Genomic DNA, 72,089 nt, shown 5'->3' with positions numbered 1-72,089 from the left:
TGAAACCTCGTCGAAGATATGCAGGAGAAGATCAACATAAGATCGCCCTTCAAGAACAGCACAAGGCGTTTATGTTAGTACATCGAAATATGAAAGAAGCCAAGAAGAAACAGAAAGCCCAGGCTGATAAGAAGAGCAAAGATGAAGATTTCCAGGTAGGAGACCCAGTCTATCTCAAGAACAACAGGAGACAAAACAAACTAGATAAAAAGTGGCTCCCCTATTACCGAATTATTGAACAGAAAGGACCAGTCAGTTTTGTGGTGAAGGATCAATTAACTGGATCTATCACCAAGTGCCATGCACGACAATTGAGATTGGCAGATATTTCGCACTGGCCCCTCTCACAAGATATTGAAAAAGGTGGAAGAACTCTGAGAAAAACCAATTATGTGGTACCACCTGAGGAGGAATCATCTTCGGAAGATGATGGCGAGTTGCAGCCAGAGCCATTAGAAAGAGCTATTCGGTTTAAACAACAAGAGAGAGAAAATTCTTCAGACGAAGAAGATATACCCTTAGCTGAACTTCAGAGACGCATAAGAGCTAAACAGATCATGGATGGTCGACAGAGTAAGGACGAGCATGAACAGACTGTTGAGTCAGAATCGGATGAGAACCCTGAGTCAGAACAAAGCGAATATCATGATCAAAATGATGAGATACCTTTAAATACCCCAGCTTTACCCTTAGACGAGGATATGGAAATTGGTGAAATAAATTCTAAAGTAGGTCTAGGCTTCACCCGTAAACCAATTCCCAAACCGCGTAAACCAATTCCCAAACCGCGTAAACCAGTCCCTAAACCTCGTAAGAATATAGCTGTTAGCAAACAACAGCATGTAGAAAATTGTCTTGCTATTGTTGCTGATAAAATGGCCGACATGATTAAAGCAATTGTATAATGTGTTGTAAATGTAAATAAGAATGAGTAAACTTGCTTTGTATGTATTGCTCGCTTTTGAATAGGTACAGTAGTGTGGTCCCTTTGACATTTTGACTGATAATGAAATACCGCAGACGTAACAGAGATTACACATATTCGAAATATCGGAACCCGCGATTATGTAAAGAAACCGTAAAACTTTGTCGTTGTAAGAAATTTAAAATTACTGGTAAAATAATAAATGTAAAGATAAACATCTTGAGTTTGGATAAGGTTGTTCTGGTTTTCATGGTTCATTATTACTTCCTCCTTACTATAATCGAGAAAGTCAATTTAATATGTCGGACTCCTTTCAAAATTTTATTGATGGCATAAACACATACACACTTTGGGATCCCCTTAACATCAAATTTCCGGGGATGGGACACATTAAGATCCCCGATAAATTAAAGGATATTAAAGTTTTCCCTATGGACACACTAATGGCGGAATTGCCAGTAAGCAATGAACTACAACCTATGGAATCATTACCTTGGGTGGGAAGTCTTTGGTTTTATGTATTTTTGATTTTGGCAATAATGATTGTATTTGGAATTTGTATCATGAAACGTAAAACTATCAAAAAGTTAGGATATAAGTGCCGTGGTTGCTGGTCGGGTTGTCGAAAAAGGGGTGGTGACGGGGATGAGGAAAGTTCTGGCAGAGACAATTTGTCTGGTGTTAATCCTGATCAACGAAATTCCCAAGAGACTATTGAAATGAACCCCATAGTAAAGGACACTACAACCCCAAAGAAACCTCGCCTATATGGAAAACCACGACGATCAATTGCAGACGCTCACGCTATTGGACCAATCACTGAAGAATTAGCATACCAGTTGACCGGAGAGAATAGGAACTCCGATTATCCGAGGCCTGAACGCTATGGACCAGACCCGGACTTGGCACGCGAATACCTTGCAGAAAGGGCGTTGATGTCTAAGAAATAGAGGAACGCAGTCGATGTTCCGCGAGGAGCAAACTCGCCATCCGCGCAGGAAGTGCCGTTGGTGTGCTTATATAAATTGTGTATTCAATATGTTGCAATTTGTGAAAAATGAAAAATGTTATTGAAATAATTATGAAATGTTATATTTGAAATCAAATGTGGTGAGCTGATAACTGCGAATGGAATTCTTCGAATCCGAATTACACAACGTTTTCTTGATTATCGTTCCGATTATTCGAAATGGATGCAATTGTGTGAAACCGATAACTTTAGTGTAACTCTTATGTACGCTGGACTGTGTAACATTTATATATGCTTATGTATTTTATTATAATTCTAGCGGCGCTTATGCTTGAATTAACATTTTATAATGGACTTTACATGTTACCTGTGTGGAACTTTGAACATTGGACAATTCTGATTGCATTTAATTGCAATTATATTTGATTTTGAATATTTTGTATTGATTACTATTGTTGTCGAAAGTATATATGGTTATTACTGACTTTTGCATGAATTGCTAAACAATTATATATTGTCATGAGTGAAGTATACATGTTTGTTGACAGACTATTATTGTGTCTTAAGCCGGTATAGGAAATTGGTCACTTCATTCAACCTCTTAACATAGATGTTCTGACCGGTGTTTCACCAGGAAGTTCATCTGACCTAGAAGAGTTTGAAGGATAATTTCTCACACCGGGCACCTGGCGAAAGAAATCTCCCTCGGGGATATTTCTTTTGTTAGGGGGACGTATGTAACCAGATAGCCGTATATATATGAAATATAATTTTATGATTGTATTCTGCTTTACGTTAATTAGTCATTAGCTTGTTGTGCACTCGATACGAAATAAGTGTATAGTGAACAATGTTAAAGGTCATTCACCGAGAGGGACAACTGCGTAGTTAGAACTTGTGGTGTTAGCGGAATGACCAGGAAGAATAAAACTCTCGATGATGATTGGACTTTGGAAAGCGGTCAACGGATGCAAGACTCTTAATTGTAATTAACCTTTAACAATGGACTTCGTTATAAGTCACTTATGAACTGTGACCCGAAAGGATGTTCTAACAATTGATTATTTTATTTTACTGATTTATATACTTATGATTTGATTAATAATTAGGAGATGGATTTTGGATTGATAGCAGATTGATTATATATTGCTTTTATACCACTATACGATTACAGTGCTTAATAAATATCATAAAACTCCAACTGACTTATGATTTCAAAAGTCTAAAGAATAACAACAGAAGGATCACAATAGCAATGCAAGCGAATCACTAAGCGGGCCATCAACTGAAGTTAGACAGGCTTCACCAGTGGTGCAAACGATGGAGAGTTTTATGAATACGAATAGGTATAATGCGTTCACTTTATTTAAGACAACATGAAAAAACCGAACTGCAATTTTTCTATGGGTAGTAATGCCTTAGAGACTGCGGATCATTTCAAATACCTAGTGAGTGACATTTAATTACAATGGCTACTTCAATAACAACGCAGAACTACTAGTAAAAAGTGGTGGACTTGCACTTGAACAAATCATCGCCAAAATACATATTAATAACAAATAATTTGGTTTTACGTCATACGAAAAACTATTTTTCTCATGTGTTGCCCCTATCCTAGATTATTGAGCTTGTGTCAGGAGCTACTGCAAGTTTTAGGCCATAGACAATATACAGAACAAGGCAATCAGATACTTTCTGGGAGTTCACAGAATTTTGGTGAGGTAAGCTGGCTTCCTAATCAATTTCGACGGTGGATCTGCATGGTGAGATACTTGAACAAGCTCATATGTTTTGAGGATGACCGAATAACAAAGATAGCTTTTAATCTGGACTATAAGCGATGTCGTGATAAGTGGTGAAGCTAAGTTAAACGCATTATGAACCAGATCGGTCTTGGGCAGTATTATTACACCAAAAGCGCTGTCGAATTAGACTTGATGGAATCGTATCTTACGAATTTCTACTCGGAAATATAGAGAGACACCTTGGATAATATATTTAATCGCGGACGTACATGACCTTCTAGGCAGATTTGGGGTTAGAAAATTATATAACGCGAAGCCTCTCCAAGGAAAGCTTTCTGCGACAGAAAACAGGCCAAAACTATTCTATATAATACTTTCTGATCTGGCTAGGAGCTTAATTGCAAATTAAGTCATTTTAATAAATGACTAGAAATTAAACAATATAAGTGGAGATTATTTTACTACAACTTGCATAAAATTAACGACTCTACACTTCAGCTGATAGTATTCCCTGTAAATACTGAATATTTTTTAACAGTTGAACACAATAATACAAATAAGATGTTGGCCTCGTATAAAGAAAAATAAAACACATTAAAAGACAGCTCATAAAGTTTACATAAATGTTATTATTTAACAATAATACTGTAGCAAAGCCTAACTTACAATATCAAGAGGACCACCTCTCTATGGCCTGCCAAAAACACTGACCACTGTTAAGAACGGACAACCTTTGTATCAACACAATACCATTTATTCAATTTCACCGACCTCTTCTCTCTTTGTCTGATTATCCAGCCGACAGCTGATTTGCAGTCGTATTTATACCCTGGCCATCACGTGACATAAACAAAGAACTAAAAGAAAAATCCGTTCGGATCGAATATGAAATATCGTAAATACTACAATTGCACAGGGATCTATATCAAACCATTTTATCATTCAGATAAAATCATTTGTTAAAATAAACGTACATTTATACGTTAAGCAGTTTGTCTTTGTCACACTCATTTCATCGTTGTTTGATATTTTGATTTATCAAGTTATCTAGAAGATATCATTGTATCCTTTGCATTTAATGCTTTAAGGGGAATGTGCGGCCATCTTGTACATTTGAGGACAAAAAATGTAAACATTTCTTGAACTTGCTAGTTTCTGCTCGAATCTGACCAAAACTGTTGCCAAAAAATATAAAAGCAGTAAATATGAGATTCTAAATGTTGTTTTGTATGCAGATTATGCATTCAAGAACAGAACAATGCGTTTTTTATCACTTTAAACAGCTGTCGAACTGCGCAGCTACAGCCTATTTTTGAAGATCTAAAAATCTAAAAAAAAAAATATGAAGGGGGTTTATTGGTTTCCTCTTTACACTCATCCCCCTTAAAAAAGAAATTATCTTTGTTAATTTGATTATTTAATTAAGTTGATTATAATTGCATTGAAAATGTTGAAACGACAGTTACATGCATTATTGGTATACTGGTGAAAAACATTGATATTCCGAAAAAAAATTATCGGATAAGCAGTAATCACGAAATATGCTAAGATAGTTAACATCACAAGAAAAAAAATCTATTCTTTAGTGCATTCAGATAGAAAAGATAACTAAATGAAAAAGAGAATGGTACAACATTTTGTAATCCCTCTTTATTGATGTTCAGTCATCGACAAAACATTGTTTAGTTTAATTTCCATCCAGAGAAAGACGAGTATGTGGCATACACATACAGGCTGGAAGAGTCGGACGCAAGCCAGACTTGATCGTGTTTGTTCAGAATGATGGTGACGGTGGCACCGCATTGTTGATAACCAGAAGAGCAGTGCGATTGGTGATACGTAGAGCCGTTTTTCATCAGTTTGGTATGACCATAATAGCTTGTGTGGGTAGCAATGCTCCAAGAGAAGACATACACACCATTAGAAGGGGCAGTGAAGCGGTAATTGCCGCTGTTGTAAGCATGTCCGTAGTTAGATTTGACAGTGGTAAATGGTATGGTGGTCCCAGAACTGTAGGTTGTTGAGCTTGACGTAACCGCTGTGAATGCTACGCGATGTCTGTAGCCATGGTAACCATGATCATGATGACCTGTTATCAACCATATAAACTTCATTGTTTAAAGAAGAAACAGTTCTTTGTGTATGTTTTTATCATTGGTTCTTTCGCCTAAGTTTTTTTTTTACTGCGAGACATGTTTTTTGTGCATGTAATTTTTTTTCTTTAAAACAAAATAAAAAAGTGCTGATGGAAACCATAAGTTTAACTCTCTCTCTCTCTCTCTCTCTCTCTCTCTCTCTCTCTCTCTCTCTCTCTCTCTTCTCTCTCTCTCTCTAAAATAAAAAAGCAACACTAATTGTAAAACGTCAGCACTTTCCTTCCATTTCTTCAGACATTTTACAGTCGTATAAGTCGACTTTTATGACTATTAGTCATATTTATTACCATTATATATATATATATATATATATATATATATATATATATATATATATATATATATATATATATATATATATATAAAATTTTTATCTGGTGTTCAGGATCACGTCTAGTTGACAGGCATGGATAAGAGTTAGAGCTTAACGTAGAGTATTATCTTGACCCATGCTTATCTATGAGATATTAATCCTGTTCACCGGAATAAGTAAACATTGTAAAGACCAACATTTATTATATACCCTCCTGTATTTACCTAAACATGAACTATTATAATAGAGAAACAACTTTGAAGCTTGAGCTTTTCACCCCAACCCTACCCCGAAAAAGAAAGCTCTCACAAAAAATCTTTATAAAACAGAAAAGGGAAATCTCTCAGGTTTTGTACATATTTTTTTTTATGAACATGTAATTATCCATTGTATCTTCATATTCGACATAATTGTCCAGTGAAATCTGAATGATTAATAAAATGAATAATAAAAAATCTACGGATTAGCAGATATATAGCGTATCTCTGAAAAATTTGCTTTTTGCAATTTGATACCTACCAAAATACGCATGCTTAAGTTTTATTTGCATTTTCTAAAGTGATTTATTTTAATATTATGTTTAATTGACAACATCAAACTTTTGCAGTTGAGATAATATCCCGGAAGTTAAAACAATTCAGAATACAAACATTAGAGTAAACTAAAACAGTGGTTAAATGTGTTTCCCTATGATAGTTTTCACATTTCAAAGTTTTCAATACATATTTTTACTGATAGGTCCTGAAAGCGATATTTTTTTAAAATGAAATGTCAAAATAAAAACATACTAAGACTCTTTCAAATTTGACAGAATGCAGAACTTGTTACCATCAAACTGATTAAAGTTGTGTATTCGTTTTAGATATATTATAAAGTTAATTGTGGACATGCTGCATACGTTTCTGGTAAACATAACCATAAAAACAAGCGAAAGGTAAAAATCATGTTTTGTGCTCTGCTTTATCATAGTCTAACTGCAGCGACACTAATAGAAAAAAAATTCGGGTTACCTACGAGAATGAAATTTTTTAAGGAATCTCGTGGGTCTAATACAAATCAAAATAAAACGGTTTTAGAATAATTGTGCATTGTTGAATGTATAATTTCAATTTAAGGACGTAAAAAAAGTAAAGCAAGGTACTTATCATTTCGTTTCCTCAAATTTCTGAAAAATCTTCATTTGTGTTCTTACAATAATCCCATTTTTCATGGATTTAGGAAAATCAGAAAAAAAATATATGTGACGCATTTTTTTGTTTTGTAATCGGAATCAGAAGTGGAAATTTTATGATGAGATTGGCTCAGTTTATTTAACTATTGACAAAGTTTAATATTGGGTACAACTTTTTATTTTTTTCATTAATCTGATGAAAAGTTCATGTACATCTTTTTTTCTATTTAAAATGGACAAAAATATAAATCCCCGAGAATCCTTATCTATACAGGAAAACATCTTGAAAGATGTTTAATATGGGTATATAATAAAATAGAACATACTAGCAAGCACATCCCCGTCTTCTGAAGTAACCATCGCAAGACCCCGATAAAGAGCTTCAGCCTGTTTCGACAAAACGGACATCAAGCCCTTACCATAGTAATAATGGGACGATGCCATGCCGAAGGTCAGACACATCACCAAACAAACCAGCGCTATGGTCTTCATTTTGAGAAATCTACAAGAAAAATAGAAAGAATTACATTTATTTAAAGACGCTTGAAAGGTTTTATACTTCAAATGCATAAAGCAAATCTTATTATACAATGCCATTTACTTTAGAAATTTCCCTACCTTGTTTTCCTTTGAAGTTGGTTTACTGAAAATGCATATCTACTGGCATATAAATACTGTTTCCTAATTGATCGTTCAGCGGATGTGATATTGAATATCATTTTAAAATTCAAAGATAGGGTAACAATTCAAAAGAGTTTATCGATATATCATATAGAAAAACCGCATGTTGCATTCTGGTATAAAAGACTTTACTAAGGTGGTGGCTTGTAGACTTGTTTCGATATATCAAATTTTCGTTGTCAGCTTTGTTGTTTAAACGATTAATGACATGATATTTCACGCCTTGGTAACAGTTTTGCTCAACATAAAAAGCTTCTTTAATTTCTTTTGTTTAAATTCTATACCAGGTGCATATGCAAGTTGTATAAGTATTAATCATTCAATAATATTTAAATGAACTGGTTGTCTATCATGATCAATGCTTATTTTTTGTGATTTAGTAATTGTTACTTTGACATTGGTTTTATTTTAAAAATTAACATTTATATACAGTTGCTATATAATATTACAGTGCATCATATATCCTGCAACTTATTAAAAAATTCATTTAAGACCTTTGTCACTTAAATAAAATTGAATAAGGGTTTTTTACTTACCAGCGAAACTTTTCATATTCAGTCTTGGCGTATTTTCTAAAAGAAATGTAAAGATTTGTTTATTTTAAATGCACCTTAAAAAGATAAACAGATTAATTATTTTGATAAGATCTGCTTCACGGAGCATGTCAGTTTTTAATTATGTTATATTTTGTACGCATTTTTCCTTATTTAGAATATGTACAGTTTAAACGCATTAAAATAAACGATATGTTATATGAGATTACAATAAGTTATGAAGGTCATTTGGTGAATGTTTCAATTAAATTGAATAATTTCTGACCGTTTTATCCCCAAATGTGGACGGCCAACGCTAGAAAAATGAGTCAAAAACGTTAATGTTAATGGAAACCTTGGAGCACCGGGTCGTCATTAAATTTTGTGTGCACGAAGAGAAATCTTCAATGGAGACCAAAAGGTTCTTAGATGCCGCTATTTTTTATAGAACAAAGGTTTACAATTGGAACATCAATTGGAATTGAAGGTTTGAAAATGAAATTACTGATATATTGAGCTCTTGCAACACCCAGACCCCCCCCCCCCCCTTAAATCCCGGATCTTGCACCTAATAATTCCGCTTTATTTCCTTATCTGAAGTCAAAAATGAGTGGACAGAGATTTTCGGACCCAATTGATCTACGTTATCACACAAAAGACATTATACAAAAATTTGACAAATAATAGAGTGAACACGTTTTTAATAAATGGGTTAATGGCATAAAAAGTGTATAAACTGAAAGGTGTTTACTTTGAAAAAGAGTGAAAGGTTTAAATTGCCTTTCAGTAGTTTGACGTCACCTTACGTCGTGAAAATATGAAATGGTGCTCCATAAATCGAATTCATACAAAATAAAAATTGCTGTGTCTTTTGAACACAATTTCAAAATCATATGATTTTTGGATACTTATATTCAATTGGTTGTCATTTAATAAAACATACGTCATCCTACAAAGTACACAGTAATTTTGTCGAAAATCACTTTGTCCGTGATCTTTTCTAACAACCCTTATACACCACAACATAGCAAAGCATTGACATCTCATAGCATAGCATTGGAATCTCATACCATAGCATTGGAATCTCATAACATAGCATACAATTTCCTTACATCTCATTCGTCATAGCATACCATATTATAGCATACAACATGATTTTAACTCGGTTTTAAATGTTTTTATTTGAAAGAATAAATGTTCACATTGCAGATTAGTAGTAAACTTTGGCTTCTTGTCATTTTACTTCGAAATATGTGGAACTCTTCTGTGTATGGAGGCATTTTTGTTCAAATATAATAACATACCAAACCATAGCATACCATATTATATCATTAGGCCCTTCAGTTCAATTTCGCATAGCATATCATACAAATCTCATAGCATTGCATTGAAATCTCATAGCTCATCATTAAAATCGCATACCATAGCATAGCATGGAATTGTAAAAGATATACATGAAATGACTATACTCAAGGTATGCTTGGGGCACACTTGAAAGAAAAGGATCAGGACTGTGCATTGTCAAATCATTACTGAATACTTTTTTCATTTGGTTAATAACATCAACATAAAGAAATCCTCTCTAAGACATTTAATATCCACGATCATTTTCTTTCCGTTCAATGGATATTTTTTGATAGGGGTCTTAAAACAGTGCCGGGTGTAGATAATGATTATGAAGAAATGTGGAAAAGACTTGAACTGAAATATGGTAGACCTGAAAGACTCACAGATTCCATACTTTTCGACATTCGAAAACTCAAAATTATTCCTGATGGGGATCATTTGTATTTTATAAACAGTGTTGAAGAAAGATGTTACTTAGATTTAGAACGTGTTAATATGGCCAGAGAAATGAATACAACAACTATGATAAGAGAAATTGAGAAAAATTCTTTCTCCAGTTCAGAAACGTGAGTGGGTTCTACAAATGAAGAAGGATATGAACTATAAACAATTTATCCCTTTACTTGACTTTCTTTCTTTCTTGGATTAGCTCCTATTTCAGATATTGTTTGTCAAGGTAATCAGAATGGTTGTCAACAGTAAGATCGACTCTCTAAAAAAAAAAACAAAAAAAAAAAAAGAAACACCCCCCCCCCAAAAAAAACAACCCCCCCCACCCCCCCCCCAAAAAAAACCAGAACTTAACATCACCAAGTATAATTAACAGCGAGTCTGTGTGATGGAATATCTCCCCTTTGAAAAATTTGCCTTTAAACAAGATGTAAAAGTAAAGGAAATCTCTGATATCATTGTATCATACTGATGCTACAGTAACAATGAGAAACAGGAAAAGTATGAGTGTGTCAGAAATTGTTGATCACAACAGAATATCAACATTACAGAAGCTTCTCAGACTGACATGTTTTTTACAACTTATCGTATAAAAACGCAGTTTTTGAGGCATAGTACATTGTCTATCAGCAATTGAAAAGGGCAGAAAACAATTGGATTAGACATGTGCAAAAGGATCTTCCAGATGATAATGAAGAAATTCATGACAGAGATCATGCTGAAGTTGATGTTACTATTGGCAACTTCTAAGTAGATACTTAATATAAAAGTAAAAACATAATAAGACGTGTGAAATCAAATGTGTGACTTGCAGGAAAATATTTAAAATCACAGAATCTCAGCAAATGGGACAAATTCCAGACATCAGAATCAAGCCATCTCCACCTTTCTATTTCTGTGATGTGGACTTATTTTGACCACTGGTTATCAAATTTACTGTAAAGAAAAGGACATATGGAAAATATATGGAGTACTGTTTAGTATCTAGAGCTGTATATATTGACTTTGCTGAAGGTTATATTGTTGAAAGTTTAATGATAGTATTGCGTAGATTTGTGTCAATACGTGGATATCTCCGAAAAATGAAAGCAGACGCTGGAACATAACTTGTTGCAACAAGAAAGGAGTTAAGAACCATTGTACATTCATGGGAATGGAACAACATAAAAAATGTAGGGAAACAGGAGGGTATGGATTGTAAGACAGCCAAATCAGCAGATGCTCTCTTCATGGGATAATGGATGCAATGAATCCCTCTTTAGATCAACAAAAATCTGTTTGGAATCTGCAATTGGATCTGCAGTCATGACATTGTTTTTAAAAGAGAAATTGTTATATTAAACAAATAATCAGAATATATCAGACTTATTTTAGCTACACAGTTTTGATTTTAGGGGATGTAAATTGACAAAGATTTTTACTCTTTAGTACATGTATATCCATGGGATAAATACACGATTCAAACACACTGCCATCTACAATGTTTATTACTGTACTGGTATTTTATAATTACTAATATGTGATCAACGAAAGTAACGTGATAAGTGTCCTGTCTCCACTGAATTCAAATCATACGTGAATTTATTGACATTATGTTGAAAAAAAATTATATAATTCATTAACAAATATAATGTGTTAATTATACATTTAGATAATAACTGTTCATTTGATGTTGTTCAGCACATTGCTTTGTTCGAGACATGATTAACAGATACATGTATATGGCAATTTTTGTCACACAACTCATCATATTTTGGAAATGAACCATTGAATACAAACAAGTTCGAAGTGGTGCTGGTCACTTGTGCTCAAAACTTAGTGCCACATGCACAAGCACTTCATTTGTAATTTTGAATATACAAACGGTTTTTACAAGCGTCCCTGATAAATTTCAGCTATGTCTCGACAGCTTTAATGGTTTAGTATTATAAATTGAATCCTATCATATATGTGCCTAGCACATATGTGAATTAAATTCAAAAACGCGATGTAATGAAATGTATTGATATATGATAATGTGAATTCATATATAGCACCAGTATAAAAGATCGTACTCGAATAAAAGTTGGTAAATTGATGTTGATATATCAAATGCCTGCCGTCAGCTTAAGCTTTAAACGATTAATGACCTCATATTACACTCAATGGTAACATTTTTTAAAACTACTATTTATTCCTCGAATTTCTTATACATGTTCCTCCCACAAAGTTTTAAATTCTATAGGTAATTAGTACCTGAATGTAAGCAGCTGGAGTCACCTCAGGTAAATGTTTAATAGTAGTTCGGTTTTTACATTGCCCATGTCTAAAGTTTGATATTTTAACTTTATAACTGCATATAATCTATGTGTTGTGTTTTATCTATAAATTATATAATACTTTATAGATATACCTTATTAATCTAATCTTATTCCGTAGAGTAACTGCAAAATACAAAACTTTTTAAAAATAGTTCGTACTAAGAGCGTGTTAGATCAACAAAGAAGTGCCAATTATTCTATGCAAATGAGTACCTGTATCTTTAGTCTATCGTCGTTTTCAAGAATGGATAAAACCAGATAAAGCATAATGCTTTAGTTAATTAGGGACATTTTCTAACAGACATATTTTCCCTTTTGATATAAATAAAAGAATCATATAATACAATACAATTATAAATGTGTGGCAGCAGACGTACTTACTTTTGTTTGGATTCACTTTTTTATTAACAGAAATTAACTGACACATTTTATACAAGAGCCGAAAACTAGTACAAAACGACGTCAAATTTATAAACAACGTTTACCTTAACAGTCAATTCATTTCAGTTAATGAATTATAACTGGTTTACAGCAATACATGTAGTAGTTATACAATGGTTTATTATAGTGACATGTGTATTGCATCATAATTACAAAATTCGTTTTGCAAATATGATATCAGTTCACCCGGCCAAACAGATCAATAAGTCACTTAAAACTGTCATAAAGTAAACAACATTTGCATTGTTTGGAGGAACGGCAGCTTTGTCGAGTGTTTCTGTCTTATTGTATAATTCATAAATGAAATGAGCGATTTTGCGGGGGTAGTTACATGATAGATCAACAAACAGAACACTGCTTTAATTGGTTATATATTGACTTATAGGACAAAGTAATAAAATATGCTTTACAGTTTCAATTTCATTCAAGTCACATAAGTTACATATTCTGTCCGACACCAATTTTTCTCTGTGACAACCTCTTTCAATTCTAAGGGGAAGAGCACCATCATCTAAACATTGCTTATTTTGATCTATAGGGTTTGGAGAGATCTAGCGTAACATATCTGTCAACTATGAAGCTGGATTTAGAAAGGATATATATCCTAAGTTTAGTACACCTTGAACATTGTTGAGCCATTCGGTTTGTGACTTCTCCTCTGACAAGTGTAAACTAGATGCTGTCATTAGACAGTAATACATGTACCCGCACCAAGTGTTTGCCCCTAAATAACACTGTTTTGTACCAGTTTAATTAAAAATGAAGGCCACATGCAAGCTTCTGTAATACATTTAAAAATTATGATTTTCATGGTCCCTTCCCATATGATAATACACATGAGCAGCACTTTATGTGCAATTTGGGTTTGAACTGTTTACAGTGAATTTTCAGTTAATCAATAATCTTAACATTTCATGTCATAGAAAGTGTAATAGTCTATATAATTATTACAAACAAAATTAAAATTAAACTATGCCCCCTCCCCGTGGCGGTTGCCGGTTTTAGATTTGCTTCTTCTGTGTGCCTACATGTACATCATCGTGTGCACAGATTTAGAGAAGGGGTTGGAGTGAGGGGTCGAGACCCCCCTCCCCCCATGAAAATTCATTTATATCAATAGTAAAATTACCAAAAATACATCTTGAACCCCAATGCTCTTACAGACATGTAAACGCTCTAACCCTTTGCGCTTCAATGTCAGGTAACATTATTTTGGGGGTAAATATTTAATTAATATCTATACTTTATTGTTTATCTCAATTAAGAGGAAGTATACATCACAATATCCAGGTGTCCTGCACCACCTTATTAAAGTTATAGGCATCCTCTATACAATGATTTGTGAAGATTTTATTTTTATACGATACTATTTAAAAATTGGTTGAAATCGGGGGCAGATATTTGACCATACCGCACATAGTCCTTTGGAGACTTATTGTTTTTGTACGGTTCTTAATACATGTATTATTATTATTCGTCTTCTTTCCCGCTTTGAACTTGTTTCTCAAAGATTGCTGAACAGAATTGTACAAAACTCTAGGATATGATAGGCCTGCATATCTAGTTGTGCATCCTGGTTTGATTTTCTCATTTTGGGTTAGACACCCACTTTTCGGGGGGGGGGGGGGCTGTCAAAAGGGTGTGGGGTCTAACATTGAACCTTGTAGGAAGAATAGTAGACTGTATTGTAAATGGTACAAATGTAACTTGAAGACGGACAAAGATAATAATATAGGGTTTTAATAATCATATATTGACTGTTACTGGCAATATATAGGGTTTATTTGATCTGACCCCTGGGGTCATCCCCACCCCCCAGGAATTTGAAATTACCATATATCTCAGAAACTGTTATAATCGTGACCCCTAAATCATATATATTCATGGTTCTGATGTCAAGGAGCAACAAATGTTATGTAGGTCATGGATCCTGTGGGTGGTCCTGACCTCCTCGAACAGCAAGTCCCTTAATATCTTCAAAACAGTTGAGATCCCCACCCTTAAACCATATATATTATTGTTCCTTGTGTCAAGGGGCATCAAACAGTATGTAGGTCATGGGCCCCGGGGGTGGTCGTGACCCCCCTCGAACAGGAAGTGCACGAATATCTCGAAAACGGTTGAGATCCCTACCCCTTAACCATATATATTCTTGATCCTTAATTAAACGGCATCAAAAGGTATGTAGGTAATGGGCCTCATGGTTAAATTTAATTTTTAAAACCTTACTGCACATCTATAGGACAGTCCCTATCATATCCCAAGATATGATGTGTCTATCCATTAAATCATAAGAGGAGTTCTAGGATCTATGTTTTTTTTTTTAGTGATTAACGTCAATTTTCTGCTACTATTTGACTCCCTGGATGAAATTTAAATTTTTAAAACCTTACTGCACATCTATAGGACAGTCCCTATCATATCCCAAGATATGATGTGTCTATCCATTAAATCATAAGAGGAGTTCTAGGATCTATGTTTTTTTTTTTTTTTTAGTGATAAACGTCAATTTTCTGCTACTATTTGACTCCCTGGAGGAAATTCTAATTTTTAAAACCTTATTACACATCTATAGGACAGCCCCAATTATATCCCAAGAGATGACAGAGTTACTCCAAAAGTTGTAAGAGGAGTACTGGGAACCATACTTTTTTTCGCAAAAAAACGTCTTTTTTTGTTGCCCACTGATCCCCTTAATAAAAAAAAATTCTGGAACCTGATTACACTTCAATATGACACTCCCAATCATATTCTTGAAGATCATTTGGCTACTGATAAAAAAATGACGTTTTTGAAACCAGTTTTTTTGTAAAAAAAAAAAAAACCCGTCATTTTCAGCTATTAAATGACCCCCAGGACAAAATTGAAAATTCCGAAACCTTATTGCGCATCTGTAGGATACCCTAAAACATATTCCAAGAGATGATTTGGCTACTGTTGGAAATGTAGGAGGAGTTCGAGGAAGAAGGTTTTTTGTGAAAAAACGTCATTTTTTACCAATTATTTGACCCCCAGAAATCAAACTCCAAGAGTTCAATTTGCTGGTTTATAAGATGTAAGAACAGTTTGAGAAAATAAAACGTGACAGACGGACGGACGGACGGAACAGGGTAACAACAATATACCCGAACTTTCTTTAGAAAGTGCGGGTATAATTATCAGGTGTAAAATTGGTGTATATACTTTCCATGTTAAAAGATTCCATGTTATTTTTAACTTGAGAGTTCCAGGTAGAACAATTGTTTTACCCTCTGTTCCAAAGAAACACACACGATTTTATTTATCATAATTGTATATTTGTCGATTCCAATGACTCAACATTTTCATTTTGTGGCGACATTTAAAGCTAAACCACCCGCTTTCCCCTTGAACTGCTATCAACGGAGTAAGCTGATGAACGCCTAGAAAATGTTGGAGGACTCAATTAGGTACAATTTCGATACAGTGCTCACTGCTGTAATCAAAGAGTGGAGCGACACAATTATTGATTTTTTGGTAGATTTGGAAGCTAATTGACTTGATGGCATTGCTTATTTACAGGACGGATCCTTCATCACTTCCTCCGAACTTGGCTAAAATTTCAGATTTCACCTTAAAATAACGTTTTTCGTCAAAAATCACTACCTGATATAATTAAGACACCCCGTAGTCCAAATTATTTTTCCCAAAATAAAAATCAAAGTTGCTTCTTTTCGATATATTTTTTTCTGAAGTAAACAGCCTTTGAATTGGTAATATCCTAATTAATTCGTAATCGTCATTTTCTGCACCACGCGTTTATATTATTGTGCGGGTATATTAGTCAGAGTTTAATCAGTTATTTTGCTCATACAAATATTAATTATGAGATCCATGGACTTATTAGTTGAAAATCAGCCTGCGAATGCTGAATCTATTTCTTCTTCACTTTGATATTTTCATTGTGTATTAATGTTATGTTGTAGGAATCGTTTTTATTTGTTATTTGATATTCGACAAAAATTGTAGCATATGCTGTCATCAGTCAGCTAAGCAATCCATTACCCTGAAAAGAAAGGATGTCTCCCTTTTCACAAGGTTGCTGTACATCGCGCCTTGGCCATCCTATGGAGAGATGATTTGAAATTAACCTCCCTTCGAAGCAGCCAGAATCATGAACCCTGAGACAGAAGCGTCATCCCATTTTTTTCCTGTATCTGCATTGACAACCCTTTTGCGATTCCATTTTGTGTCAACACTGCCGCCATTTCCCCATAATTGCCTTTGCGCCAGCATGATGTGAACCCCCAGCGTGAATGGTCTACGAAAATGCATATACACCTTTGGATGCGGCGGTGAAAATGCCTGTATACCTGTCGTATCAATTTCATAATTTCTTTCCTCAGCATCGAATATAAAATACTCATAAGTCAAGAGGGCTATAAACGTGTGTGAAGTGCAAAAAGTAAAAATTGTAAAAAGCTACTGGATTTTAGCTTTTTGAACTCATTTGTAAGTCATGTAAGCATCTGCAATCTAATAGAATAAGACATTTAGAAGCATAGCATTACAAATCATAGACATGTATATTAGTATAATATCTTTGTGGACTTAAGGTATCCGATCCATAATAGCCCTAGATTCAATGAATCTGTATGCATAACATACACTCAACAAAACTTCTAAGTGTTCATCCTAATATTTAGAACAATTTTGAAATAACGAAATAAAATGCTCTGAAAAACTCAACATTTCGTAACGGATATATCTTCTCATCAACAGCACAGAAAAAATAAAACAACATTGATTGAAATCATTTACCCGTGACAAAACATAAAAATTTTCTTGGCATGCTTAACTATATTTTGTAATATGATTGTCAATTTTTTGTTATTGATTTTAGTTTTTGGTGATAGTTGAAAAAGAAAACCACTTAACATGGCCAAAATGTTTACCGCAAACACAGCTAGAGCCGTTGGAATATCATTGTCTGCATTGTTTCCAGAACAGATCGTATTTATTTCAGATTTGCTGTTTGTTTTGACCTCGGCATTGTTTTAAACATGAAGCAACGTTATTTTGATACATTTTTTTTATTCGTGAGTGAATATCATTTTCATCAGCAACTTAAAGCAATCCAAAAGCTCTTCGCAAAATTCCACCAAACCGGAAGAGTTAGTGATATTTAGCAAAGGTCAACATCTCTGGTCGCAACCTGAGGTCAAAGTCAATGTATCGTTCTTAACAATTTGAAAGTTTAGTGAAAATCAGTAACACTGACGGCAAGACAAATAAATGTGCTTATTTTATATGGGAAATATATAAAACTTGGTGAACATTTAGAGGTTTTGTTAAGTGTATATGTATTGGCTTAATACTCAGTATACTTAAACATAATTTTCATGTTTCATATCAGTAATGCTTTTGACCAAGGACACTTTAAACAAGCGAGAGCAAACAAACACTCTCTAGAGTCAAGAATGGACAATCCGACATATCCGCCAAATGAAACACTTAACAGATATATTTTATTTGATAAAATGAACTTTTGTCTTCAAAGCCAAATCAAAGTCCGCAAGTGGATACGGTGATATACATTAGGGAGTGTTAAGATATCAAAAAAGTCATTGAGACATTGACTATTTCAGTTTATTCTTGGTTCTAAAATTGCTCCATCAGTTTGACGTAAAGCAATCATATGTTAGATTCTTACAGACCAGATCCTATATTCCTATATAGAGGAGTTATTCTCCTTCCCTGTATCATTAGGATCTACAGTAATGATGCTGTACAAATTATTAGTTAATGACATTTCTGGCAGTGTGTTTCCATGTGTGGTTAAACGGTAAGCCTTTATTGTAACACTGGAGTGAAACAAGTAGAAAGCCAGTCTCCCACATTGGATTCGATATTTAATTATGACCTTTTACATGTACAAGACAGTATTGCACTCGGTCTCGGTGTGGATATTGGGGAATTGAAGCTCTCGCTATTACAATGCACTTTATGCGGACGACATAGCAATGCAAGCGAAATACAAAGCGGGCGATCAACGTGTGTTAGACAGGCTTCACCAGTGGTGCAAACTATGGAGAGTTTTTATGAATACGAATAAGTCTAATGCGTTCACTTTATTCAAAACAACATGAAAAAACCGAACTGCAATTTTTCTATCGGTAGTAATGCCCTAGAGACTGTGGATCATTTCAAATACCTAGTGAGTGACATTTAATTACAATGGCTGTTTCAATAACAACGCAGAACTACTAGCTAAAAGTGGTGGACGTGCACTTGAACAAATCATCGCCAAAATACATATTAATAACACATATTTTGGTTTTACGTCGTACGAAAAACTATTTTTCTCGTGTGTTGCCCCTATCTTAGATCATTGAGCTTGTGTGAGGAGCTACTGTAAGGTTTAGGCTATAGACAATATACAGAACAGAGCAATCAGATACTTTCTGGGAGTTCACAGAATTTTTGTGAGGTAGGCTGGCTTCCTAATCAATTTCGACGGTGGATCTGCATGGTGAGATACTGGAACAAGCTCATGTTTTGAGGATGACATAATAACAAAAATGGCTTTTAATCTGGACTATAAGCGATGTTGTGATAAGTGGTGAAGCTAAGTGAAACACATTATGAACCAGATCGGTCGTGGGCAGTATTAATACACCAAAACCGCTGTCGATATAGACTTGATGGAATCGTATCTTAGGAATTTCTACTCAGAATTATAGAGAGACACTTGGGTAATATATTTAATTGCGGACGTACAGGGCCTTCAAGGCAGATTTGGTGTTAGAAAATTATATAAGCTAAGCTGTAGCAATGCCTAACCTACAATATCAAGAGGACCACCTCTCTATGGCCTGCCAAAAGCACTGACCACTGTTTAGAACGGACAAGCTTTGTATCAACACAATACCATTTATTCAATTTCACCGACTTCTCTCTTTGTCTGATTATCCAGCCGACAGCTGTTTTTATACCCTGGCCATCACGTGACATAAAGAAAGAACTAAAAGAAAAATTCGTTCGGGGCGAACATGAAATATCGTAATTACAACAATCTCACAGGGATCTATATCAAACTTTTTTATCATTCAGATAAAATCATTTGTTAAAATAAACGTACATTTATACGGTAAGCAGTTTGTCTTTGTCACACTCATTTCATCGTTGTTTGATATTTTGATTTATCAAGTTATCAAGAAGATATCATTGTATCCTTTGCAGTTAATGCTTTAAGGGGAATATGCGGCCATCTTGTACATTTGAGGACAAAAAATGTAAACATTTCTTGAACTAGCTAGTTTCTGCTCGAAACTGACCAAAACTGTTGCCAAAAGATATAAAAGCAGTAAATATGAGATTTTACATGTTGGATTGAATGCATATTATGACGATCAAAAATTCTAAAAAAAATTTTGAAAGGGGTTCATTGGTTTCCTCTCTACGTTCATCCTCCTTAAAAAAGAAATTATCTTGGTTAATATTTAGTTGATTATAATTGCATTGTAAATGTTGAAACGACAGTTACATGTATTATTGGTATACTGGTGATAAGCATTGATGTTCCGAAAAAAAAATCGGATAAGCAGTAACCACGAAATATGCGAAGATATTTAACATCACAAGAAAAAAAAATCTATTTTTAAGTGCATTCAGATAGAAAAGACAACTAAATGAAAAAGAGAATGGTACAACATTTTGTAATCCCTTTTTATTGATGTTCAGTCATCGACAAAACATTGTTTAGTTTAATTTCCATCCAGAGAAAGATGAGTATCCGGTAAAGGCATACGTCAAGGAATTTGATGACTCAAGCCAGACTTGATCGTGTTTGTTCAGAATGATGGTGATGGTGGCACCGCATTGTTGATAAACACCAGCACAGTGCGATCGGTGATACGTAGAGCCGTTTTTCATCAGTTTGGTTTCACCATGATAGCTTTTGTGGGTACCAATGCTCCAAGAGAAGACATACAGACCATTAGAAGGGGCAGTGAAGCGGTAATTGCCGCTGTTGTAAGCATGTCCGTAGTTAGTTTTGACAGTGGTAAATCGTATGGTGGTCCCAGAATTGTATCTTGCTGAGCTTGACGTAACCGCTGAGAATGCTACGCGGTGTCTGCAGCCATGGTAACCATGATCATTGTGACCTATAACCAACCATATAAACTTCATTGTTTAAAGAAGAAACAGTTCCTTATGTATGTTTCTATTATAGGTTCTTTCGCCTAAGTTTTTTTTTGTGCATGCAATTTCTTTTAATTAAAACAAAATAAAAAAGCGGGTGCTGTTGGAAACCCTAACTCTCTCTCTCCCTCTCTCCCTCTCTCTCTCTCTCTCTTTCTCTCTCTCTCTCTCTCTCTCTCTCTCTCTCTCTCTCTCTCTCTCTCTCTTTCTCTCTATAAAATAAAAAAACCAACACTAATTGTAAAACGTCAGCACTTTCCTTCCATTTCTTCAGACGTTTTACAGTCGTATAAGAATACTTTTAAGACTATTAGTAATATTTATTACCATAATATATATATATATATAAATATATATATATATATATATATATATATATATATATATATATATATATATATATATATATATATATATATATATATATATATATATATATATATACACAGTAAAACGTGTTTAGTACGAACACGGTTATAGCGAATTCTCGGATATAGCGAAGTGTTTTTGAGTCCCCGGTAAAATTCTTAACAATTCTTTGCAAAATTATACGGTTATAATGAATTCGAATATACGGATAAAGCGAACTGATTTGGAGTCCCCTAGAGGTCAATAAAAACAAAATTTAACACCCTTATAACGAATTTCTTTACAGTTTTAAATAGTTTGCACTTCCATTAAACAAAATAGTTTGAATGAATATATTTTCATATAATTTTTTTAGTTTACAATCCGATTTCTAAATGTTTCAAAGTAATGTATTTTTATTTTAAGCCTAAATTATTAAAACTTATAGCCTGGTGAGAGAAAACATGTATATAGTGAATTGGCTATAGATATTATAACAAACTCGTTATACGGATATAACGAATTACGGATATAACGAAGTAATTCCATAAGTCCCTAGGACTTCACTATAACCGAGGTTAACTGTATATATATATATATAACCAAAGTCTCTTATTCAATGAATAATAAAAAAATTTAAAACACTGTTTCAAAATATTTCGACCGTGTTACCGGTCTTCATCAGTCGGTGTTTATTGTCTATAGCAACACAACGTAGAGCATATACTATGACATCACAACAGAAATACATTCTGGCAAGTGACGTCATGCAACACTATTGCACCAAAAACATATGAAATATAGGTGAGAGTCTATAGAAAGCACATTGATGGCCGTAATTAGTACATAAGCAAGTAATATATGAAAAATTGTATAGATAACGGGGCATAAAATATAGGAAATGGCTATACAAACTAGTAATAAAGTAGTCTAAAGACAATAATGTTCCCTTTTGTTGATACCAAAAGGCATATAAGTATTTAATTTTTTCTTCCACAAATTTTCTCTGAATTTTCTGTAAGTTTCATCTTTGTGCAATTTTTCGATACATATTACAGAATAATCATCAACTGTATCAACCCGTTTTCCCAACATATACAATTTTGTTACACGTTTTACAAAACACCCCATAGAAATATTTACATTTTCTATTGAAAAAGGATTTCTTTCTTCCGACCTGTACAGTAAACCCACTGACAAACACATGTACCTAAATAAAAAAAATCCAGCCATCCTGAATCTACAAAAAAATCTATACCATTTGGACTGGATATTCGCGCGCGCGCAATCTGCTCAACAGATGAGGGATATTTCAAACAACGGGAGAAAATTAAAATTAATTTACGCAAATGTGGATATATTTCAACAACGAGGTCGAGGATCAGCTGGTGAAGGTGGATAAACTCAACCGCTCGGAGTTATTTAACTACAGAAAAAATAACAAAAAATGTAACCGTGTTCCGTGTGTGTTAAACTACTCCAGAGGACTACCAAATATTCATCAAATATTAAAGAAACGTCATAAAATTCTCGAAAATTACGATAGCCTAAAACTTGCGTTTCATAACACACCTATAGTGGCATTCAGGAGAGACAAAAACTTGAAAGACATATTGGTCCATAAGAAACATAATAACCTCTTTTTAAAAAAAACAACCCTTATGCGAGCCGTGTGGTGCAAAAAAATGTGTTATGTGTAAATATATTATTTGTTCTGGCCAATTTCAAGATTCTAAGGGCAAAACGTATCAAGTTAAAAATCATATCGATTGCAAGTCAAGTAATGTTGTTTATGGGGTGTTTTGTTAAAAGTGTAACAAAATTGTATATGTTGGGGAAACGGGGGTGACTTTATACCAAAGACATGTTTTAAATTTGTCACTGATCAGGAGAGAAACTAACGACCCTGTAGCAATGCATTTTTATACTGACGAACATACAGTTGATGATTATTCTGTAATAGGTATCGAAAAATTGTACAAAGATGAAACTTACAGAAAATTCAGAGAAAATTTGTGGAAGAAAAAAAATAAATACTTATATGCCTTTTGGTATCAACAAAAGGGAACATTATTGTCTTTAGACTACTTTATTACTAGTTTGTATAGCCATTTCCTATATTTTATGCCCCGTTATCTATACATTTTTCATATATTACATGTTAATGTACTAATTACGGCTATCAATGTGCTTTCTTTAGACTCTCACCTATATTTCATATGTTTTTGGCGCAATATTGTTGTATGACGTCGCTTGCAAGACTGTATTCCTATTGTGACGTCAAAGTATATGTTATACGTTGTGTTGCTATAGACAATAAACACCGACTGATGAAGACCGGTAACACGGTCGAAATATTTTGAAACAGTGTTTTAAAGTTTTTTATTATAATATATATATATATATATATATATATATATATATATATATATATATATATATATATATATATATATATATATATAAATCTTATCTGGTGTTCAGGATCACATCTAGTTGACAGGCATGGATTAGAGTTAGAGGCTTAACGTAGAGCATTATCTTGACCCATGCTTATCTATGAGATATTAATCCTGTTCACCGGAATAAGTAAACATTGTAAAGACCAACTTTTATTATATACCCTCCTGTATTTACCTATACATGAACTATTACAATAGAGAAACAACTTTGAAGCTTGAGCTTTTCACCCCAACCCTACCACGAAAAAGAAAGCTCTCCCAAAAAATTTTGTATAACAGAAAAGGGAAATCTATCAGGTTTTGTACATTTTTTTATGAAAATGTAATTATCTATTGTATCTTCATATTCGACATAATTGTCAAGTGAAATCTGAATGAATAATAAAAAATCTATGGATCATCAGATATATAGCGTATCTCTAAAATATTTGCTTTTTGCAATTTGATACCTACCAAAATACGTATGCTTAAGTTTTTTTTTTTTTGCATTTTCTGAAGTGATTTTTTTTAATACTAAGTTTGATAGACAACATCAAACTTTTGCGGTTCAGATAATATCCCGGAAGTTAAAACAATCAGAATACAAAAAATAGAGTAAACTAAACCAGTGGTTAAATGTGTTTCCCTATGATATTTTTCACATTTCAAAGTTTTCAAGATATTTTTTTTACTGATAGGTCCTGAAACCGATATTTTTTAAAAGGAAATGTCAAAATAAAAACATACTAAGACTCTTTCATATTTGACAGAATGCAGAACTTGTTACCATCAAACTGATTAAAGTTGTGTACTCGTTTTAGATATATAATAAAGTTAATTGTGGACATGCTGCATACGTTTCTCGTAAACATAACCATAAAAACAAGCGAAAGTTAAAAATCATGTTTTGTGCTCTGCTTTATCATAGTCTAACTGTAGCGACATTAATCGAAAAAAGAAATTCGGGTTACCTAAGAGAATAAAATTCTTTAAGAAATCTCGTGGGTTTAATACAAATAAAAAGGTTTTAAGAATAATTGTGTATTGTTAAATCTATAACTACAATTCAAGGACGTAAAAAAAGTAAAGCAACGTACTTATCATTTCGTTTCCTCAAATTTCTGGAGCGTCTTCATTAGTGTTCTTACAATAATCCCATTTTTCATGGGTTTAGGAAAATTAAAAAAAAATGTGACGCATTTTTTTGTTTTGTAATCGGAATCAGAAGTGAAAATTTTAATATGGGATTGGCTCAGTTTATTTTGGCAAAGTTTAAAATTGGAACAGAGTAAGAAGGCTTCCTATTTAATTTCCAATCAAAAATTGGTATTTTGTCTTTTATTTTGGTCATTATTTGTTTAAATTGAACTCTTAAATCTATTTTACTGTATCTTTAAAATACAAATTCTAATAATTTGTATTATTTCATTCATTATTATGTTTATATTCAAAATCACTAGTTATATAAGATTTTTACAAAATTTGTCTACATAATCTTTTTTTAAATGTTTATCAAAAGTTGCGAATAATTGGGTACAACCTTTTGTTTTTTTCATTAATCTGATGAAACGTTCATGTACATCTTTTTTCTATTTAAAATTGACAAAAATATATATCCCCGAGAATCCTTATGTATACAGGAAAACATCTTGAATTATGTTTAATATTGCTATAATATAATAACATAGAACATACTACTTAGCACATCTCCGTCTTCCCCAGAATCCCCATAGTCATATTGGGACGATGTCATGCCAAAGGTCAGACACATCACCAAACAAACCAGCGCTATGGTCTTCATTTTGAGAAATCTACAAGAAAAATAAAAAGAACTAGACACATCTCGTTGCGAGCAACGAGTGGGTTTTCCGTCCGATTTCTGAATAGATTAGATTAAACTTATCAATTCAAAGATAAAATCGTACATCTAAGCGAAAAATAGTAAAAAACAAATTTGCGGCACTCATGGCTTGAACCCGGGTCACATGGGCCATGTCCACGACTCTATCGACTGAGCTACTCAGACTCTTGCTTCAAAATTTGATGTTTAATTTCTCAAGAATGCCTTAATCGATTTTAAAACCAATTACATATTCTGAATAAGTAAGAGGGTCACTTGAAAATCTCAAAGAAAAATATGAAAAAATAAAAAAAGTCGAGAAATTCAATTTTTCAAATTTTCTTCCGGTGGCGACCGGAAGTGACGGCGGACACTTTCTTGACCCAGGTGCACCAGAAAAACAGTAGATCTATCATCTCTGAAAATTTTAGCCCTGTATCTTTACTCGTTTTCGCGAAACCTGACAGACAAAATTGACTTTTTAAAGTCGTAAACGGACGATAACTTCCGACCGGAAGTGTTTTTCAAAAATATATGAAAAACAATCAACTTCAGATAAAATTGCGTTAATCTTGAAAATTTGAATGAAATTGATCGAGCCATCTCTGAGAAATCATGTGCACAAAATTGGTAAGAAAAAAGAAATAACTAGACATGATCTCGTTGCGAGCAACGAGGAAGTCTTCCGTGCGATTTTTGTAGGTTATTTGACCTTGACATTGACATTTGAACCTTTATCTCCTTATCGGGGCAACATAACAAAATTTTGATGGTTTAATATTGTTAGGAATATCATTCTCAGCATTTTTTATTCTATATCGATTTTCAAAATAATGCTTTTTAAAATATTTGTTCTGTTTGAGATCTGATAGAAAGGTTTTGGATTTCTGGTCCCTTAAAACCCCTAATTACGGAACGCATGATAAAATAATTTATTGTTAAATAAAGGTGAGATAAACATTTTTGCTTCCTAAACATATATCAAAATATTTCTCAGTAAAGTTCTATAGATTAAATCCTTTAGAGCTTTTTTTGCCCCTAATTTGAGGAACTAGCCCTTTTTTCTTGATATCAAATGAAAGGTCTTTTGATATTAAACATATTTTGTTCAACAAATGTTAAACATTTTTTACCGGTCTTTTGTAAAGACTGTTTAAGGGGCTGACCCTTTATATCCTTATTGGGGCCATATGACAAAATTTCGATGATTGAATATTGACTAGAGCATCATTCTAAGCATTTATTATGTGATATTGCTTTGCAAAATATTTGTCTTTTTTTGAGATTATTATTGATCGAAGGACTTCTGGCCCTTAAAACTCTTAATTACGTAACGCATGATAAATTTTTATAATGTATAGTTCAATATGTGTAAGATGAACATTTTACTTTCTTTAATATATTACAAAACATATTAAACATATTACGAAATATTTCTCAGTAAAGTGCTATGGAAGAAAGACTTTAGAGCCCCTTTTGCCCATTAAATAAAGGGCCATCCCCTTTTTCTTGACATCATATGAAAGGTCTTTTGATATTTAACATATTTTATTCAACAAACTTTTAGTAATTCGTTACCGTTTTTGAGCTATCTGGGATAGGACATTTTAGGGGCTGACCCCATATCTCTTTATTGGGGCCGGATAACGAAACTTTTATAATTGAATTTTGTTTTAAACATCATTCTAAGCATCTTTTATTCTATGTTGCTTCTTAAAATATTTGTCTTTTTTGAGATATAATTGATCGAAGTTTTAGACTTCTGGCCCCTAAAAACCCCTAATTACGTAACGCATGATAAACTTTTTATAATATATAGTTTTATATGTGTAAGATGAACATTTTACTTTCTTAAATATATTACAAAACATTTCTCAGTAAAGTGCTATGGAAGAAAGTCTTCAGAGACGTTTTGGTCCCTAAATTGAGGGGCCAGCCCCTTTTTCTTGATGTCCACTGAAAGATCTTTAAAAAATACATTTTAACTGTTCTACATGTCTTAACAAAATATTTTTGGATAAAAAAGATACATTAAGAAAACCAAGAAAAATCACAACATTTTTTACATCTCAATTTTTGGGTCCAGGCGAGCTTTGGCACCCTTTGTGCCAGACATAAATAATTCACTTTAGACAAAACTACAATTATTCGTCTACAATTCCTGAAAATTTGAATTTGATATCTTTTGTCATCTAAGAGAAGTACGCAGACAAGCTGGCCCTCTAAAAATTGCTAAAACGTCAATATCTCTGAAACGGAGATGACGTCATTAAAATAAAAAAAATTCCAATAAGGTTCAGATCAATATCTATCAGATCTGAAAGTTTCATGAAAATCGGCCAAGCCATTTCCGAGAACTCGCGTGCACAAAATTTGTAAGAAAAAAACCCAAAAATAATAATAACTAGACACGATCTCGTTGCGAGCAACGAGGAGGTTTTCTGTCCAATTTTAGAAGTTGAAATATATGTATGACAATTTTTTTGCTATTTACCAGGTAAACATGATTAGGAAATAGTATAAAAAATCCTTTAATTTCAAACAGACTCTTTCCTTTTATTTCTATATCCTCTTTTTTTAAACAAATAGATCATTAATGTATTGGACTTCTTGCTCTTGTTTTGTTTCTGATACAGGTATAAGAGTTTTGATTGGAAACATTGAGATCCCTCTTGTCCCGTAGTTTGAGAGACAAGCCCCTTTTTGTTATCAAAAAGATATTTAGGAAAGATTTATTTTAGGGGCCGAGCCTATACCTTTTTATATCTTTATGATTACGAACATTATTCTGAGCATCTTCTCTTCTATAATGCTTTTCAAAATATATCTCCTTTTTTAAAGATATATTGATCAAAATATTGGACTTCTAGCCCCATAAAACCCCTATTTATGTAGCATGTCAGATAACTTTTTAACATGCAAAGTTTTTTGATTCTATAATGCATTACAAAATATTTATTATGAAAGAGATAAAAATAAAAAAAATTTTTTAGACCCCTCTTGGTCCTTTATTTGAGGGTTCAGCCGCTTTTTCTTGAGATCAAATAAAAGGTCTTTTTGTTCTCAACATATTTTGTTCATCAAGTGTTTCCAAATTTGTTACCGTTCTTGAAATATTTGGGAAAGATTGTTTTAGGGGCCGACCCTATATCTCATTATAGGGGCCATTTAATGAAACTTTAGTGGTTAAATATTATTTCAAACGTTGTTATGAGCATCTTCTCTTTTATAATGCTTTTCAAAATATTTCTCCTTTTTAAGATATAAATGATCACAATATTGAACTTCTAGCCCCATAAAACCCCTAATTATGTAGCATGTCAGATAACTTTTTAACATGCAAAGTTTTTTGATTCTATAATGCATTACAAAATATTTATTATGAAAGAGATAAAAATAAAAAAAAACTTTAGACCCCTCTTGGTCCTTTATTTGATGGTTCAGCCGCTTTTTCTTGAGATCAAATGAAAGGTCTTTTTGTTCTCAACATATTTTGTTCATCAAGTGTTTCCAATTTTGTTACCGTTCTTGAAATATTTGGGAAAGATTGTTTTAGGGGTCAATCCTTTATACCTTATAAGGGCAATTAAACGAAACTTTGATGGTTAAATATTATTACTAATGTTATTTTGCGTATTTTCTCTTCTATAATGCTATTCAAAATATTTCTCCTTTTTAAGATATAAATGGTCCAAATATTGGACTTCTATCCCCTTAAACCTTTTATCATGTAACTTATCAAGTAACTTTAATCATTAACAGAAACATGACTGAAAGATAAACATTTTTGCTTCTATAATGCATTACAAAATATTTATTATGAAAGAGATATAAATAAGACTTTATACCCCTCTTGGCCCCTAATTTGAGGGGCCAGCCCCTTTTTCTTGATATCAAATAAAAGGTCTTTTTATTCTAAACATATTTCGTTCATTAAGTGTTTCCAAATTTGTTACCGTTCTTGAGATATTTGGGAAAGATTGTTTTAGGGGCCGACCCTATATCTCATTATAGGGGCCATTTAATGAAACTTTGGTGGTTAAATATTATTACAAACGTTGTTATGAGCATCTTCTCTTTTATAATGCTTTTCAAAATATTTCTCCTTTTTAAGATATAAATGATCACAATATTGAACTTCTAGCCCCATAAAACCCCTAATTATGTAGCATGTCAGAAAACTTTTTAACATGCAAAGTTTTTTGATTCTATAATGCATTACAAAATATTTATTATGAAAGAGATAAAAATAAAAAAAAAACTTTAGACCCCTCTTGGTCCTTTATTTGAGGGTTCAGCCGCTTTTTCTTGAGATCAAATGAAAGGTCTTTTTGTTCTCAACATATTTTGTTCATCAAGTGTTTCCAAATTTGTTACCGTTCTTGAAATATTTGGGAAAGATTGTTTTAGGGGTCAATCCTTTATACCTTATAAGGGCAATGAAACGAAACTTTGATGGTTAAATATTATTACTAATGTTATTTTGCGTATTTTCTCTTCTATAATGCTATTCAAAATATTTCTCCTTTTTAAGATATAAATGATCCAAATATTGGACTTCTATCCCCTTAAACCCTTTATCATGTAACTTATCAAGTAACTTTAATCATTAACAGAAACATGACTGAAAGATAAACATTTTTGCTTCTATAATGCATTACAAAATATTTATTATGAAAGAGATATAAATAAGACTTTATACCCCTCTTGGCCCCTAATTTGAGGGGCCAGCCCCTTTTTCTTGATATCAAATAAAAGGTCTTTTTATTCTAAACATATTTCGTTCATTAAGTGTTTCCAAATTTGTTACCGTTCTTGAGATATTTGGGAAAGATTGTTTTAGGGGCCGACCCTATATCTCATTATAGGGGCCATTTAATGAAACTTTGGTGGTTAAATATTATTACAAACGTTGTTATGAGCATCTTCTCTTTTATAATGCTTTTCAAAATATTTCTCCTTTTTAAGATATAAATGATCACAATATTGAACTTCTAGCCCCATAAAACCCCTAATTATGTAGCATGTCAGATAACTTTTTAACATGCAAAGTTTTTTGATTCTATAATGCATTACAAAATATTTATTATGAAAGAGATAAAAATAAAAAAAAAACTTTAGACCCCTCTTGGTCCTTTATTTGAGGGTTCAGCCGCTTTTTCTTGAGATCAAATGAAAGGTCTTTTTGTTCTCAACATATTTTGTTAATCAAGTGTTTCCAAATTTGTTACCGTTCTTGAAATATTTGGGAAAGATTGTTTTAGGGGTCAATCCTTTATACCTTATAAGGGCAATTAAACGAAACTTTGATGGTTAAATATTATTACTAATGTTATTTTGCGTATTTTCTCTTCTATAATGCTATTCAAAATATTTCTCCTTTTTAAGATATAAATGATCCAAATATTGGACTTCTATCCCCTTAAACCCTTTATCATGTAACTTATCAAGTAACTTTAATCATTAACAGAAACATGACTGAAAGATAAACATTTTTGCTTCTATAATGCATTACAAAATATTTATTATGAAAGAGATATAAATAAGACTTTATACCCCTCTTGGCCCCTAATTTGAGGGGCCAGCCCCTTTTTCTTGATATCAAATAAAAGGTCTTTTTATTCTAAACATATTTCGTTCATTAAGTGTTTCCAAATTTGTTACCGTTCTTGAGATATTTGGGAAAGATTGTTTTAGGGGCCGACCCTATATCTCATTATAGGGGCCATTTAATGAAACTTTGGTGGTTAAATATTATTACAAACGTTGTTATGAGCATCTTCTCTTTTATAATGCTTTTCAAAATATTTCTCCTTTTTAAGATATAAATGATCACAATATTGAACTTCTAGCCCCATAAAACCCCTTATTATGTAACACAACAGAAAACTTTTATCTTGTATTGATAAAAAACTGAAAGATAAACATTTTTGCTTCTATAATGCATTACAAAAAATTTCTTATTAAAGAGATATCGATAAAAGACCTCAGACCCATCTTGGCCCCTAATATGAGGTGTCAGCCCCTTTTGCTTGGTGTCAATTGAAAGCTCTTGTATAGATAAACTTTTGATACTCTACATGTGTTAGTAAAATATTTATGAGAATAAAAATATTCGTGATCAAATCTCAAATTTCCCAAAAATTGTCAAAAAATTTAACTTCAACATTTTCAGGTCTAGGCGAGCTTCAAGGATAATGACTTCTGGTCAAATCTAAATCAAGCAAGCAAATCTACCATAACCACTCTATCGTGCATGTAAATTTCAAGTCTCTAACTATAATAGTTTATGAGGAGATGCGTGGACAATATCATGTTCCAAAATACATTAAAAAGGGAGATAATTTAGAAGCGGAAGTGAATTTTCAAACAGGAAGTGGGATGCAAAGAGACATTCACCAATCGCATCATCCATGTAAAAATCATTAAAATCGATTGAGAAATGGCTGAGAAATTAAGGGTGTGTACCACGGAGAAAAATAATAATAATATAGAAGAATGAGAAACCGTAGAAAAACAGTAAGGTCTTCCGCTGAAGACGGAAGACCTTAACTAGACACGATCTCGTTGCGAGCAACGAGGAGGTCTTCCGTCCGATTTTAGAAGCCAAGATACACTTATGATCTTGATTTTGCTAATAAAGAAAACCCAGCTAAACATAACTTGAAAATGTAGAAAAAGAGGGTCTTCATTTTAAATATCAGAGAGTATTTTGTTTTAGGTGAACGATCTTTGATTGAAAAAACTCCTCTTCACCCTCATTTTAGGGACTATTTCCCTTATCTTAAATTAAATAAAAACACGTGTAAAACTATACACATTTTGTGTAACAAGTGTTTACAGATTCGTAGTCGTTCTTGAGATATCTGAGAAAGAAGGTTTTAGGGACAACCCCTTATCATCTTATTGGGGCCCTTTAACGAAATGTAATTGATTGAGTATTGTTGAGTACATCGTATTGAGCATCTTTTCTTCTATACTGCTTATCCAAACATTTTTACTTTACTAGATATGGATGATCAAAGTTTTGAACTTCTGACCCCTTAAAATCCCTTATTACGTTACACATGAGAAAGTTGGTATATTGTATACGTACATAAAAGTAAGATACATATTTTGCTCCTATAACCTATTACAAAATACCCCTCAGTAAAGAGCTACAAACAAAAGAATTTGGACCCCTCTGGGTCCCTAATTTTAGGGGCCAGCCCCTTTTTCTTGGTATTGAATGAAAGGTGACTTAAAACTACACACATTTTGTTCATCAAGTATTTATAAATTCGTAACCGCTCTTGAGATATCCGAGAAAGAAGATTTTAGGAGCCGACCCCTCATTTCGCAATCGGGGCCCTTTATTGAAGTTTTGAAGGTTGAATATTGTTGAGTACATCATTTTGAGCATCGTTTCTTCTATACTGCTTATCAAAATATTTTTCCTTTACCAGATATAGATGATCAAAGTTTTGAATTCCTAGCCCCTAAAAATCCCTTTAACTTTATTTATTTTACAACGATTGATAAACAAGTTCTACAACTTATATTAATATCTCTCGTTGGCACGGATGTTAGCGCGAGGGGGTCATTGGTGTTTGAAGAAGCCGGAGTACCCGGAGAGAACCCACGTGTCCAAGCGGGCGACCGCCATACCCCATCACATACGACCTCTGTCGATCACGGGGATCGAACTCGGGTCGCAGCGGTGAAAAGCGAGTGCATTGTCCACTACGCTACCTGGACACCTGAAAATCCCTTATGACGACACACATGAGAAAATTGATATATTGTATGGGTACATAACGATAAGATAAACATTTCCGCTTCTATAACATATTACAAAATTCCTCTCAGTAAAGAGCTACAAACAAAATAATTTGGACCCCTCTGAGTCCCTAATTTTAGGGGCCAGTCCCTTTTTCTTGGTATTAAATGAAAGGTGGCTTAAAACTACACACATTTTGATCTACAAGTGTTTACAAATTCTTTATCGTTCTAGAGATATCAGAGAAATAAGATTTTAAAGGCCGACCCCTTATATCCCTATCGGGGCCATAAGAAAGTTAATATATTGTATGGGTACATAACTGTAAGATAAACATTTCCGCTTCTATAACATATTACAAAATACTCCTCAGTAAAGAGCTACAAAAAAAGACTTTAGACCCTCCTGGGTCCCTAATTTTAGGGGCCAGCCCAAACGAAAGCTCATGTAAATATTATTTTAATCTTTATTTTCGGGTTCAGGCGAGCTTTGAGGCTCTTTGAACCAGATATTTATTATTGCCTTTAGACATAACAATAATTTTTCGTCTATCATCCCTGAAAATGTAAACTCGATATTTTTAACCGTTCAGGAGGAGTTCAATGGACAAGCAGACCCTCTAAAAATCAGTAAATCGTCCATATCTCAGAAACGGAAATGACGTCATCATAAAAAAAAATTCCAATAAGGTTCATATCAACTTCTATTTTCAAGTTCAAGTTTCATAAAAATCGACCGAGTCGTTTCGGAGAACTCGCGTGCACAATATATGTAAGAAAAAAAAGAAAAAAAATAATAACTAGAGCAAAGCTCGTTGCAAAGCAACGAGTGGGTCTTCCGTTAATGTCTGAAGTAAAGCTAAAAGTTCCTGTAAGAAGCAGAGCTCTTAAACCAATAACAAGAGTAACTAAAATAAAAAGATGAAAAAATCGAATATTCCTGGTACGACTTGACAAAATCCGAATGATTTTAAGTACGACTTAACAAAAACCTTTCCGATTTCAAGAACGAGTTAACAAAAAAAATCCGAATGTGTTCAAGTACGACTTAGCAATTATTTTTGGTACGAGTTAATTTTACTTTGAACATTACGCTATTTTTTAAACCAAGGACGCGGAATCAAAATTTCGGGAAAAATCAATTTTTAAACCCCGATATCTCTGTCATGCATCGTCCGAATTGAAAACGGCTTTCAGTGTTAGATTCACCTATATAAGCTCTACAAAACACATTTTCATTTTTGATTCGATCAGAAAATTCATTTTTTTCGAAAAATTTGTTTCACTTCCAGTTTCGACCGGAAGTGACAAAATACATTTTTTTGGTCAAATGCCATAAGTAAATCCGCAGATTTACCATCACAGAAAATTTCAAGTATTTATAAACAACCGTTTACGAGAAAAGTCATGGACAAATCCACTTTTTGAAAAATTTTAAAATGACGTAGCTAGAAAACGGAAGTGATTTAATGACGGAAACTTTAAAAGCGTCAAGGGACAAGAATTTAACATAATCCCTGAAAATTTCTTGCAAATCGGTCGAATACTTTTTGAGATATAAAGCAAAAAAGAAGTCAGAAGGAAAAACAAGAATAATAATAATAAACTAGAGCAAAGCTCGTTGCAAAGCAACGAGTGGGTCTTCCATTAATGTCGGAAGTAAAGCCGGCAGTTCCTGTAAGAAGCAGAGCTCTTAAACCAACAACAAGAGTAACTAAAATAAAAAGATGAAAAAATCGAATTATTCCTGGTACGACTTAACAAAATCCGAATGATTTTAAGTACGAATTAACAAAAACCTTTCTGATTTCAAGAACGACTTGACAAAAAAAATCCGAATGTGTTCAAGCACGACTTAACAATTATTTTTGGTACGAATTAATTTTACTTCTAACATTACGCTATTCTTTAAACCAAGGACGCGGAATCAAAATTTCCGGAAAAATCAATTTTTAAACCCTGATATCTCTGTAATGCATTGTTTGATTTTCAAACGGATTTCAGATTTGAATTCACCATGGCATGTTCTATAAGACTGTAGTATTGTTTAATTTTGTTCAAAAAATTGAAAATTTCCAAAAATTGGAACTGCTTCCGGTTTTGAGCAAAAATGATGAACAAAATTTTAAACCCCCCAGTACATTATAGAATTGATACATCTATCATCAGTAAAAATTTCAAAGCGATATCTTTAAAGTTAACGGAGATTTCTTCCGGACAAAATCACTTTTTTAAATTTAAAAATGGCTGCCAAATTTGAACGGAAGTGACGTAAATGCTGAAACTTTAATATCTTTGAGGCACGGTAATTTTACAAAAGCTCTGAAAATTTCATTGAAATCGGATGAACACTTTTTGAGATATAAAGCCGAGAAGGAGTCAGAAAAAAAATAAAAAATAAAATAATAATAAAAAGAAACCGAAGAAAAACAAGAGGGTCTTCCGTTGGAAACGGAAGACCCTAAAAATCGAATGATTCTTGGTACAACTTAACATGATCCGAATGTTTTTAAGTACGACTTAACCAAAAACCCTTAACCATTTCAAGAACGACTTAACAAAAAAACCAATGTGTTTAAGTACGACTTAACAAATTTGACTTCATTTTAGGTACAAGTTTACTTTACCTTGAACTAACATCTTTTTTCTTAACCCAGAATGCAAAATTAAAATTTATGTAAAAAATCAATTTTGTTTAAAACATAATTCTGAGCAACTTTTCCTCTTCAATGCTTTTCAAAAGGTTGACCTTTCGTACTGTGTGCTCGTTGCGTCATTAATTGTCAGAAACTTATCGATGTTAAGTTTACTTTACTGTACTTCTGTGAATATTTTCTATGTAAAATTACTATGAACCAGACAACATTGAAATGGTGAACATTTCAAAGGGCCCCGCTTATGTTATTTCAGAGAATTCTGCTTTGACCTTGACCTATAACTTGAAATTTTTCCAGCTATCATAGAACTTTTAATTCAATTTCATTCCCCCTAACATACATGCATTTTTGTTCAATCTGACCAAGATTAAGCATATTTGGAAAATAATCTACTATTTAAAACTAATTTTAAAAAGATCTGCTATGACCTTCACATTGACAGACTTGGTTCAAGGTCACTGCACGCCATTAACCAATAAACTCTGTAAAGGTAAAATATTAGCCAAATAGGGGCTAAAAGGAGAGTATATCTATGCTCTTAAAATATGGATTTTTGTGTGATCTGATATGACCATGACTCTTCATCTACAAATATCATTCGAGGTCATTGCATATATTTTGAACAAAGGCATCATGTGGGTAAAGTATGAGGCTGAATGGAGCAAAGGGAGAGAAGATATACTCCGGACAAGGATTTTTAAAAACATAATTCTGATATGACCTTCACAGTTTCTTTTCACTGAAAATAGGTTCAAGGGCACTACACACCCTTTCACCCTTTACTCAAAAGCTCTGCTTATGTGAAGTCTGAGCCAAATAGGGGTTAGTAGAAATTATATATGCTCTCAAAAAAGGATTTTTGCATGATCCGATATGATCTTCACCCGTTACCTAGAAATTTCATGCAAGGTCACTGCACATCGTTTAACCATAGAGACACTCTGTGAGTATTAGCCAGATTGGACCAAAGGGAAAAAAGATATGCCCCAGACAAGGATTTTATATATATAATTCTGCTATGACCTTAACCTTATACCTAAAAACATGGTTCAAGGTCACCGCACATCCTTCAACCAAAGGAACCCTGTGAATGAGGTATGAGCCAGATTGGGCCAAGGGGAGAGAAGCTATGCTCCTGTCAAGCCATCTCGGATGGACAGACCGACAAATTGATCACTAGAAGGCGCCCGCATAAACATGCTTTTTTATCTAAAATAGTATCCATGCTATCTGCCCATGGTGAATAGTCATCAAAACCATTCATTAGCAGAATTTGATTTCCCTCCTTTTTAAGGTGGTATGGGACATCTGTCGATATTAATGTGGATTAAAGTACTATATAATTGAAAACTTTTCACCGGTTTAGAATTTTCAAATTTTACAATATTTAACCAAAAAATAGCTTTTAAAAATATTTGAAAAGGTAAAAATTGTAAAAACCCCAGCGGGATTCGAACTCATGACTTACAGGTTCCTAGTAAACCCTCTAACCCACTGTGCTAAGGAGTTAGGTGACCATTTTTGAGAAGAAACTTCATGTACTTATATAATTACACTTTATTTTATTGTTTATTTCGATAAACAATACGTCACAACATGGAAGTGTCCCATATCACCTTAAACTCGGAACACCTCTGACCTAATAAGATCGCGCATTAAATACAAAGTTTGATTTAACTCTAATTTGTTTATCATCAAGAAATTCTGCATCGCTGACAAATAAAGTTTTCTTCTGTATAATGAAATACCAATTAACTGACTATTCGGACAATAGCAAGTTTATTGTCCCATTCCACAGCAACTATTTCCCTTGGCTTTGCCTCATTAAATATTTGCTGTCTTGGGGGACAATAAACTTGCGATTGTCCTCATACCCAGTAAATACTAAATAGGCATATAATATCCCATCCACCTACATTTCATGTTATATAACCTCCCGTTTGTAACCTTCAATTTCACTGTAAAGTCAACATATCTGTCATAGCCGCAAGTTTCACAGTTTATTTCTGCTTCTCATGTACTTAAAATTAGGGGCCTTAATATTGCTTACCAATTCCAACAAGAGACATCCCTCTAACTATTGATAATCATTAAAATTCATTTCATGAATCTACGCAACAATGATAAACCTTCAAGTACAGTCACTCTCAATTTTACAAAAATATTGACGGTACTTTATCCGAAACTGTTCCTTGTATCTTTAACTTAGTACACTAACATTTTTATGAAAAGACGGTTTGTCTTAGAATAAGAAAGCTAATGCAATTCTGAGAAAAAGAATACCACATATTGCCAATTCCATTGAGGTTTAATAAAAATATGGCCATTTAAGTGAACCCACCATTTCCAATTTCCTTTAGTAAACACAGATTTACAGGGTTCTCCATAGTAAAACATCTTTATCTGACCTTTTAGAGGTCAACTTTTGTTCAACCACCTTTAAAAAAAACCTTATTCAATACAACATATGCCTACATGATATAATCATGATAAAAGCTTCACATCACTTAGAAATACCCTTACATGTATATCCCCCCCCCCAATCTTTTGATTTTCATAAAAAGTCATGGTTTGAAATGTTTTACCTAATTTTATGAAACATGTGGCAATTTCCTTGAGTCATTTCTCACACATATTTGAAAACAATCATCGATGATTCTAAAATGTGATCTTTATTTGTTTATTGTATGATTTGTACCATTTTAATTAACAAATAGACAGCTGTCCTGCTTGTGATTTCTTGTTTTCATGAAAAAAGTAAGCTAACAATCATATTTAGTGAATATCTAATCTATTCTGATTTCTAGTCTTCTTCTAACCATGCTAAAACAGTAAGTTACAACCTACAAGTTAGACATCTGCCTAATTATATTAGAATTAAATTCAAACACACCCAGGTAGCTGGAGACAGAGTTGATTTCAATGAAAAATGTTCAAATTTGACATGTTTTTCTACTTTTTTATGCATATATACCTTAGAAAGGTAGAAATAGGTTGTTTCTTGTTCATTTCAAAAGTAATTATCATAGCAGATGTTATTTCAAAATCAAATGTACATTTACATATCCTACATGTAATCTTAATGCAGACAATTAAATAGAGAGGGGGGGGGTTTCAATTATGTAAACACATCTAAATATCTTTATGAAATAAAAAATAAAGGAAACATAATTGTATACTTTTATTGAAAAACAAATTTTCACAGCAATTATGAATTTCTTTAAACAGCCTTAATTTTGTTTTCATAATTTCTTATCAAACACAAACCACAACATGGCATGATGCTTTCTTCAAGTTCCATTATTGTTCATGCATTATCGGATTTAATTTGAATTACCAGTAAATAGTCTGTAGAACACAAGGAATATGCATGTGGATAGAGGTGACAGGTTAATCTCAGGAGCTGACCCACAAGAATCAACAGGTACCGGTAAAAGCCATGTGGTAACAAGAGTCTGTTTTGAGCTGAAATAAATAAAAAAAATAATTAGCTGTGTTTACATACATGTACTAGTAATAGCTGTGTTTACATTAACATATGCATAGTATTTCTGTAAAAAATACACTGACCATGCAGTGTAATAAGTATGACATATCCCAATACATGACATAACATTTAGGCAGTACAAGATCAAAAATTTGCATATCAAGTCATAATATAATATTAAAAATTTTTCATAGGTATAAACACTTATCACATTGAGAAAGAGAGAGAGTTTGAGAGAGAGAGAGTTTATTACCATACTTGTAGTGCAACAGTCAATATTTCAATTCGTAAATTACAAACGAATATTACCCACCGAACAGCGTCAAAGTACATGTACTGGTATTAGCTTCTGGTATACCATTTTTTATCAATTCTACTGTGTATTTTTTGTTTGCAAATAAATTTAGCGAGGGTTTTTGTTTATTTTCTTATAAATTACATGTTTTAAAAACAATACTACGTGTAATAAGCATAAAACATGTATGAGTAAACTTAATGAAGAATTTTTAATAGATTATTTTTCAAAGAATGTGGTACATTACATGTATGTTAATCTTTATAAAACTAGCGTATATTTCGTGCCCCATAAATTGCAAGTTTTTTGTAAATATCATTTACTTGCATGATAGGTATATATGGTTTAACCAAAATTTTCTTCATAAAGCTACAGCTGTATGTACCACATATATGTTTTGTCACAAGTATACATTTTAAAAAAAATACCCAAATTCCAACAGTTTAAATAAACTCAACTCATTCTCTGATAAGTTCATTGTGTTTTGTGCGTGCATATCTTATTTGCCTGCTGCAACAGCAGCCAATCAGCGGTAAGCTGAATCCACAAAAAGAAAGTTTGTGTTTTAGGAGCAGGTAAATTGTTTGTGCGACACTGTCAAGAAAACCACACCAAATAATAACAAGAAACATAAATATTCACTTAAATGTATTCTGTTGTAAAGTAAAGGTTTTTAACGCTTATTGCATCTTGCAAAACATGTGATGACCTTAATCATCTGTCATATATCTGATATACATGTATATGTAAAAGATGGGAGAAATAACGACGGAACAAAGTGGGATTCGAACCTGGCCCTCTGAATCTCTAGTCAAGTGCTCTACCAACTGAGCTACATGTATCTGGCACCGGTATTCAAAACCAGTCTGACCGTCACATTCCTCCCCCTTAAATGATCTTCACCCTCGAAGATCATCCCTGGCAGGATCGAGTTAACCTGTTAGTTCCAGGGGTTGGTCACAACACCAATATTGTAACAGGATGGGAGAAATAATGAAGGGATTTGAACCTGGGCCCCCTGAATCTCTAGTCAGGTGCTCTACCAACTGAGCTATCTGGCACTGGTATTCAAACCGGTCTGATCGTCACATATATAAAGAATTATTTTAAACAATGTTGTTCAATTAAAAATAACACTCGCAACCTTCAGTTTTTGTCTGTAATTAATCAATATTGGCGTGCGATCAGTTCTCACCGAGTACCATTTCTCACCAGTGCATTGTTACGTCAGTTTATCAACACATAAAATTATATACGAAAATATGATGTAACAGTGCACCAGCGAGAAATGGTCCTCGGCGAGAACTGCTCGCACGCCAGTACTGCCAGTAGTCAGATTAAAAAAAGAGAATAAAAAATTACATTTAAAACATTAACAAGGACAATTTAAGTACACATCATAACTGCTAAACAAGAATAATTATGTGAACTGGTAGAATGGTAGGCATAGTTCTAACTTGTAACCTACATGTACAAGTACATGTACCGGGTACCCGTTGGTCTGCTATACCTCTTTAATGATACAATGATCGGCATCATAAAGATATTAAAGTCATGTTTTAACTCTGAAGTCTGAAGTATACAATTTTATTTACTTGAAGTTATGTCTACAGGGTATTCATGACTACATTTGGAGTCCTCTGCACAAGAATATATGATATGTTTCTAATTAGACCCTGCTTTGAATTTTGAGTTGAAAATTCACAATCTGTTATTTTTTTAAATAGATAAATTCAGTTACCCTTTCCAGTCCCCCATGAACCTCGAGCGAGTCTAAACACCCATGAAACATGTAAAAATTACACGTTAGTAAACAAACACCCACACCATAACAAAAACATCTAACAGTGTGCACGTACTTACATGTACATCTATACTATATACTAAATTTTAACCAGTTAACAAGAAACTTTAAAAGGAGTAAAAGCCTCACCTTCTTCAGTAACATCCACATAAATCACACACTTTAATGTCCATCTTTTCTCCTTTATTACTCGTAGCTTATCAACAGCTGATCGTCGACAGAAGTGTGGCTGTCAGAATTTCCTCGTAAACGATTCACACGAGAAAAAAAATATCCTCCTTAAACAAATATGTAGTATTGTTCCCTGTGCATGTTCATATGTTTCACAGCAAATTGAAAATGCATGTGTACACCGAAAGAATACACAACTTCTCTTCTGCATTACAACTCTCTCTTTTCTACAATGCCGTTCGTTACTGTTTACATTCGGCGCGCGCGCGCGGGGGTCACAAACAGGGGCGCCCCGACAAATAGTTGCACATAGAACGTTTAAATAATGTGTGTTCATTGAATTCATAAATGATATAGATGAAAAAAATTAAATTGAATCACAACAATTTATCTAAGACGCAACACAACGTAATGCAGTAAATGCCTGGGCCTTAATGTGGCATTTGTTCGCTTGTGTGTCTATGTAGACATATTAACTCGTTCATGTACGATTCTCACATATTTGTTTTATGAAATTTGAAAAAAAATAAAGGACAGAACTTGTTTAATTTGATACCAAATGACATTATTTAATATATTAACAATAACTAAATTAATTTTTTTTCATAAAATGATAACGATTTTTGCTATCAGAAAAATACGTGTATGAGCTGCTGACCCCTAATTATAGGGGCCAGCCCTTTTTTCTTAATTTTAAATGAAAGCTCTCGTTATTCTAAACAACTTTTATTCTATATGTATTAACAAAATATTTTTAGTTTAAAGGTTATAATACAAAAAGCAACAAAATTTCAGCCCCGAAAAAATCTTAAACTTTGGCGACAAATAGCTCAAAAACTAACAAAGAAATTACCAAAATTTTCATGCCAGCAAAATTATAAAATGTTACCGACAATTTCGCCAAATTTCATGCATCTATCATCTGTAGTTCCCGAGATCAACTCTGGACAAAAGACCCCACAATTTTCAATTAAAGGGCAATAACTCATAACCGGAAGTGAACTTTAAAAATTTGAAAAAAACGTCTAGAGATATTAATATTATCTACTAACCCTGAAAGTTTCATAGCAATCAGACAAAAAATGTTCGAGAAATCTCGTGCACAAAATTTGCGGGAAAAAAAAAATAACTAGAGCAAAGCTCGTTGCAAAGCTACGAGTGGGTCTTCCATTAATGTCGGAAGTAAAGCTGGAAGTTCCTGTAAGAAACAGAGCTCTTAAACCAATAACAAGAGTAACTTAAATATAAAATATGAAAAAAATCGAATCATTCCTGGTACGACTTAACAAAATACGAATGATTTTAAGTACGACTTATCAAACACCTTTCCGATTTCAAGAACGACTTAACAAAAAAAATCCGAATGTGTTCAAGTACGACTTAACAATTATTTTTGGTACGAGTTAATTTTACTTTAAACATTACGCTATTTTTTAAACCAAAGACGCGGAATCAAAATTTCCGGAAAAATCAATTTTTTAACCCCGATATCTCTGTAATGCATCGTCCGATTTTAAAATGGGTTTCGGTTTTAAATTAAGCTTAATAAAAGCTTCTTTGCTACTTTATGATTAATATCATATTATTCGTCAGAAAAGAGTTATTATGAAAAGACTAAGTAGCCCTTCTGGCCCCTAATTTGAGGGATCAGCCCCTTTTTCTTGATATCAAATAAAAGGTCTCGCTAATAAAAACATATTTTGTTCTACAAGTGTTCATGAATTGTAAACCGTTCTCGAGATATCTGTACAAATGCGTTTTAGGGGCCGACCTTTTAACCCCTTACCGGGGCCACTAACAACAAAATTTTTGGTATCATATTGTTAAGAACATTATTTTGAAGAACTTTTGTTCTACATTGCTTTTAAAAATATTTCTACTTTTTCAGTTATTAATGATCAGAGTTTTGAGTTCTGGCCCCTTAAAACCCCTAATTACGTAATATATGACTTAGGTATGGTAATGCATAGATGAACAGCTGTACAATGAACATTTTTGCTTCTATAATTAATAACAAAATATTGTTCAGTAAAGAGTTATTGTAAGAAGACATTAGAGCCCCCTTGACCCCTAATTTGAGGGGCCAGCCCCTTTTTTCTTGACATCAAATGAAAGGTCTTGTAAATATAAACATATTTTGTTTAACAAGTGTTCACAAAATGTTTACCGTTCTTGAGATATCTGTACAAATGTGTTTTAGGGGCCGACCCTTTAACTCCTAAATGGGGTCATAAACAAAAACATTTAAGGTAATATATTGTACAAAACATTTTTTTGAACAACTTTTGTTCTACATTGCTTTTCAAAATATTTCTCCTTTTTCAGATATTAATGATCAAAGTTTTGAACTTCTGGCCCCTTGAAACCCCTAATTACGTAATATATGACTTAAGTATGGTACTGTATAGATAACCAGCTGTACAATGAACATTTTTGCTTCTATAATTGATAACAAAATATTGTTCACTAAAAAATTATTGCAAAAAGACTTTAGAGCCCTCTTGGCCCCTAATTTGAGGGGTCAGCCCCTTTTTCTTGATATTAAATAAAAGCCCGTGCAAATTGAAACAGCTTTTGCTTTACATGTTTTAACAAAATATTTATATGTCAAAAGATATTACGGAAAATGTGCGAAAATTTGGTGAAAAAATTTGGTGCTAATTTTCAGGTTCAGGCGAGCTTCTAGGCCTTGCGCATTTTTTGCAATTGGAAGCATGGAGGGAAATCTACAGACATTCATCTACAATCCCTGCAAAATTTAAGCTTTTATCATGATTAGTTTAAGAGCATGTCTACGAGAAAACCATGCAAAAGGTGGTGGGGGCAAGGTTCTCTGATCAACTTCATATTTTGTGTGTATCTATGTGCACCTATATGAATTACATTGCCAGAATTTTTTTTTTGGTGTGGTCACTATAACATGGTTCTGCAGCTCTGTTACTAAAAATAGCATTTTTGTCTCATTAAAGAATAAAATTATGCCAAATTCACAGATTTCTTGTTGGAAATCCTGAGTTCAGATTAACTATAAACTCAAAAAGTCATTTAGAGTTAGTAGAAACAAGATACACTTGTTCAACTTATTTTGTGATGATTCCCAGATATACGCCCATTTAAGTGCAGATAGGTCACACATTTGGCATGTTTCCAACTTTTTGTAAAATTGGGAAAATAAACATTTTTTAAAGGCCTGAAATTCAGAAAATGGCACTTCAAATTCAACAAATCTGTTTTCAGTTATTAGAGGACATTAATATTTACATTATATCCAAAATCTGTCTTTGGACTCTCAATACTTTTGGGAATATGTTGTCTTTAAGTTAAACAATTTTCGACTTTCAAAAACTCCCCAGGACCGGTAGTTTAGCATTATATATACATTGTTACACTATGTATGGAGGAAAAAAGCTGACATCAGTAAATTAAAGAATATTTTACTGAACTGTAACATTGAAACTTCACATTTCATACATATACAATGTAATATTAAAATGCATGGTTTTTTTTTATTTGATTCATATAGCTAATTATTCGCAAAAAGTAGTCACAATGATATTCATATGCAGACACGGTAACTAGACTAAGTAAAAATACTATCTTAAATGTTCTAGAGGTAAAAATGTTATCATACCATCATTATTGTATAGGAGTAGTGTAATGGTTTTACCTTATATAGTTTATACATTATCAGTAAATTCCATATGAAGTGACAGCAAAAACGAAATCATAATACTAAAGGGGAGTTAACTCTTGTAATGACTGTATATGGGATATGCATAGTCTTCACATGACTACGATTAATTAATTAATTCTACAAATGTCATAAATTTTTTTAAAGGTACCAATGAACTTTTTAATATAAAATACAAGAATTCTAATTTGTTAATTAAATTATTCAGTAATCAATAACTTCTAAATTTTTTTGCCAAATCAAACACCAATAACAGATTAAAAAATGTGTAAAAGTGTTATCAGTTTCAACGTAGACAATTATTATCATCAATTAAAATATGTAGTGATATAAGATAACTAACAACATCAAATCATACATGTATCCTATTAAACAACTAACATTATCAATTCATATATGTAGCAATATTAAATATATGTAAAACTAATATCATTGTTTCATACATGTCTAGCTTTTCAAATATCTAACAGCTCTTCAAATATCTATTAGCCAACATACATCATCAATTCATATATGTAATGTTATTAGAAATTAACACCATTAATTCATAAATGTAGTTTTATTTGTAACTAACACCATTAATTAACTCATACATGTAGCACTTTTAGACAACTAATATCATCAATTCGATCATTTATGAAGCGCTATAAAAAAATTTACACCATCAATTCATACATGTAGAGCTTTCAGAAATCTAACAAGATCCATTAATCTTATATATGTAGGGATATGGAAAACAAACACTATAAGTTCATAAATGTAGCTCTATAGAAAACCACCAATAAATCAAAAACATCAATCAATTCATGTAGCGCTTTTAGAAAACTTACATCATCCATCAATTCAATTAGTGCTTTTAGACAACTTACATCATCATGAATCAATAATTGTAGCATTTTAGAACTACTTACATCATTAATTCATACATGTGGCACTTTTAGTCTACTTACATCATCCATCAATACATGTGGCACCTTAAGACTACTTACATCATCCATCAATACATGTAGCACTTTAAGACTACTTACATCAACAATCAATACATGTTGGGCTTTTAGAAAACTTAAATCAACAATCAATACATGTAGCACTTTTAGAAAACTTACAATGCTTTTAGACAAATGTTACAATCAATTCATACATGTAGTGCTATACAATAACTTTTATCCAATTTACAAATGTAGCTCTGTTAGACAACTAACATCATTAATTCAAAGATATAGAACTATTACAGTTGATACTGTGCAACCTGTCAAATAATTCAATTAAAGGTGGAAGAGGCAGAACCAGAGAACACAACAATTTCTCTGTATCTTCATTAACATTCACTCAAATGCAAAACTGCACTTTGTTAACTTTGAAATACAAGATAAATTTTTAAATGTGTTACAGTTGTAAGATATCAATTAAATTCTGTCATAATACATACATGAAAATGAATCAAAATGTATCACAAATTGTGGCCATCACATCCATGCGTTCAGCTGCAAGCAATGCACTTACTGTATTCTGAAGGTCTTCATCGTAGTCTGTTTCTGCCTCTTCCAACTTTAACCTTTTGGCTCCTTGGGCTGGCTGTTTCTTAGTTGCAAAGTTTGCAAACAAACCTCTAACTTGTTGCTGACTGAGCCATTCAGATGGTTTAAATAAGCGATGACCATTTTCGTCCACTTCATATCTCATATTTTTGGATACTGAATATGGATTTGCTTTTTTTCCAGTTGTTTCCCCTGCTTCAAAGATATTTAAGATGTAATCTTTTACTTTAAATGAGAATCGGGTCCCCTTTTTCCGCTTTTTCAAGGCATACCCTGCAGGTTCAGTAAATGAAAATGAGGGATCAATCAGTTCTGTCTCAGGTAAAGTTACATGCTGGTTGCCTCTGACAGATACACACTTCTCTGCCCATAAACGTTTAGTGGTATCTTCAGTGCTATCTGTTTTGTCTGAATCATATAGGTGATCCCCTTTCACCAGGTGATCTAAGAGCCGATCCTGCTTCTTAAACTGTTTGACACAATCGGGGTCTGTACAAGAGAGAAGGTGAGAAGACGTTTTCTTCAACAAGCCTCTTGTCTCGGGCGTTGTTGGAAATGCCTTAATCTGAAAATAAAAAAAATTGTCTTAAATATATGAATTAAAAATTTACGTGTACATACAATTTTCTTATTTTAAAAGATAATTACATGTCATCTGATGATTATTCTTATTTATATGATTATCAGGTACATTAACAAGAAAACTGGTTTTATTTCTTTAATATGAACCACTGTGAACGTGAACCAGTGCACAAGCACCAATTTTTAAAGTAGATCTTGAGTTACCTGATATCCACAAATCTCTGACATGTGTTTGGAAATAGCATTCAAACTTTCAGTTGATATTCTCTCTTCCCCAAATCCATAAGCCTTAAAGATTCTCAAACCATCTTCCTCAAAAATAAAGTTGTTGAACTGGGTGATGGAGCATCCCTTCAGCTGGCCTGATAGCTTCGGCTGCTTTTCCATGGACACATCAATGATTGATACATATGTGTTTACAACACCACCATGACTCTCTAGGGCATTCTTCATCTGGAACACATCTGTCACATCATGTCCTTCATTAATGTAATTAAGGATATGTAACCTGCAACTTCCTGTCCTTGCATCACATATGTCCTTGCCTGACTGTACTTCGCTGAAGTTAAATTCTTTCACAGTAATGTCAGTTACACTTCTGTTCTTCCACAGGTATGCCATCAAAGGAAGAGAATGGTAGCAACCAGCATTGTCTGACTTAATAAAGACTTCACTCAGATTTGGTTTTTGCTCTTTAAGCATGCAAAGTGTATGATGCAAGATCTGTGAAACGGTAAACCATCCCTGTGTGCCATTCTCAACAAGATGTACATATGACCTTATTTCAAATGTTTTCTCACCATCACTCTCCTCCTTTTCTGGAAACAATGCACATGAAACATGCCAACTCAATCCTTGCTTACCGAACCACTCGCTCTGTGTTTCTCTGAAGGACTGAGGAAGATACTTCATGGCCCAGTCAGCAATAATGAATACTTGATTCTCCTTCAATTGTTTCAACGAATCCTTTTTGCAGAGATCTTGATTCACTGATCTAATGCAGTGGTTGCGCCAGTTGATGATTTTCTCATTAGATGATTCAATGTCATATTGAAGTTCTTCTCTGATCTGTTCGTCAGAAAATGACAAACTTTTGAAACATTGATCAATTGACTCCTTGGTTTCATCTAAATTCTCACAAGAAGTGCAAAAGTTGGTATGTTCATGGTCGCAAATTGTTTTGTCGCTCAGTGCATACTGCATGCAATGGTGAATACAAGTACTGCTATTGCTTAAGTGGGTTTGAAAGTCATGTTTCAAAAAGATTCGCAGACTATTGATTTTTCCTTTTAATTCAACGGCCTTTTCAAGTTGCAATCCATGTTCAACAAATTTGTCTATGGTCTTCTCGAAAACTTCAATAGCAGCAAGCCCTTCACTGGCATAATTGTCTAGTCCGTGTAATGACTTGAGTTGTGAAGCTGCACAGGCTTTGATGACTTTAAACAGGGTGGCACGTGATGGCATTTTTAATGAATTTTCTTGGCAGTACAAACTGTATGCATTTATCAACCGAGATGCTAACATTGTTCGGATCACTTTCGGCACTTTGACTTGGACACCAGATGACAGTTTTAAAACTTTGGAACCAAATCCAACTGTTTGGAGGTAGCATGGTGTTGAGATGAATTCTATGAAGTGCTGAATTTGTCCTTTAGTCAGTCTCACTCTAGTCACTTTTGGTGGTGCAATGTACTGGCCGGGTCCATGAGTAGATGCATGCTTTCTTGCCGAGTCAATTTTATGGACAGAGAGACCATCAATAAGTGATAACAGTTCTGACTTTGTGTACTTGTTAGCTATTAGGGAGAGTATTTGAGTTCTTGTATTGTAATCATCTGCCTTTGTATAAGCCTCTATGACAGTCTCTGTTAATGCATCCGTCTTTGGTCTGGCTTTTTTATCATGTTGTGGGGATTGGGTACTCAAAATGACCTCTTCAAGTAGATCAAGTGCCTGTCCAGGTGCTATTGATTCACATATAAACTGTAAAGCTGATGTTGTCTGTCGAATATAATAGTTTCGAGAAGAACTACTCAATTCTGCCAAAGGTTGGGATGGCTGGGTTTTCAGAGGCTTGTACTGACCATTTGAAAGAGATTCCATTGCTTCATTGAATATTTCTCGACTGGATTTGCACTCTTGTGACCAGTTGGAACATGATGTTGCTTGAGAGTTGCTACCTGTATTTAAAAATGACAGTTGAAATAACCCTAATGTTTGCATTAAATATACACATTGATTCTGATGAATAGTGTAATATGGAACAGGTAATCATCATGCAGAACAATCAGATATTTTTTTAACTAATATTTTTTTTTATATTTCATCCATATAAGATTAAAATAGATCAAAGTTGTACTACCACTTCTGGTGAAGTAGTTGTTAAAATATAATTTTGGTGACTCCTATCCTTATTTTCATTTACATTGAATATGACATAGAACTAATGGGCAAACTTAAACATAGCTAGAGACGTACTTTAAGATTGGTAAAACTAAATTGTTCAGTGGCTCTTGAGAAGAAATCAATTTTTTTAAACAGCTAGACCACAGACAGAAACCAGTGAAAGGTTATGAATAAATAAATAAGATCTCTTGAACTTTTGTTTTATACGAGGAATGTGCACAAATAAATTAACCCCCTGAGCTTATACATGTACATGTACAAATGAACATTTCAATACGAAACATGCAGCATATAAATGGGTTATTGGTAGTTGTTCATTTTACAGCTAAGTAACAAATATTATATTTAACTTACTGACACAACATATGTATCAAATGTTATGATATGATCTGAATCAAAATATCTATATATCATACTCTGACATAGAAATCTAAACTTTATGTATCATTAAGTAGCTACATGTAATGTGCTACTGCAAAACTCAACTGCATGTACATGTATTCCGTATACAGTACATATTACTATTGGTTATACAGTTTCTGAAACGTTCTACTTTCCCATATTTCCATGCGTTAGGCATGCGCACACAGTGCAATCACTGTTCATTCACTTAGGCTCTCTGCACTGTTCGCGCTCACCGTTTACATATCAATTACCTTGCGTTCATTTTGCTTTGCATTCGCTCACTGTTCAAAGTCACCCACCAAATTTTGTTCAATATGCGCTCATTGTTTGCTAAGAGTGGGCTTACCATTCACTCACCATTCAAGTGGGAAAGTAGAATGTTTGAGTGACTGTAATATAATGTGTGCCTGCAAATGTTATGAAATATCAATGTGTTTCAATGTTTAGTATGTGTTGATTCATATCAAATTCTTCCATAAAATGTGATCTTATATTGACATGTGATAGTAAATGATGAGGAATATATAACTACCTGTCTGTGTATGGAAACTATCTTCCATTTCATTACATTCCATATTTATGTCCAACTCTAAGCAAAAGGAATCTTCTTTATCTGAAAAATAAAGGAAAAATAAATTCCTTTGGAAATAAAAAAAAAAGCATTTGAGAAAACTTCTGAATTAAGTATTATGACTGGACTAGCTTCAAAGCTGTGACAAGGAGACAGACAGATATATCTTATCCTGCGTTTAATTCTAGCCCGTCCCAAGATTAATAGAAAATATCAAGTGACTTAAAAACAACCATTTACCTTTTTTCTTATTACAAGTGAGTAGCAGCTAAAAAGAGAATTATAGTTCTAACGACGGTGGTGGGTTAAAGCTAGGAATCAGTAAATGTATTGTAACAGAGACACTTTTTGCCTCTGCTGGGGTTTGAGCCTTGGTCCTCTGGCATGCCAGTCCAGCACTCTACCGATCGAGCTAAAGGGTTAACCCACTAGCCAGAGTTAGTAGGAATGTCATATACCTGACTCTACGTACCACATTGTCCCCCTCCAAGGAAAGAGGCGTCCCCGACTCTCCTGGAGTGCCAGCACCTATGGGGCTAAGTACTAGAGACAATCTCTTTCACCCGCCAGAGAATTCCCAGGCCCCATGCATGTTTGGCAGCAAATGTAACAGAGACACTTTTTGCCTCTGCTGGGTTTGAACCTGGGTCCTCTGGCACGCCAGTCCTGCAGCATTCTACTGATCGAGCTAAAGGGTTAACCCACTAGCCAGAGCTCTACCACAGTATGACATATAAAGCTAACATTTTAGGAAAGAATACCATTACCATTCTCAATTAGGCCCTACTACACACTAAATCCCTGACCCAACTTAAGCTACTGGTCATGAATTTAACAATTTTAAAGGACCGCTTGTTAATAAATAACCTCTCAGATTATTTTTGAAGTGTGAACTTATATATAATTTTTAAATGATGAACCAAAACATCAATACTTTTTTCAAAATTATCTAGAAATGTCATTATGTAAAAAGCAAGTAATATGTCAAGTATATCATAGGGATACACATATCTATTAACTTAGATAACTTTAAAATCTCATTTCAAAATCTAAATTAATCATTATCACTTTCTCATTTATAAAAACTTTAAATTTACAAACATAAAGTCAGCAGAATAGTGGATTTCATATTACTGTTTTAGTCATTAAATAGTTATCATTCAATTATATCTTATGCAGTAAAGCAGGTTATTAGATTATGTGTAGATATGGTATGTATTAACCATTGATTTTGTACACTGATAAAATAATTATATCTGTAGCAAGTTTTTGTATTAAGGATTAAAGAGTCTCTCAAATTCAAAAAAGGTATGTTTTGTACATACAAGTTGAAAATGAAGTGGAAAATATAACCAAAAAAATCATTGTATAATGAACCTGCAATCTTCTCTGTGTGCTGTGCAGCATTAAGGCGTGCTTCATTGGACTGAAGTTCTTTCAATTCATCCGCAATCTGTCGAACGATACCTAACAATAATAAATGTTCACATGCAGGAAAAAACCATGTAAATGACCTTGATGAAGTACATGTAATTGTCAATTTTAAACATAACAAATGATTTTTTGTAATTATATATCTATGATTTCTCACAGGAAGAATTACTAATTGTACACATTTTATAAGCCATGCTATTGTGATATAGGGCCTTTTAATATTACAGAAATATTTTGATGCTTATTCACTCTCAATGAGTAAATCTTATTATACCAAATTAGTAGTACATGTGAATGAAGGATTGACAACAATAACATTAATTGATTTATATCAACCTCATAACATTTAATGAATATGAAAATCAAAATTTACCTATTTCTTCATCATGATTTACTTCTTTTTTATGCTTCAATAGGCATTTTTTACATAAGGCTGTAAAAGAAATTATCATGAGTTCCAGTGAGCAAAAAATTTTAACATGTAAGAAAGGTAAATTCAAAATACTTCACAACATACATTATTTAAAATTGTATGGTTGACAATAAAAAAAGATTTTTTTTCTTAATCTTAATTAAGACTTATCTTATCATTATTGATGGGTTATCAAAGAAAAACACGTTCATGACGAAATGGGAGAATCATAAAAATTATCAACATTAATTGTGTCTGCTTGTTGATTTATTTTCTCATTTATTTTCACCTCATAATCTTTCTATAATTCCAGTAATAAAAATACTATTAATGTCGTTTTCAAATCAAATACCTGATCCAACTGGCAATGTCTGCCCCGTCTGCAACCAGACTTCCTTACACAGTGCAGGAGACGCCCCTCGGTCCGCTTTTGAATGTCCTTTATGCCCTGGATATGAACACGTTCTCTTCGATCTCCTCCATAGCACACCCAATTTCTTGCGGTGATTGTCACAGATTTTTAAACGTAGTACATGTTTGTCAATTACAAAAAAACCTGTTCTGTATAAAATTACTAAAAACTCCGGACAGCTTACAAAAAATTCTTGGGGCGATGGTATACCAGAACTATTAAGATTACACAAATGATTAAAAAGGTCTCCTTCACACTCAAATATACTGTAAAAAGTCGTATCAAAAGAGTTACAATTACAGGTAGGTAAAAATTTCTTAAAATCACACATAATATAGTAGGTATCTTCTGCTTGAAAGTCGTCTATGTAAACAATGCGATATTTTACCTTCTCTACAGGAGAGCGCAACAAGGGGAGGCAATTCTAGCAATAATCTCTATATTAAATTTAGAGGGGAAGATTTCTTTGGAAAACAGAGTAATATTTTTGTTTTAATTAAAATTATAATAAGTATGGTTTCTATTCCTCTTATTTATATATTTATTTTACTTAAGTGATATGAAATTGCTCAAGAAATAAAATTTTTAAAAAATACAAAATTTTCATTTTATTTGAATTTGAGATGTTTTCATCGGATTATAACTTTTCAGTCCTTGAGAGTCCAAAGATCGATTTTATATATAGATAACAAAACATGTTATATTTTTTTATTAACACAAAATTTCAGAAAAAGAAATGCCATTTTCTGAGAAATACTTTCTTAAAAAGTTGACAAAAAGGAATGATTATCATTTCTTGGCATCATGCCAACATTTGTACACCTGGGTCATCCATGTACGTGTAATAATATTACACCAAAACTACATCAATTCATTCTTAAACCTCACTCTTTCAAAATATAGGTTTCTTTTCCTTAGATGTTGTTTATACAATTTATAAATGGATAATGATAATTGTTAATTTTTACCGAATATTTTTTCATTTTTGGTGACATATTAACCAGAATGCAATACTGGCTGTTACTAAAAATAGAAACAACCGATGCAAAAACAAACATCATATATCTGACTCTAGATGGGTATCCTTTAAAGCTGTGATAAAATTTTGTTCATTCTTGAGACTTGCTTCCACAGCTTTTTTCCATATTTGCATGGTTTTCTCGTAGACATGCTCTTAAGATGTTTTCTAAAACGTTTGAATAAATTTGGACTAGAGAAAAAGCGAAAAATGTTGAAATTCTACAGACAGACGTAGGAACAAAGGACAACAGATGATCATTAAAGCTCACTTGAACATTCGGTTCCGGTGAGCTAAAAAGAAATGAAAAACTAGTCCGAAATTGTTGTGTTTGAATATTAATCTACTCTTGACGTGCATATCTTTCACAAGTAACAAAAATGTTTTATCGGTATAAATATCAAAATCAATATTTGTCTCTCGTATACATATTTTTACAGTTCATCGGTGCGTCCAGAAAAAAATGTCTTCCATGATCTTTTTAAGTTTTTTTATTTCATCATTATTAAGCCATTTAAGTTTAGACAAGTTTGTGTTCCAAGAAACTATCGTTAATGATAGTTATTGTTTGATTATTTAATGATTGTCATAAGAGAGAGAGAGAGAGAGAGAGAGAGAGAGAGAGAGAGAGAGAGAGAGAGAGAAGAGAATGTGTGTTAGGCTTAAGACATTTTACTTGTAATTCACTCAAATAAGAATGTTTTTTGTAGTTTGCATATATAATGAACACTTCTATCGTTAAATTGCACATTTAGATACAATCATGTCAGAGTTCAGTGCTTCCCCTATCAATCGAATCAGCCGACGAGTTTTACACCGTGCTTCTTTCATGACAAGTAAAAATTGTGGATTCATTGGGGTTTTTTTTAAGAAAAAAAATATGTTTAACTAGAGCCGAGCTCGTTGCAAGCAACGAGGAGGTCTTCTGCTACAGCTTCAAGCTTAAAAGAGGAGATGCGTGGACAAAATGACCCTTAAAAATTTACAAAATCGTCCATATCTGAAACCGGAAGTGACGTAATCATTTGAAATTTTTAATAATCAGTAGCGACATTGATGCTTTATAACCCCTAAAAATTTGGTGTAAATCGGTTGAATAGTTTCTGAGAAATAACGCTCCAAAAAAGTCAGAAAAAGAAAAAAAAGTATAACTAGAGCAAAGCTCGTTGCAAAGCAACGAGTGGGTCTTCCGTTAATGTCGGAAGTAAAGCTGGAAGTTCCTGTAAGAAGCAGAGCTCTTAAACCAATAACAAGAGTAACTAAAATATAAAATATGAAAACATCGAATTATTCCTGGTACGACTTAACAAAATACGAATGATTTTAAGTACGACTTGAAAAACACCTTTCCGATTTCAAGAACGACTTAACCAAAAAAAATCCGAATGTGTTCAAGAACGACTTAACAATTATTTTTGGTACGAGTTAATTTTACTTTAAATATTACGCTATTTTTTAAATCAAGGACGGGGAATCAAAATTTCCGGAAAAATCAATTTTTAAACCCCGATATCTCTGGATTGCATCGTCCGATTTTAAAACGGATTTCGGTTATAAATTAAGCTTAATTAAAGCTTCTTTGCTGCTTTATGATTAATATCAAATCATTGGGCAGAAAAGAGTTATTATGAAAATACTAAGTAGCCCTTCTGGCCCCTAATTTGAGGTGTCAGCCCCTTTTTCTTGACATCAAATAAAAGGTCTCGCTAATATAAACATATTTTGTTCTACAAGTGTTCATGAATTGTAAACCGTTCTCGAGATATCTGTACAAATGCGTTTTAGGGGCCGACCCTTTAACCCCTTACCGGGGCCACTAACAACACAATTTTTGGTATCATATTGTTAAGAACATTATTTTGAACAACTTTTGTTCTACATTGCTTTTCAAAATATTTCTCCTTTTTCAGATATTAATGATCAGAGTTTTGAGGTTTGGCCCCTTGAAACCCCTAATTACGTAATATATGACTTACTTATGGTAATGTATAGATGAACAGCTGTACAATGAACTTTTTTGCTTCTATAATTGATAACAAATTATTGTTCACTAAAAAGTTATTGCAAATAGACTTTAGAGCCCTCTTGGCCCCTAATTTGAGGGGCCAGCCCCTTTTTCTTGATATCAAATAAAAGCGCGTGCAAATTGAAACAGCTTTTGCATTACATGTTTTAACAAAATATTTATACGTCAAAAGATATTACGGAAAATTTGCGAAAATTTTGTGAAACAATTTGGTGCTAATTTTCAGGTTCAGGCGAGCTTCTAGGCCTTGCGCATTTTTCGCAATTTGAAGCATAGAGGGAAATCTACAGACCTTCATCTACAATCCCTGCAAATTTCAAGCTTTTATCATGATTAGTTTAAGAGGAGATGCGTGGACAAAATGACCCATAAAAATTTACAAAATCGTCCATATCTGAAACCGGAAGTGACGTAATCATTTGAAATTTTGATAATTAGTAGCGAGATTAATGCTTTATCACTCGTAAAAATTTGGTGTAAATCGGTTGAATAGTTTCTGAGAAATAACGCTCCAAAAAAGTCAGAAAAAGAAAAAAAAGTATAACTAGACACGATCTCGTTGCGAGCAACGAGGAGGTCTTCCGTTCGATTTTTAGAATGAAATAAGACATCATCGACTTTGATTTTCGACAACAAAACATGTTATGGAAAAAGGAGTGAAGTACTAATGCTTTATAGTATCGCTTTTTATAAGTTCTCTTGCTTTTTTAAATACTTGCATTTCTTTCAATTAAGATAGAAAAGACCAAACTTGTTTACTTCTGGTTCCTAAAAACCCTAATTGGGTAACGCAAGAGAAAATCATTATATTGTTAGGATATATAAACGTATTATACCTAATCTAGCTTCAATAACCTTTCACAAAGCATCTCTCAGTAAAGGGCTGGAAATTAAAGACTTTAGAGCCCTTTGGTCCCCTAATTTGAGGGGCCAGCCCCTTTTTCTTGATATCAAATAAAAGGTCATTTAATTCTGAACACATTTTGTTCTACAAGTGTTTAAAAATCCGTTACCGTTCTAGAGATATATGAGAAAGTAGGTTTTAGGGGCCGGTCCCTTATCTCCTTTTAGGGGCCGTTTAACAAAATTTTGACGGTTGCATATTGTTAAGAACATCATTTTGAACAACTTTTCTTCTGTACTGCATTAAAAAATAGATTTCCTTTCTGAGATATGGATGATCAAAATTTTGGACTTTTGGCCCCTAAAACCCCTTAATTACGTAACATATAACAAAATATTTACACTGCTTGGATACATAACTGTGAGATAAACATATTTGCTTCTATAACATTACACAAAATATCTCTCAGTAAAGGGCTACATATTAAAGACTGTAGAGCTCTTTCGTCCCCTAATTTGAGGGGCCAGCCCCTTTTTCTTGATATCAAATAAAAGGTCATTTAATTCTGAACACATTTTGTTCTACAAGTGTTTAAAAATTCGTTACCGTTCTAGAGATATATGAGAAAGTAGGTTTTAGGGGCCGGTCCCTTATCTCCTTTTAGGGGCCGTGTAACGAAATTTTGACGGTTGCATATTGTTAAGAACATCATTTTGAACAACTTTTCTTCTGTACTGCAATACAAAATATTTTTCCTTTCTGAGATATGGATGATCAAAATTTTGGACTTTTGGCCCTTAAAACCCCCTAATTACGTAACATATAACAAAATATTTACACTGCTTGGATACATAACTGTGAGATAAACATATTTGCTTCTATAACATTTCAAAAAATATTTCTCAGTAAAGGGCTACATATTAAAGACTTTAGAGCACTTTCGTCCCCTAATTTGAGGGGCCAGCCCCTTGTTCTTGATATCAAATAAAAGGTCTTGTAAATATAAACCTTTTTTACATTACATCTTTTAACAAAATATTTTTCAGAAAAGAGATAAACACAGAAAACCTAGAAAAATTACGACGTTTTTTTAAACTCAATTTTCAGGTCCAGGCGAGCTTCGACGCCTTTTTAAACAGACAAATTTGATCGACATCATACACATCTACAATCTTTTGTCTACAATCCCTGAAAATTCGAATTCAATATCTTTTATAGTTTAGGAGTAGTTCCATGGACAAACTAAGCCTCCAAAAATCGCTATTACGTTAAAATATCGGAAACGGAAATGACGTCATCAATATAAAAAATTTCCAATAAGGTTCAGATCAATATCTATCAGATCTAAAAGTTTCACGAAAATCGGCTGAGCCATTTCCGAGAACTCGCGCGGACAAAATTTGTAAGAAAAAAAAGAAAAATAATAATAGGGAAAAAGAAACAAAGCAAAAACAATAAGGTCTTCCGTTGGAAACGGAAGACCTTAATAATAAAGAAAAAGAAACCGTAGAATAACAGAAGGGTTTTCCGTTGAAAACGGAAAACCCTAATAATAAAGAAAAAGAAACCGTAGAATAACAGAAGGGTTTTCCGTTGAAAACGGAAAACCCTAATAATAAGAAACAGTAGAATAACAGAAGGGTTTTCCGTTGAAAAACGGAAAACCCTAAAAAAAAAAACAATAGAATAACAAGAGGGTCTTCCGTTGAAAACGGAAGACCCTAATAATAGAGAAAAAGAAACAAAGCACAAACAATAAGGTCTTCCGTTGGAAACGGAAGACCTTAACTAGAGCAAAGCTCGTTGCAAAGCAGCAAGTGGGTCTTCCGTTAATGTCGAAAGTAAAGGTAGAAGTTCCTTTAGGCAGAAACAATATACATCAAATATAATCAAATACATATTAACCAATATACATCAGTAACTAAGACAAAAAGACAAAAAAATCGAATTATTCTTAGTACGACTTAACAAAATCCGAATGATTCTAAGTACGAATTACCAAAAACCTTATCGATTTCAAGAACGACTTAGCAAATACAAATCCGAATGTGTAAAAGTACGATTTAACAATTATCAAATAATGTTAGGTACGAGTAAATTTAACTCTGAACATAAAACTATTTTCTTAACCAAAAATGTGGAATTAAAATTTTTAGAAAAATTGATTTTTAAACCCCTTTATCTCTGTATTGCATAGTCCGATTTTGGAAACGGATTTCAGTTTTAGATTACAAATAATAAGCTCTTATTTTTGGCCTTATGATTAATAACAAAATATCGCTATAAATAAGGTTATTATAAAAAGACTTTGTATCACTTCTTGCCCCTAAAAGGAGTCGGCCCCTTTTATTTATAGTAAATGAAAGGTATCGAAAATATCAACAAATTTTGTTCAACAAGTATACACGAATTTTAAACGGTTCTAGAGATATTCGAACTGTGTTTTAGGGGCCGACCCTTAAACTACTTACCAAGACCACCAACAAAAAAAATTGGTTCCCATATTATTAAGAACATTATTTTGAGCAACTTTTCTTCTACAATGCTTTTCAAAATATTTATCCTTTACTTTGATATAAATGATCAAAGTTTTGGATATCTGGCCCCTTGAAACCCCTAATTACTTAACATATGACTTAGAAATGGTACCGTATAGATAAACAACTGAACATTAAACATTTTTGCTTTTAGAATTGATAACAAATTATTTTCAGTCAAGAGTTATCATGAAAAGACTTTAGAGCCCTCTTGGCCCCTTATTTGAGGGGCCAGCCCCTACTTCTTGATATCAAATAAAAGGTCTTGTAAATATAAACACATTTTATTCAACTAATGTTCATAAATTGTTGACTGTTCTAAAGATATCTGAACAAATGTGTTTTAGGGGCCGACCCTTAAACCCCTTACTGGGGCCACCAACAAAAATTTTTTTGGTAGCATATTGTTAAGAACATTATTATTAGCATTTTTTGTCCGTAATGCTTATCAAAATATTTCTCCTTTTCTAGATATTAAAGATCGAAGTTTTGGATTTCTGGCCCTTTGAAACCCCTAATTACGTAACATATGACTTAGGTATTGTTTTTTATAGATAAACAGATGTGCAATGAACATTTTTGCTTCTATAATTGATAACAAAATATTTTTCATTAAAGAGTTATCGCAAAAATAGTTTAGAGCCCTCTTGGCCCCTAATATGAGGGCCAGCCCCTTTTTCTTGAAATCAAACGCAAGTCCTAGTTAATTTGAACAACTTTTGCATTACATGTCTTAACAAAATATTTACACATTAAAAGCTAGGGCTGAAAATGTACGAAAATTTCGTGAAAAAAATTGGTGTCAATTTTTGAGCTCGGGCGAGCTTCGCCGCCTTGCGCATTTTTCAAAATATCAAATAAATAGTATTATCTACAGACATTCATCTACTATCCCTGAAAGTTTTACGTTTCTATCGGAATTAGTTTCCGAGAAGTTAAGTGGACAAAATGGTCCTTGAAAATTCACTAAATCCTTAATATCTCAAACTGAAAGTGACCTCATCAGCCAGAAATTTTATAGCATCAAGTACTTTGATGTTCAATACGTCCTGTAAATTTCATGCAAATCGGTCAAGAAGTTCACGAGAAATAGCGTTCGAAAAAAGTCAGAAAAAAAATAAAAAATAAAATAATAATAAAGACTAGAGCAAAGCTCGTTGCAAAGCAACGAGTGGGTCTTCCGGTGGTGGCGAGAGTAAAGATAGAAGTTGCTGTAAGGAGCACAGTTCTAAAACCAACTACAAAGAAAATAAAAAAAAATTTTTTTTAAAAATTGAATAATTCTTAGTACGACTTAACAATAGACTTGCAAGTTCGCCGTATCAGAAAATTGTATATGTTCGTCGTATTAAAGAGAAATTGTAATTTCTAGAACGACATAATAAAAAAAGTCTCGCTAATATAAACATATTGTTTTCTACAAATGTTTACAAATGGTTAACTGTTATCGAGATATTTAAACAACTGTATTTTAGGGGCCGACCCTTTAATTCTTTACCGGGGCCACTAACAACAAACTTTATGGTATTATATTGTTCAGAACATTATTTTGAACAACTTTTGTTCTACATTGCTTTAAAAAATATTTCTCCTTTTTCAGATATTATTGATCAAAGTTTTGAATTCTGGCCCTTTGAAACCCCTAGTTACGTAATATATGACTAAGGTATGATACTGTATAGATAAACAGCTGTACAATGAACATTTTTGCTTCCATAATTAATAACAAATTATTGTTCAGTAAAGAGTTCTTCTAAGAAGATTTAAGACCCCTCTTGACCCCTAATTTGAGGGGCCAGCCCCTTTTTCTTGATATCAAATGAAAAGTCTTGCAAATATAAACATATTTTGTTCAACAAGTGTTCACGAAATGATAACCGTTCTTAGGATATCTTTACAAATATGTTTTAGGGCTGGCCCTTTATCTCCTAAATGGGGTCATGAACAAAAAAATTTAAGGTGGCATATTGTACAGAACATTATTTTAAGCAATTTTTGTTCTACACTGCTTTCAAAATAGTTCTCCTTTTTTCATATATTAATGATCGAAATTTTGAAATTCTGGCCCCTTGAACCCCTTATTACGTAACATATGACTTAAGTATGGTACTGTTTAGATGAACAGTCGAACAATGAACATTTTTGCTTCTATAATTAATAACAAATAATTATTCAGTAAAGAGTTATTGTAAGAAGACTTGACAGCCTTCTTGGACCCTAATTTGAGAGACCATCCCCTATTTCATGATATTTAACGAAAGCCCGTGTAATTTAAGACAAGTTTTGCATTACATGTTTTAACAAAATATTTATACATCAAAAGATGTCACAGAAAATGTACAAAAATTTCGTAAAAAAATTTGGTGCCAATTTTCAGGTTCAGGCGAGCTTTGAGGCCTTTAGCAATTTTTATCATTGGAAGCATGGGGGTACATCTACAAACATTCATCTACAATCCCTGAAAATTTCAAGCTTCTATCTTGATTAGTTTCGGAGGAGTTGCGTGGACAAAATGACTCTTAAAAATTTACAAAATCGTCAATATCTAAAACTGGAAGTGACGTCATCATTTAAAAATTTTATAATATGTAGCACGGATCATGCTTTATCTGTTGTGAAAATTTTGTGCGAATCGGTTGGATAGTTTTTGATAAATAGCGCTCAAAAAAGTCAGAAAAAAAAGAAACCGTAGAATAACAAGAGGGTCTTCCGTTAGAAACGGAAGACCCTAATAAAGAAAAAGAAACCGTAGAATAACAAGTGGGTCTTCCGTTTTCAACGGAAGACCCTAAAAAGAAACAATAGAATAACTAGAGCAAAGCTCGTTGCAGAGCAACGAGTAGGTCTTCCGTTAATGTCAAAGTAAAGCTGGAAGTTCCTGTAAGAAGCAGAGTTTTTAAACCAATAAACGTAAGTTACTAAGACAAAAAAAAAATTTGGAATTATTCTTGGTATGAATTAACAAAATCCAAATGATTCTAAGTACGAATTACCAAAAACCTTATCGATTTCAAGCACGACTTAGCAAATACAAATCCGAATATGTAAAAGTATGATTTAACAATTATCGAATAATTTTAGGTACGAGTTAATTTAACTCTTAACATAAAACTATTATCTTAACCAAAAAAGTGGAATCAAAATCTCCGGAAAAAAAAACATTGTAAATCCCCTATATAACTGTAATACATCGTCCAATTGAAAACCGGGTTTCAGTTTTAAATTATAAATAATAAGCTCTTATTTTCTGCTTTATGATTTATGAACATCTTATCGCTAAAAAATAAGTTATAATGAAAATAATTTTTAGCCCTTTTCGCCCCTAGTTTGAGGGGTCAGCCCCTTTTTCTTGATATCAAATGAAAGGTATTGTAAATTCAAACATATTTTGTTATCAAATATTCACGAATTGTTAAACGTTCTAGAGATATCCGAACAACTGTGTTTTAGGGACCGACCCTTAAACTCCTTACCAAGGCCACCAACAAATTCTTTTAGATCCCATATCGTTAAGAACATTATTTTGAGCAACTTTTCTTCTGCAATGCTTTCCAAAATATTTCTCCTTTTCTAAATATTAATGATCAAAGATTTAAGAAATGAAGTTAATAATTTTTCTATTGATCGACGTATCAAAGAAAAAATTGACCGGAAAACTTCATCAATGCGCGTAGGGCATTGATGAAAAAGTTTTTCGTACAATTTTTTCTTTGATACGTCGATCAATAGAAAAATTATTAACTTCATTTCTTATCATTTAATAAAACATTTTCAAATAAAAAAATGTGAAGTGTCATTGATCAAAAATGTAAATAATGTAAATGAAGCGGCGCGTATGAATACAAAACAACAACAGCAACAATATTCAAAATGGATTCGCCTTCAGCTGATGCAGAGCTACTGGGCTGAATTTAATGGATTAAACACAAATAGTGAGTTAAAATCTGAACCGGCTGAATTGAAAACGAAAGGAAAATACATGCGATAGCTTGTGATATCATTCACTGTGCAGAAAAAGCGAATGTGGACGAAAATAGCTGATATGTCGACAAAGAATAGTATGTATAAGCGACTTTTGTAAACGTTGTGGCAACTAGATAGCCAGTGATGTACTTAATGGTATATATCTGCTACTTCGAATTCACCGAAGGAGTTTGATGCATTACTCATAGCTTTTCTTCACGACGCTTATTTTGATGACCGATCATCTACGTGTGTAAATTTAAAAATTATTGTTACCAAATTTTACCAGCAGTGTTACCGTGAAAGTTTATATGCCTATATGTTCGTTATAATATTGAAATCCTTAAAAGGAACAGCCAGCCTCGCTGTAAATGTTGATTGATCTCAAGCAGACGAAATCGTGAGAAGACGCTTAATTTTCTATTTCGTGAATCAAACCAAGTGTTTTGTTTATTTTTGAAGGTTAAACTTTCAAGTTTTTATATTCACAAGTTTGCATTTTGTTTGCTGACAATAAAACAGACACAACTTTACATTTTGTTGACAGTGTTTATCTTGGAAATTCCCGTTCTATAAATAGTGTTAGATCAGAGCAGTTGAGAAAAGTAGATCCGGCGAAAATTTTATTGATGCAGGTATCAAAGAAATTTTTCAACCAATCAGAAGCGCCGATCTCATCAAACGAATAAATATTAAATGATTTGGAAATCTGGCCCCTTGAAACCCCTAATTACGTAACATATGACATAGATATGGTAACATATAGATAAACAATTGTACAATGAACATTTTTGCTTCTAAAATTGATAACAAATTATTTTTCAGTAAAGAGGTATTATAAAAAGACTTTAGAGCCCTCTTGGTTCCTTATTTAAGGGGCCAGCACTTATTTCTTGATATCAAATAAAAGTTCTTGTAAATCTAAACACATTTTGTTCAACAAGTGTTTATAAATTGTTGACCGTTCTAAAGATACCTGAACAAATGTGTTTTAGGGGCCGACCCTTAAAATCCTTACTGGGGGAATCAAAAAAAAATATTTAGGTTGCATTTTGTTAAGAACATTATTCTAAGCATTTTTTGTTCTACGATTTTAATCAAAATATTTCTCCTTTTCTAGATATTAAAGATCAAAGTTTTGGACTTCTGGCCCCTTGAAACCCCTAATTACGTAACATATGACTTAGATATGGTACCATATAGATAAACAGCTGTAAAATGAACATTTTTTCTTCTATAATTGATCACAAATTATTTTTCAGTAAATAGTTATTGCAAATATACTTTAGAGCCCTCTTGGCCCCTAATTTGAGGGGCTAGCCTTTTTTTGAAATCAAACAAAAGTCCTAGTTAATTTGAACAAGTTTGAAAACTTTTTGAGTTATGAAGCCGAAAAGGAGTCAGAAAAAAAAGATAAAGAAAAAAATAATACTAAAAAGAAACCGAAGAATAACAAGGATCCTATTTACACGAGCCGTTTCTGAGAAGTCGAGTGCACAAAAATAGGAAGAAAAAAAATAATAACTAGACACGATCTCGTTGCGAGCAACGAGGAGGTCTTCCGTCTGATTTCAGAACTTGAGGTTTATGTTCGATCTTGATTTTGCTATTTTATAGCTAAACATGATTAAAAACAGGAAAAGAGGGTCTTCATTTTAAGGGCCAGATACTATTTTGTATCAGGGGTAAGAACTTTGTTTAACAAGTGTTTAGAAATTCTTGAGTTGTTGAGATATCTGTGAAAAAGGTTTAAGGGGTCGGCCCCTTATCTCCTTATTGGGGCCACTGAACTAAATCCTTAAGGTTGCATGTTGTTAAGTACATCATTTAAAACATCTTTTCTTTTACACTGCATTTCAAAATATTGTTCTTTATTGAGATATAGGTGATCAAAGTTTTGGACTTTTGACCCCTAAAAACCACTTATTACGTAAAACTTGAGAAAATCGTTATATTTTTAGGCTAAATAAATGTAAGATAAACAAATTTGCTTCTATAATTTATCACAAAATATCCCTCGGTAAAGAACTATAGGAAAAGGACTTTAGAGCCCCTTTTTCATGGTATCAAATGAAAGGTCGTTTGATTATAAAGACATTTTGTTCAAAAAGTGTTTAGAAATTCGTTACCATTCTTGAGATATCTGAGAAAGAATGTTTTAGGGGCCGGTTCCTTATCTCCTTAATGGGACCGCTGAGCCAAATTTTGAAGGTTGTATGTTGTTTTGTACATCATTTTGAGCATCTTTTCTTTTATACTGCATTTCAAAATAGTTTTCCTTTTTGAGATATAGGTGATCAAAGTTTAGGACTTTTGACCTCTTAAAATCCCTCATTACGTCACACATGATAAAATCATTCTACTGTTAAGCTACATAACTTACAGATAAAGATATTTGCTTCTATAACCTGTTACAAAATATCCCTCGGTAAAGAGCTATAGGAAAAAGACTTTAGAGCCCTCTATGTCCCTTATGATAGGGACCAGCCCCTTTTTCATGGTATCAAATGAAAGGTCGTTTGATTATAATGACATTTTGTTCAACAAGTGCTTTGAAATTCGTTACCGTTCTTGAGATATCTGAGAAAGAATGTTCTAGGGACCGGCCCATTATCTCCTTATTGGGGCCACTGAGCCAAATTTTGAAGGTTGCATGTTGTTAAGTACATCATTTTGAGCATCTGTTCTTTTATACTGCATTTCAAAATATTTTTCCTTTTTGAGATATAAGTGATCAAAGTTTTGGACTTTTGACCCCTAAAAACCCTTAATTATGTAACACATGATAAAATCATTCTACATGTTAAGCTACATAACTGACAGATAAAGATATTTGCTTCTATAATCTATTACAAAATATCCCTCGGTAAAGAGCTATAGGAAAAAGATTTTAGAGCCCTCTAGGTCCCTAATATTAGGGACCAGCCCCTTTTTCTTGGTATCAAATGAAAGGTCGTTTGATTATAATGACATTTTGTTTAACAAGTGCTTAGAAATTCGTTACCGTATCTGAGATATCTGAGAAAGAATGTTTTAGGGGCCGGTTCCTTATCTCCTTATTGGGGCCGCTGAGCCAAATTTTGAAGGTTGCCTGTTGTTAAGTACATTATTTTGAACATCTTTTCATTTATACTGCATTTCAAAATATTTTTCCTTTTTGAGATATAAGTGATCAAAGTTTTGGACTTTTGACCCCTAAAAACCCTTAATTACGTAACACATGAGAAAATCGTTATACTACTTTGCTTAATAAATGTAAGATAAACATATTTGCTTCTATAATCTATTGCAAAATATCCCTCAGTAAAGAGCTATAGGTAAAAGACTTTAGAGCCTTCTAGGTCCCTAACTTGAGGGGCCAGTCCCTTTTTCTTGATATCAGCTGAAAGGTCTTGTAAATATAAACTTTTTCTACATTACATGTCTTAATAAAATATTTTCCAGAAAAGAGATAAAGAAAGAAAAGCACAAAAATTTACGACGCTTTTTAATGTTAATTTTCGAGCCCTAGCGAGCTTTGGCGCCAGTAGTGCTAAACATACAAAGAAACAACCATGCGAAACTTCAATCTTTCCTTTACCAACCGTAGAAATTTGAGCTTAATATCTCTTATACTTTAGGAGAACAACAGAAGACAAAATACACATATAAAAATTAGAAAAATCTCAATATCTCAAAAACGGATATGATGTCATCAACACAAAAAAAATTCAATCAGGTTTAGACCAATATCGATTATCTGAAAATTTGATTGAGATCGGACGAGCCGTTTCTGAGATATCGCGTGCACAAAAATAGTTGGAAACGGAAGACCTTCATAATAAAAGGGAAGAAGAAACCGAACAAAAACAATAAGGTCTTCTGTTGGAAACGGAAGACCTTAATAATAGAGAAAAAGAAACAAAGCAAAAAAAATTAGGTCTTCTGTTGGAAACGGAAGATCTTAATAAGAAAAGTGAAAAAGAAACAATAGAACAATAGAAGTGTCTTCCGCTGAAGACGGAAGACCCTATTTACATTTATTTAAAGACGCTTGAAAGGTTTTATATTTAAAATGCATAAAAAAATTCTTATTATACACTGCCATTTACTTTAGAAATTTCCCTACCTTGTTTTCCTTTGAAGTTGGTTTACTGAAAATGCATATCTACTGGCATATAAATACTGTTTCCTAATTGATCTTTCAGTGGATGTAATATTGAATATCATTTTAAATTTCAAAGATATGGTTACAATTCAAAAGAGTTTATTGATATATGATATAGATAAACTGCATGTTGCATTCTAGTATAAAAGACTTTACTAAGGTGGTGGCTTGTAGAATTGTTCGATATATCAAATTTTCGGTGTCAGCTTGGTTGTTTAAACAATTGATGACATGATATTTCATGCCTTGGTAACAGTTTTGCACAACATAAAAAGCTTCTTTAATTTCTTTTGTTTAAATTCTATACAAGGTGCATATGCAAGTTGTATAGGTATTAATCATCCAGTAATGTTTAAATGATCTGGTTGTCTAACATGATCAATGCATATATTTGTGAGTTAGTAATTGTTAAATAAATAATCTTACCGTGCATCATATATTTTGCAACTTATCAACAAATTCATTAAAGACCTTCGTATGTTATCCCATCTCGCAACTATCACACAAAAATGAAATTGAATGAGAGTTTTTTTTACTTAGTCGTACTTGGGTATGCTTTAAGCACACTTTAAAGAAGAGGATCAGGACGGTGCAATGTAAAATTATTACTGAATACTTTTTTCTTGCTTCGTTTAATTACATCAACATAAAGACATAAAGAAATCCTCTATTAGACATTTAATTTCCATGATCATTTTCTTACCGTGCAAGGGATATATTTTGATAGGGATTTCCCCGTGTTTTTCTGACATTATGAATGTTCAGTTCATTACAATTTTAGATTTCTGAATTAAAAGAAATTTAGTTGTTCATGGAATTTACTTGCAAATTTTATTCAATAATGTAGAGTATAGTAAGAGATTGAAAAATAAATCATAATGTAGGTATTTTTACGTGATGATATCACAATTTATAACAAAAATCATTTATCATACATTTCTGATCAATGCTCGGTGATTTTTATTTTAAATTTGATTAAAATATGACAGCAAAAGGAAACTGATGAAGTAACATGTCTTGAAATATTTATATATTTAAAATATGTGATTTATTACAATAATTCCATGAGTACGTTATTGGCAATCAACATAGCTTATACAGAAGGAATATTACCCATTCACCTTATGATTTTCTGCGACAATAGTTGTTTTCTGGATTTATTATTTAACGCTAACAACTGCTTTTGAATACTTTAAAATATTTTAAATCACTATTGACATTTAAATATTGTATAAATACATAAAAAAGCTAAAATATAAACTCCACAATTAATTAGTATGTTCTTTAAAAGAGAAACTGTTATATTAAACAATTGATCATAAAATACCAGCCCAATGTTTGCTTGACAGTTTTGATTTTGGGGGACGTGAATCAACAAAGAGTTTTACTCTTTAATACATATATATCCTGAAATAAATACACGATTCAAACACACTGCCATCTACAATGTTTATTACTGTACTGGTATTCTATAATTATTTTTATGTGGTCACCCAAAGTAACGTGATAAGTGTCCTAGCTCACCTAATTTCAAATCATACGTGAATTTATTTACTTTATGTTGCAAAAATCACACAATTCACTAACAATCTAATGTGTTAATTATATTTTAGATAATAACTGTTCACTTGATGTTGTTCAGCACTTTGTTCGAGATATGTTTAACATATACATGTATAGTTATTTATTTCACGCAACTCATCCTATTTTGGAAATAAACCATTGAATACAAACAGGGTCTAAGTGGTGCTGGTCACTTCTGCTCACGATGTATGGCCCCATGCACAAGCACTTCATATGTCAATTTGAATATACAAACGGTTTTTACAAGCGTTCCTGATATATTTCAGCAATGTCCCGATCGATTTGATGGTTTTATAATTATAAATTGAATCGTATAATATACGTTCCTCACACATATGTAAATACACATCCCAATTTAAATTTAAAAACGCGATGTATTGAAATGTATTGATATATGATAATGTGAATTCGTATATAGAACCAGTATAAAACAACTCGGATAACAGTTTGTAAATTGATGTTGATATATCAAATGCCTGCCGTCAGCTTAAGCTTTAAACGATTAATGACCTAATATTTCAATCAATGGTAACATTTTTAAAACTACTATTCATTCCTCGAATTTCTTACACAATCATGTTCCTCCCACAAAGTTTTAAATTCTATAGGTAATTAGTACCTGAATGTAAGCAGCTGGAGTCACTTCACGTAGTGTTTAATGGTAGTTCGATTTTTACATTGCTCATTTCTAAAGTTTGATATTTTAACTTTCCAACTGCATATAATTTATGTGTTGTGTTTTATCTACAAATTATCTAATACTTTATAGATATACCTTATTAATCTAATCTGATTCCATAGAGTAACTGCAAAATACGAAACTTTTTAAAAATAGTTCTTCGTACTAAGAGCGTTTTAGATCAACAAAGAAGTGCCAATTATTCTATCCAAATGAGTACCTGTATTTTAAGTCTATCGTCGTTTTCAAGAAAGGATAAAACCAGATAAACCACAATGCTTTAGTTAATAAGGGGCATTTTCTAACAGACATATTTTTCCTTTTGATATAATTTAAAAAAATCATATAATACAATACAATTATAAGTGCATGGCAGCAGACGTACTAACCTTGGTTTGGATTCACTTTTTTATTAACAGAAATATTGCTGGCATGTTTAATATAAGAACCGAAAATAAGTATGAAACAACATCAAATTTATAAACAACGTTTACTTTAACAGTTTATTCATTCCAGCTAATTAATTATAACTGGTTGATAGCAATAGTATTTATACAATGGTTTATCATAGTGCCATGTGTATTACATCATAATTACAAATATGATATCAGTTCACCCGGCCAAACGGATCAATAAGTCACTTAAAAACTGTTATAAAGTAAACACAATTTGCATTGTTTAGAGGTACGACGGCTTTGTCGAGTGTTTGTCTTAAATTGTATAATTCATAAATAAAATGAGCGATTTGGCGGGGGTAGTTACATGATAGATCAACAGAGTACTTCATTTGGTAATATCCTGACCTATAGGAAATACATGTAGTAATAAAATATGCGTTTCAGTTTTCATTCAAGTCACATAAGTTACATATTCTGTCCGCCACCAATTCTTCTCTGTGGCGACCTGTTTTAATTCTTAGGTGAAGAACACGATCATCTAAACATTGCTTATTTTGATCTAAAGGGTTTTGGAAGATCTAGGTAACATTTTTTTTAACTATGCAGCTGGATTGAGAAAGGATATATGTCTAAAGTTTACTACACCTTGAACATTGTTGAGCCATTCGGTTTAAAAATTAATGTGACTTCTCCTCTATAAAGTGTAAATTATCAGGTGTAAAATTGATGTAAGTACTTTCCATTTTAAAAGATTCCATGGTATTGTTATCTTGAGAGTTCCAGGTAGAACTATTGTTTTACCCACCGTTCTAAAGAAACCATGCTTGATGACGATTTTTTTTTATCATTATTATATATTAGTCGACAACATGTTCATTTTGTGGCGACATTTAAAGCTTAGCCACCCGCTTTCCTCTTGGACTGATAGCAAAGGAGAAAGCTGATGAGCACCAAGAAAATATTGGAGGGCTCGTTTACGTACAATTTCGATACAGTGATGCGTCTTGTGCCCCATATCTCACTGTTGTAAGCAAGGAGTGGGGCGACACAATTATTGATTATTTTTGTAGATTTGGAAGCTAATTGACTTGATTGCGTTGCTTTTTTAGAGGACGGATCCTTGAGTTCTTCCTCCGGACTTGGCTATATTTTCAGATTTCACCTTAAATTCACGTTTTTTGTCGAAAATCACTCCTAGATATAAAAAAGACGCCCGGTAGTCTAGATTATTTTTAAATTTTAAATGAAAATTAAGGGCATTGGCAACGCGGGGGTGTTAAGGAAGCATATGGAATCTGAGTTGCATGTAATTCCGTGAAATCACAAATCTTAGTTATTATGTACATATTCAAATATCTAAGAAACAAAACGTAGATCAAAAACAAATAAAAAATACTGAAGACAATTTTTTTCCAGAAATTAGTTTGTGTTACGTAAATTTAC

General features: G+C 32.8%; 1 protein-coding gene and 2 long non-coding RNA genes across 5 annotated transcripts; all 3 read right to left on the bottom strand.

The window, feature by feature from the left end:
• Positions 1 to 20,700: 20,700 nt before the first annotated feature.
• LOC117691039 (uncharacterized) lies at positions 20,701 to 67,985 on the bottom strand. Of its 2 annotated transcripts, none has more exons than XR_010709387.1 (3): positions 67,947 to 67,985; positions 25,680 to 25,795; positions 20,701 to 21,158 (listed from the first exon to the last, which is right to left on the bottom strand). It is a non-coding gene; the product is annotated as an uncharacterized lncRNA (long non-coding RNA). The 2 variants fall into 2 exon arrangements; XR_010709388.1 differs by having other exon boundaries at positions 67,930 to 67,966.
• On the bottom strand, positions 39,408 to 42,705 carry LOC136271364 (uncharacterized). The gene is made up of 2 exons (XR_010709298.1): positions 41,955 to 42,705; positions 39,408 to 39,704 (listed from the first exon to the last, which is right to left on the bottom strand). It is a non-coding gene; the product is annotated as an uncharacterized lncRNA (long non-coding RNA).
• LOC105348628 (uncharacterized) lies at positions 45,819 to 53,977 on the bottom strand. 2 transcript variants are annotated; one of them, XM_034450210.2, is made up of 6 exons: positions 53,391 to 53,977; positions 53,000 to 53,059; positions 52,570 to 52,659; positions 51,154 to 51,234; positions 48,012 to 49,990; positions 45,819 to 47,790 (listed from the first exon to the last, which is right to left on the bottom strand). In XM_034450210.2, exons 1-6 carry the CDS (start codon positions 53,779 to 53,781, stop codon positions 47,128 to 47,130), a joined length of 3,264 nt encoding a protein of 1,087 aa, XP_034306101.2. In that variant the 5' UTR covers positions 53,782 to 53,977; the 3' UTR covers positions 45,819 to 47,127. The 2 variants fall into 2 exon arrangements, with proteins under 2 accessions (XP_034306101.2, XP_065927354.1); XM_066071282.1 differs by having other exon boundaries at positions 52,570 to 52,645; positions 53,391 to 53,471.
• Positions 67,986 to 72,089: the final 4,104 nt, after the last annotated feature.

The sequence above is a fragment of the Magallana gigas genome, chromosome 9 (assembly GCF_963853765.1).
Source record: "Magallana gigas chromosome 9, xbMagGiga1.1, whole genome shotgun sequence".
NCBI lineage: Eukaryota > Metazoa > Mollusca > Bivalvia > Ostreida > Ostreidae > Magallana > Magallana gigas.
Note: the sequence above shows the minus strand (reverse complement) of the source record. Positions and strands in the feature narration are given on the sequence as shown.

Coding starts and splice junctions, on each gene's coding strand:
- LOC105348628 (XM_034450210.2), bottom strand. CDS start 53,781: ATGTGTGATTTTAAGAAATTTTTACCTACCTGTAATTGTAACTCTTTT. Junction 53,060..53,390: donor GACATTGCCAGTTGGATCAG/GTATTTGATTTG, acceptor TTTCTTTTACAG/CCTTATGTAAAAAATGCCTA. Junction 52,660..52,999: donor AAATCATGATGAAGAAATAG/GTAAATTTTGAT, acceptor TATTATTGTTAG/GTATCGTTCGACAGATTGCG.